Source organism: Ranitomeya imitator, chromosome 4 (genome assembly GCF_032444005.1).
Source record: "Ranitomeya imitator isolate aRanImi1 chromosome 4, aRanImi1.pri, whole genome shotgun sequence".
In the NCBI taxonomy this organism is placed as follows: domain Eukaryota; kingdom Metazoa; phylum Chordata; class Amphibia; order Anura; family Dendrobatidae; genus Ranitomeya; species Ranitomeya imitator.
This window is the reverse complement of record NC_091285.1, coordinates 667766341-667838429: the sequence shown is the minus strand read 5'-3', so window position 1 is coordinate 667838429 and position 72089 is coordinate 667766341. Positions and strand designations below refer to the sequence as shown.

At 46.4% G+C, this 72089-nt stretch overlaps 1 protein-coding gene and 1 non-coding gene across 3 annotated transcripts; both read right to left on the bottom strand.

Moving 5' to 3' along the window:
• Positions 1–13812: 13812 nt before the first annotated feature.
• Positions 13813–39531, bottom strand: ACP5 (acid phosphatase 5, tartrate resistant). Of its 2 annotated transcripts, none has more exons than XM_069767184.1 (5): positions 39491–39531; positions 32136–32415; positions 18130–18257; positions 15347–15692; positions 13813–14735 (listed from the first exon to the last, which is right to left on the bottom strand). In XM_069767184.1, the coding sequence occupies exons 2-5, from the start codon at positions 32406–32408 to the stop codon at positions 14496–14498; spliced, it is 987 nt and encodes a 328-aa protein (XP_069623285.1). In that variant the 5' UTR covers positions 32409–32415; positions 39491–39531; the 3' UTR covers positions 13813–14495. The 2 variants fall into 2 exon arrangements, with proteins under 2 accessions (XP_069623285.1, XP_069623286.1); XM_069767185.1 differs by lacking the exon at positions 39491–39531 and adding an exon at positions 39379–39404.
• A 13125-nt stretch (positions 39532–52656) lies between these two features.
• Positions 52657–52727, bottom strand: TRNAG-GCC (transfer RNA glycine (anticodon GCC)). Its single transcript has one exon. It is a non-coding gene; the product is annotated as a tRNA-Gly (tRNA).
• Positions 52728–72089: the final 19362 nt, after the last annotated feature.

The following is a 72089-nucleotide window of genomic DNA, read 5'->3' as shown; positions in this document are numbered from 1 at the left end:
CCATTCAATTTGTGCTGGCACAAGCATCTTCTCAGTCAGTGCAGAGCCAGGCAGTGCAGGCACATAGGGGTTAAGAATGCAGCCAGGGTGACATTATTTGTGGGCGGAGAGAGCACGTTCTCCTGCTCTGCTCTCCCGCCCGCCCCTCGCTGGCTGCTGAACTTATCAGGACAGGCAGATTCCGGAGGAGCTCCTTGCCGCCCTGAGTGAGTGCGATGTATCTTTGTATTCTGACAGTCTGGGTGAGCTGGGGCGGCCACAGCTGATATACTGTATATTATATACTTCAGCAGCCGCCCAGGCCCCCAGCACCTGTCCTGTATATGTATATACTGTATCTGTACAGCCTGCATGACAGTATATATAATATATATACAGGACAGGTGCTGGGGGCCTGGGCGGCTGCTGAAATATATACACTGCACATTACCATCACTCACCTGTATATATACACTGCACAGCACCACTGCCCTGTATATATACACTGCACAGCACCACTGCCCTGTATATATACACTGCACAGCACCACTACTCCTGTATATATACACTGCACAGTACCACTCCTCCTGTCCTGTATATATACACTGCACAGTACCACTCCTCCTGTATATATACACTGCACAGCACCACTCCTCCTGTATATATCCACTGCACAGTACCACTCCTCCTGCCCTGTATATATACACTGCACAGCACCACTCCTCCTGTCTTGTATATACACTGCACAGTACCACTCTTCCTGTCCTGTATATATGCACTGCACAGTACTACTCCTCCTGTCCAGGACAGGCCGGAGCGAGCCGCCCTCTCCCCCCCACGGCTAAGCGAAGGCCAGCATGACAATGGGTTGGAGAGGAGGGGATGGGGCTGAAAGGGTTAACAGTATAGGGGGCGGGGGAGATAGTTGAAGAGAGGGTTAGGGAAGTGTCAGGGGGCGGGGGCCGGTCAGTTCCCGCTCACCAGCACTGAAAGCATCCCTCCCTCCCGCCCTTTTTGGTTTGTGGTTCTGTGGGTGTAAATTACTCGCGGTGAGCGGGTGGTTTTAGTATGCACATGGTTCTTTTTGGGTCATTGCGGCCTGGGCAGTTGGGGGGAGTCCTTGGAGTTGGTGGAAATTGGTTTGGGGGGTCCATAGGTATATGGCTGCTCTGTTCTGAAGTTTATTATGTTTTGGATCTGGTGATTGGTGGTGGGGAGTTCCGGCAGGGGTGGTCGGATCTCATGTTTTTACCGCGAACAGTGAACCCTCTTGCGGGGTTTTTGGTGCTCCCGAGCCAGGCTTACAACGGCTGGGAGTAAAATATGGTTTGAGTTATGTTCGCGGTATGGTTAAAATCACCAGATTCTTTTGGGCTCCAAGGACTTCCCCTAGTTTTGAAATGTATGCTTTTACATTAATTGTTAACCGTTGTTTTTGTTTAATAAACAGGCTGCTGTGGCCTACATAATTCCAAAGAAACTCTTGTCTCTGTCTTAATTGGGAGAAGGGGTTCGGGTGGTCGCGCTGGGGGAAAAAAGGTAAGGGATTTTAAGAGTGTCAGTAGGGGGTATCTCCCTCTTTCCCAAGAAGCATCGACAATACCAGGGTCATGTATATATACACTGTAGAATTTGCAATAGCTGTCACTCATGTTAGAAGTGAAATCTGGCATTGTACTATACCTAGATTTCTCTGCTGTATCTGGGCATCATGAATCGTGGTATGTGTTAAAGGGGGGACCCACTGAGACTCTTTTGCCCAGGGCCCTCAAAAACCTGGAGCCGGCCCTGGGGGTGGGTCACCGGGCCGCGGCCAGCGCTGCAGCTGTTTAACGCTATTGACGTGCGGGCCCGCGCCCGCACGTCAGTTAACAGCCGCCAGCCAATCTGAGGCTGGCAGCTGACGTCAGTCCCAGTGTGCATGTCGCCGGCGTCTGACATCATTTTCAGTCGCCGGCGAGTGCACGCTTCAGCTGCGTGGAGAGAGCAGGAGCGCAGTTCTGTAAGCAGAACTTGTTTTTTTTTTGCAGTCCCGATCATGTGATGGTAACATTCACCGGCGAAACAATTTAACTTGTCCATCTGAGGTCTTATTCCTGCTGGGGGGGGGGGGCGCCAAACTTGGGAACAGCCCCGGGCGGCAAAAGCTCTAGCTACGCCTCTGACCAAAAGGATCTAGCCACCAAATCTCTGGTACCAAAGATTCCAGGATGCCCAACCAACACTGATCAATGAATCTCAGAGATAACTCTACTAGTCCATCTATCAGGGACAAACAGTTTCTCTGCGGGGCAACGGTCAGGTCTATCAGCCTGAAATTTTTGCAGCACCCGCCGCAAATCAGGGGAGATGGCAGACAAAATTACCCCCCTCTTTGAGAATACCCGCCGGCTCAGGAACACCCGGAGAGTCAGGCACAAAACTTCTTGACAGGGCATCAGCCTTCACATTCTTAGAGCCCGGAAGGTACGAAACCACAAAATCAAAACGGGAGAAAAATAACGACCATCGAGCCTGTCTCGGATTCAACCGTTTGGCAGACTCAAGATAAGTCAAATTCTTGTGATCTGTCAAGACCACCACGCGATGCTTGGCTCCTTCAAGCCAATGACGCCACTCCTCGAATGCCCACTTCATGGCCAACAACTCTCGATTGCCAACATCATAGTTACGCTCAGCAGGCGAAAACTTTCTAGAAAAGAAAGCACATGGCTTCATCACCGAGCCATCAGAACTTCTTTGCGACAAAACAGCCCCAGCTCCAATCTCAGAAGCATCAACCTCAACCTGAAACGGGAGCGAAACATCTGGCTGGCACAACACAGGGGCAGAAGAAAAACGACGCTTCAACTCCTGAAAAGCCTCTACAGCTGCAGAAGACCAATTGACCACATCAGCACCCTTCTTGGTCAAATCAGTCAACGGTTTAGCAACACTAGAAAAATTAGCGATGAAGCGCCGATAAAAATTAGCAAAGCCCAGGAACTTTTGCAGGTTCTTCACAGATGTCGGCTGAGTCCAATCGTAAATGGCTTGGACTTTAACAGGGTCCATCTCGATAGTAGAAGGGGAAAAAATGAACCCCAAAAATGAAACCTTCTGAACTCCAAAGAGACACTTTGACCCCTTCACAAAAAAGGAATTCGCACGAAGGACCTGGAACACCATTCTGACCTGCTTCACATAAGACTCCCAATCATCCGAAAAGACCAAAATATCATCCAAATACACAATCAGGAATTTATCCAGGTACTCTCGGAAGATGTCATGCATAAAGGACTGAAATACTGATGGAGCATTGGAAAGCCCGAATGGCATAACCAGGTACTCAAAATGGCCCTCGGGCGTATTAAATGCTGTTTTCCATTCATCGCCTTGTTTAATACGCACAAGATTATACGCCCCTCGAAGATCTATCTTGGTGAACCAACTAGCCCCTTTAATACGAGCAAACAAATCAGACAGCAACGGCGAAGGATAATGAAATTTGACTGTAATTTTATTAAGAAGGCGGTAATCAATACAAGGTCTCAAAGAACCATCCTTCTTGGCCACAAAAAAGAACCCTGCTCCTAACGGTGATGATGACGGGCGAATATGGCCTTTCTCCAAGGATTCCTTTATATAACTCCGCATAGCGGCGTGTTCTGGCACAGATAAATTGAACAATCGGCCCTTAGGAAACTTACTACCAGGAATCAAATTAATTGCACAATCGCAATCCCTATGAGGTGGTAGGGCACTGGATTTGGGCTCATCAAATACATCCCGGTAATCCGACAAAAACTCTGGAACTTCAGAAGGAGTGGAAGACGAAATAGACAAAAATGGAACATCACCATGTACCCCCTGGCAACCCCAGCTGGACACAGACATAGATTTCCAGTCCAATACTGGATTATGAACCTGTAGCCATGGCAACCCCAAAACGACCACATCATGCAGATTATGCAACACCAGAAAGCGGATGTCCTCCTGATGTGCAGGAGCCATGCACATGGTCAATTGGGTCCAGTACTGAGGCTTATTCTTGGCCAAAGGCGTAGCATCAATTCCTCTCAATGGAATAGGATACTGCAAGGGCTCCAAGAAAAAACCACAGCGCCTAGCATACTCCAAGTCCATCAAATTCAGGGCAGCGCCTGAATCCACAAAGAGCAAATCAGAGTAACGGACAAAAGAAATTTAGACTGTACCGTACCAATGGTGGCAGACCTAGCGAACCGCTTAGTGCGCTTAGGACAATCGGAGATAGCATGAGTGGAATCACCACAGTAAAAACATAGCCCATTCCGACGTCTGTGTTCTTGCCGTTCAGCTCTGGTCAAAGTCCTATCACATTGCATAGGCTCAGGCCCATGCTCAGATAGTACCGCCAAATGGTGCACAGTTTTACGCTCACGCAAGCGTCAATCGATCTGAATGGCCAAAGACATAGACTCATTCAGAACAGCAGGCATGGGAAATCCCACCATGACATCCTTAAGGGCTTCAGAGAGACCCTTTCTGAAGATTGCTGCCAGGGCACATTCATTCCACTGAGTGAGCACAGACCACTTTCTAAACTTCTGACAATATATCTCCGCTTCATCCTGACCTTGACACAGAGCCAGCAAGATTTTCTCTGCCTGATCCACTGAATTAGGTTCGTCATAAAGCAATCCAAGCGCTAGGAAAAACCCATCAACATCACGCAATGCCGGATCTCCTGGCGCAAGGGAAAATGCCCAGTCTTGAGGGTCACCACGTAACAAAGAAATAATGATCTTTACTTGTTTAACAGGGTCACCTGAGGAGCGAGGTTTCAAGGCAAGAAACAATTTACAATTATTTTTGAAATTCAAGAACTTAGATCTATCACCAAAAAACAAATCAGGAATTGGAATCCTAGGCTCTGACATCGGATTCTGAACCACAAAATCTTGAATGTTTTGTACACTTATAGTGAGATTATCCATCAAAGAGGACAGACCTTGAATGTCCATGTCTACACCTGTGTCCTGAACCACCCAGAGGTAAAGGGGAAAAGAGAGACGAAACACACTGCAAAGAAAAAAAAATGGTCTCAGAACTTCTCTTATCCCTCTATTGAGATGCATTAGTACTTTGGGCCTCCAGTACTGTTATGACCTGGTGGTCAGGACAACAATGGACCTGGTGGTTAAGAGCACACGGAATGACCTGATAGTTACTGATAATATAGGACGAGCTCTGGGACGTGGGAACTCTGCTGACCGCAATCCCTAATCCTATCAACCACACCAGAAATAGCCGTGGATTGCTCCTAACGCTCCCTATGCAACTCGGCACAGCCTAAGAAACTAGCTAGCCCTAAAGAAAGAAAAATAAAGCCTACCTTGCCTCAGAGAAATTCCCCAAAGGAAAAGGCAGCCCCCCATATATAATGACTGTGAGTAAAGATGAAAATACAAACATAGAAATGAAATAGATTAAGCAAAGTGAGGCCCGACTTACTGAACAGACTGAGGATAGGAAAGGTAGCTTTGTGGTCAGCACAAAAACCTACAAAAAGACCACGCAGAGGGCGCAAAAAGACCCTCCGCACCGACTCACGGTGCGGAGGTGCTCCCTCTGCGTCCCAGAGCTTCCAGCAAGCAAGACAACAATCAAAATAGCAAGCTGGACAGAAAAATAGCAAACCAGAGAAAAACAAGCAGTCACTTAGCTTCTGCTGGGAAGACCGGTCACAAGAACGATCCAGGAGTGAACTAGACCAATACGGGAACATTGACAGGTGGCATGGAGCAAAGATCTAAGTGGAGTTAAATAGAGCAGCAGGTAACGAATTAACCTCGTCACCTGTGGAAGGAAACTCAGAAACACCCACAGACACCAGAGAAAGTCCATGGACAGAACCAGCCGAAGTACCATTCATGACCACAGGAGGGAGCCCGACAACAGAATTCACAACACCTATCCTGGTGTGCATGTCTCCTCATCCCTATCCTGGTCTGCATGGCCTCCTCATCCCCATCCTGGTATGCATGGCTCCTCATCCCCATCCTGGTATGCATGGCTCCTCATCCCTATCCTAATGTGCATGGTTCCTCATCCCTATCCTGGTATGCATGGCTCCTCATCCCTATCCTGGTGTGCATGGCTCCTCATCCCTATCCTGGTCTGCATGACCTACTCATCCCCATCCTGGTATGCATGGTTCCTCATCCCTATCCTGGTGTGCTTGGCTCTTCATCCCTATCCTGATATGCATGCCTCCTCATCCCCATCCTGGTATGCATGGTTCCTCATCCCTATCCTGGTGTGCATGGCTCCTCATCCCTATCCTGGTATGCATGGCCTTATCCCCATCCTGGTATGCATGGCTCTTCATCCCTATCCTGGTCTGCATGGCCTCATCCCCATCCTGGTATGCATGGTTCCTCATCCCTATCCTGGTGTGCATGGCTCCTCATCCCCATCCTGGTATGTATGGCTCCTCATCCCTATCCTGGTGTGCATGACTCCTCATCCCTATCCTGCTATGCATGGCTCCTCATCCCTATCCTGGTGTGCATGGCTCCTCATCCCTATCCTGGTATGCATGGCTTCTCATCAGGGGGCCTGGTATGCATGGCTCCTCATCCCTATCCTGGTATGCATGGCTTCTCATCAGGGGGCCTGGTATGCATGGCTCATCATTCCTATCCTGGTATGCATGGGCCCCTCATCCCCAGGGCTGCCACTAGAAATTTCGGGGCCCCATACTGGCAAATTTTTCAGGGCCCCCTTGAGACTCCGCCCAGGCTCCACCCCAGCCCCACCTCCACGCTCCACCCCTCAAACTGTCCACAGTCCCACCGCTCTCTCTTGGAAAAACTCCACTTCTCACCTATCACACATTAACAGTTCCCATCACCAGATCACACATCTAGCTGGCAGCTTTTGTTTTGGCCAAAAGATTTTTTAAGCCGCCACCCTAACACGGTAGACACTTTTGGCCGGGCCCTACTCTGCTGTAACCTATTAAATATTTGTTAAAATATGCAACACAATTTAGGTATATTTTTATTTATTTTTCAATTTTTAAAATGACCAATAATATCACATACAAGGAACAAATACTGCTACACCATGTCAAGACCACATATTACCGCCACAGTGATCGAATAACATCACATACAAGGAACAAATACCACAACACCATGACCGGATACCATATTATTACCACATAGTGACCAAATAGCACATACAAGGGACAAATACCACTGCACCATGACCAGACCACATATTACCACCAGTGACCGAATAATATCACATACAAGGAACAAATACCACCGCACCATGACCAGACCACATATTGCCACCACAAATTGACCGAATACAACAGTACTGATCAGTAATAAAAAAAACACAATACCATCACCATAAGTGCCATTATACTCAGGAGATCTGTACTTAGTATGCAGTGTCTGTGTACAGGTAATACAGTGATCACTGGTGACATTATACACAGGAGCTCTGTATATAGTATATAGTGTATAGTGTCAGTGTATAGGTAACACTGACTCACCAGGGACATCTCTAGGTGAAGTCCTTCATCTTTCATCCAGCACAGACTGCCATCACTTCTTCCAGCCAGGACTTCTCTCTGCAGGAAATAACACAGTTATCTCGAGCTCCGCTTGCAGAACACATTACTTAATTTTTCCCAACTTCTACATTACACCACATGAAGAAAAAAAGGCGACATAGTGTCACTCTACACTGTAACAGGGCCGCCCCCCCCCCCATTTAAAACAGTATACTCAAAAAATAAAATAAAAAACATCACTGCAGTAATAATATCCCTTAATTAGCCCCTATGGTAATAATATCCCCCATCCTGGCCCCGTGTGTCTCATTCCTGGCTCCAGCCATATGTTCACCCATCCTGCCCTCATGATTATCCATTCTCCCCCATATGATCTCCCCATCCTGCCCCATATGATCTCCCCATCCTGCCCCATCTATCTCCATCATATCCATCCTGCCCCATGATCCTGCTTGATCTGTCTCCAATCCTGCCCCCAGTGTCTCCAATCATGCCCCCATGTCTTTCATTCTTCCCAGTGTCTCCAATCATGCCCATATCTCCGTTCTGCCCCCAGAGTCTCCAGCATTTCTGCCCCCAGTGTGTCCAGCATCTCTGCCCCCAGGGTGTCCAGCATCTCTGCCCCCAGGGTGTCCAGCATCTCTGCCCCCAGTGTCTCCAGCATCTCTGCCCCCAATGTTCAGCATCCCTGCCCCCAGTGTGTACAGCATCTCTGCCCCCAGTGTGTACAGCATCTCTGCCCCCAGGGTGTACAGCATCTCTGCCCCCAGGGTGTACAGCATCTCTGCCCCCAGCGTGTCCAGCATCTCTGCCCCAGCGTGTCCAGCATCTCTGCCCCAGCGTATACAGCATCTCTGCCCCCAGCGTGTCCAGTATCTCTGCCCCAGTGTGTCCAGCATTTCTGCCCCAGGGTGTCCAGCATTTCTGACCCAGCGTGTCCAGCATTTCTGCCCCTGCGTGTCCAGCATCTCTGCCCCCAGTCGGGCAGCAAACCACCCCCACCCCCGGGCCCTGTTTGAGTTTGGGCAAGCAAACCCCCCTCCACCCCCAGCTGACGCCGCGTGGCACGCCTCACTGTACTGTGCTCATCCGCCCCGCCACCTCCACCTGCTCGTCCGGTCTGCAGCTGCAACAGCCTGCACGTCGACCTCGGCCCGTCCTGCCAGTGTCCCCCGTCGCCGCGTCCGGTTCCTCGTCGTCGGGTGGTCCCCCGCTGCCGCCTGCCTCTTCTGTTTCGCCGTCTGCTCCTCCGCTGTCCGCAGCCATGTGGCACACCGCACGCTGCTCTGCTCTGTAATGAGGAAGTGGAGCAGGGCAGCGTGTGACATCACACGCCCATGATGCACCGGGCCGCGTGCGGCGGCTTAAAGTTACAGCACACTCATTTCCGCTGCATTACACAGTGGCAGACAGCCTGAATAAATTGTCAGGGTCCCCCCTTTTTGCTCCTCATCACTGGGCCCCATACTCCAGTAATGGCTGTAATGCCCTGATGGCGGCCCTGCTCATCCCTATCCTGGTATGCATGGCTCCTCATCCCTATCCTGGTCTGCATGGCCTCCTCATCCCTGTCCTGGTGTGCATGGCCTCCTCATCCCTATCCTGGTATGCATGGCTCCTCATCCCTTCCCTGGTATGCATGGCTCCTCATCCCTATCCTGGTATGCATTGCTCTTCATCCCTATCCTGGTGTGCCTGACTCCTCATCCCCATCCTGGTGTGCATGGCTCCTCATCCCTATGCTGGTATGCATGGCTCCTCATCCCTATTCTGGTATGCATGGCTCATCATCCCTATCCTGGTATGCATTCTCCCCTCATCCCTATCCTGGTATGCATGGCTCTTCATCCCTATCCATGTATGCATGGTTCCTCGTCCACTCACTCCTCATCCGCATGGCCTCCACTCACGTATTTTCCACCGGTTCCCTGTCTCGCCATGGTTTAAGCAGGTTTATGTGGTTTGCTTGGTAGGATTTCTTCAGCCTGGCAGGTGGACCTCGTAGTTGACGTCACCCAGCTTTTCAACCACCTCGTATTGCCCCTGCCACTTGGCCAGAAATTTACTTTCAACCGTGGCGATCAACATCAACACTCGGTCTCCAGGTCTAAACTGTCTCAGCCTTGCCGACCGATTGTAGGCCCTTGCCTGGGCCTTTTGTGCTTGAAGGAGGCTCTCCTTCACAATCAGCATCACCCTTGCTATCCTGTCCTGTATCTGGGCCACATGCTTAATGATACATCGGTGGGGTATAGCCTCTGCCTCCCAGGTCTCATTCGCAATATCTAGAATTCCCCAGGGTCTCATTCATATAACAACTCGAACGGGGAGAACCCCGAAGAGGCCTGTGGAACTTCCCTAATAGAGAACAGCGGGTACAGGAGTAGGCAATCCCAGTCTCAGCCATTCTTTTCCACAACCTTTTTAAGCATGGACTTCAAGGTCTTATTGAACCTCTCCAACCGAACGTCCTTCTGCGGATGGTACACCGACGTCCTGAGTTGTGTAATCTGTATAGCCTTACATAGTTATCTCATTACCTTGGACATGAACGGCATTCCTTGTTGAAGAATGTCGCAAAGATAAAATGATGAATCCGTGGACCATGCATCTCAGTTGACTAGTCCAAGAGGTTGTCCCCGGCAGCCTCTCAACACCTCTCTAGATTGACAAGCCCTCTGCGTGAGTGCTTTCCCAGACATGTCAGTCTAGGGGAGCGAGGTGGAAGGAAGCCGCCGGGGACAACCTCTTGGACTAGTCAGCCAAGATGGTATTCTCTGAACTATTGCAACGTTTAGGAGTAAAACATACACTGCCGCAATAAGGCGGGCTCCGGGCAGTATCAGAGTCATGCTTTGTGAGGTCCGGACAACAGGAGTCTGTTGTCAGGTCCCATTTTTCCCCAAATAAGAAAATAAAAAAAAAGTATTGACTGCAACGCGTGAATATACCGCGACTGTAGGCTGACATAAAACACAAGGCAGTCACATGGTAATAGAAGAACACATGGCAGGTCACACCGGCCTGGCGCTAGGACTGTGCTCGAATTCTCCTTTTACCGGCTTAATATGGCAGAACGTCTAGACACTATGTCATACTGTCTCAATTCCTCCACCCAGAACAAACCATAAATGCAGATGTGTCCCTCGCCACATGCAGATCGGTGGCTCTGTATCAGACATCATGTCTGCAACCTTCAGATTTTGAGATCTCACCAGGTGTATGTTCTCCACTAGTTGTGATGTCCAAGCTGCAAACTGTTCTAATGTCTCCCCCTGCTTCTTCTCCCTGTCCCCTCTCACAGAATGCATACAGTTATTACAGCTGCATCCCCCTCCTCCCCTCTATGCATCCACAACCCATTTTTTTTCTTTCTGACTGTATGGCCACCTGTTAGGTGCACAGTAGAAATTCTGCGTTTTCTCGCAGCAGTCTTTGAATCCTCATGCATTTATTTCTGCATTTTTTCTTTCACAAGATGACGATGCAGGTTACATATGGTACGTGTACATAAACCGTACTTGCTGGGTCTCCTGACCCGAGCTACCTGCCTCATGGTCATATAGAATCATAGAATGGTAGAGTTGGAAGGGTCCTCCAGGGTCGTCAAGTCCAACAGATGTCTGTCCAGCCTCTGAAGACTTCCATTGAAGGAGAACTCACCACCTCTCCTTGCAGCCTGTTCCACTCATTGAACACCCTCACTTTCACTTTTTTTCTAATATCTAATCTGTATGTTCTCCTTTTAGTTTCATTCCATTGCTTCTCGTGCTTCCATGTGCAAATGAGAATGATCATGATCCCTCTACACTGTGACAGCACTTCAGATTTCTGTAGACAGCTATTAAGTCTCCTATTAACCTTCTTTTTTACAAGCTAAACAATCCCAGATCCTTTAACCATTCCTTGTAGGACATACTTTGCAGACCGGTCACCATCCTGATAGCTCTTCTCTGAACTTGCTCCAGTTTTCAATGTCTTTTTTAAAATGTGGTGCCCAGAACTGGACACAGTATTCCAGATAAGGCCTGACCAAGGAGTAGTAGAGGGGGATAATTACTTCACATGATCCAGACTCTGTGCTTCTCTTACTACATCCTAGAACTGTTTGCCTTTTTTGCTGCTGCATCACACTGTTGACTCATATGAGGTCTGTGATCTATTAGTATATCCAAGTCTTTTTCACACGTGCTGTTGCTTAGTTCTATTCCTCCCATTCTGAAGATGTAATTTTCATTTTCTTGCCCAGATGTAGAATCCTGCATATACACACGTGGTCAAAATTGTTGGTACCCCTCGTTTAATGACAGAAAAACTCACAATGGTCACAGAAATAACTTGAATCTGACAAAGGTAATAATAATTAAAAGATCTATGAAAATGAACAAATGAAAGTCAGACATTGCTTTTCTACCATGCTTCCACAGACCTTCCACAACCTTTTGAGGCAATCACTGCAATCAAACGATTCCTGTAACTGTCAATGAGACTTCTGCTCCTCTCGACAGGTATTTTGGCCGCTCCTCAAGAGCAAACTGCTCCAGTTGTCTCGTGTTTGAAGGTTGCCTTCTCCAGACGGCATGTTTCAGCTCTTTCCAAAGATGCTCAATAGGATTTAGGTCAGGACTTACAGAAGGCCACTTCAGACTAGTCCAATGTTTTCCTCTTAGCCATTCTAAGCTGTGTGTTTTGGGTCATTATCCTGTTGCAAGACCCATGACCTGCGACTGAGACCAACCTCTGACACTGGGCAGCACATGTCTCTCTAGAATCCCTTGATAGTCTTGAGATTTCATTGTGCCCTGCACAGATTCTAGACACCCTGTGCCAGATGCAGCAAAGCAGCCCCAGAACATAACAGAGTCTCCTCCATGTTTCACAGTAGGGACAGTGTTCTTTTCTTGATATGCTTCATTTTTCCATCTGTAAACATAGAACTGATGTGCCTTGCCAAAAAGTTCCATTTTTGTCTCATCAGTCCATAGGACATTCTCCCAGAAGCTTTGTGGCTTGTCAACATGTAGTTTGGCAAATTCCAGTCTGTTTTTTTTTCAACAATGATGTCCTCCTTGGTCATTTCCCATGAAGTCCACTTTGGCTCACACAATGACGCATGGTGCGATATGACACTGATGTTCCTTGAGCTTGAAGTTCACCTTTAATCTGTTTAGAAGTTTATCTAGGCCCTTTTATTACCATTCGTATTATCCGTCTCTTTGATTTGTCATCAATTTCTCTCCTGCGGCCATGTCCAGGGAGGTCGGCTACAGTCCCATGGATCTTACATTTCTGAATAATATGTGCAACTGTAGTCACAGGAACATCAAGCTGCTTGGAGATGGTCTTATAACTTTTACCTTTAACATGTTTGTCTAGGATTTTCTTTCTAATCTCCTGTGACAACTCTTTCCTTCGCTTCCTCTGGTCTATGTTGAGTGTGATACCCACCGTGTCACCAAACAGCACAGGGAGTATCCGTAGCCCTATATACCGGCCACTCACTGATTCCAGGATTGTAGACACCTGTGATGCTAGTTAGTGGACAAACCGTGACATGTCCTTTTTGTCACATTGTTTTCAGGGGTTCCATCATTTCTGTCCAGGCCTATTTTAGGAGTTTTATTTTTTTTTAAAATTCTGTGGAAGCATGGTTGAAAAGCAATGTCTGACTTTCATTTGTTCATTTTCATAGATCTTTTATATATTATTACTGTCAGATTCAAGTTATTTTTTTGTGTGACCATTGTGGGATTTTCTGTCATTAAACGAGGGGTACCAACAATTTTGACCACGTGTGTATATGCAGGATTCTACATCTGGGCAAGAAAATGAAAATTACATCTTCAGAATGGGAGGAATAGAACTAAGCAACAGCATGTGTGAAAAAGACTTTGATATACTAATAGATCACAGACCTCACATGAGTTAACAGTGTGATGCAGCAGCAAAAAAGGCAAACAGTTCTAGGATGTAGTAAGAGAAGCACAGAGTCTGGATCATGTGAAGTAATTATCCCCCTCAGGGATAATCAGATCAGCTCAGGTCAGGAGAGCTAGCGGTCAGACATGCCAGAACCTTCAGTCTGGAGACCCTCATACACATTAGACTGTCGTCTGAGCCTTTCCGACATTGGCGGCTCTGTCCGAAGTTGGTCTAATGTTTATGGAGGCTTTCAGAGAGAAAAAGCAGCTGCATCCCTCTCCTCTCTGCCTTCTATGAACAAACTTTTGCGAGTTGCTGAGTAATAAAAAAAAAAGAGAGTAAAAATAAACGAGTCTTGTACAGAAAACATTTAATTTTTTTTTTACAATTAAAAAGACAGTAACAAAACAATATTTATAAAATCAGTAAACATAACCTCAACGATGGAAAGGACATAGAGAAAAACAAAACAAAACAGGGATTGGTGATAAAAACATTTGACTTAACCAATATAAAATCAACAAACCTCTATAGAGAATTGCTAGAGAGGCACGAGGGGCTTGTGTGCGGATCCCCCCCTCTGGACACGCATCCGTATCTATTGCCTGATAAATCGGATGTGTCCACGAGAAGTGACCCGATCAGACGGTGCCCAAATAAATAAGACTGATTTGTCCATCAAGCGCTTCTTAAAATTCAGCAGATCATGAAACGAGGGGATTTCAACAAATTTCGAGGTTTCAAGCTTACGACAGCAGCGGTCGCCTATGGACTTAGCGATGTTCCTAGCTCCAGCCCAGTGGTCTCCAACCTGGGGGGGAAATTACAATTGCCCTGACAGCACCAGGCCATCAGGAAACGCCGGGGGTCCCTATAAAGTGTCGGGGGCGACAGATTTGGAGACCTATTAAAATGATAAAACCAAAAGATAAAAGGTAAAAACAGCAGCGATTTGTTAGTTCCACAGCAGATGGTCCACGTGCCAGGACTGTGGAGCTACATTAGTAATGCCCGGTGTGGAGAGGAGACGTGGCGGAGGAGCTTAGAGGCGACGCGGGGACAGGGCGGTGCGGAACAGACTTTTGCCTCCTGACTTTATGTACGTTATGTCCATTTCTGTAGGTGTGATCTGCACGTACACGAAGCTGCCCATGGTCTCCTGCTCACCCTGGAAAAACCGCAAGTAGCCTTCGGGAACCTTTCCTTCGTGTCTGCGGGAGTTTTCCATAAAGTTTCCCGCTCCGCTCAACACGTATCCGATGCCGCTGTCATCCTGCAGGTACTGGAAGAGGAACAGAGTCATGTTGGGGGTCTGGATATAACATAGAGGTTCGCTGGCGTTACACAATAGTGTTTCTAGGTTAGGGAAGAGGTCTCGTCCGCCTGACCGCTGCAGCCAATCTCGTGACCACGGACGCTAGGGATTCGCACGCAGCCGCTGACGGAGAGGACCACCAGAGTCCCATAGCCAACCATTAAATACTGGAAGTAGGTTGTATGTAGATAGCAAATTGATTAGCACAACCCTTGTCCTGTAGGCAGGTCAGAACATCATGGCCGCCGGATGGTGACGAACTGCGCCTCTTCTGATTTGTAGAACTGGCGCAACATAATCGAGGGGATACAAAGAAGAAGAGGCGCTGAGGATGTCGGCAGGTAGAAGGAGATTTGTGGGGCTCCCAAGGACCATGGACCAGGGTCCTGCAAATTGATTTGCTCATCTCTAGTTATTCCCATCCTATCCACAACTTGCTGACCACAGGGGTCCGTCCGCAGCGGCCACACATGCACGCTTCATCCACAGTGTACGGGACTGCCATGTCCATATTTGCTACCAGGATCCCGGTGCTAACCACTGAGCCACCGTGCCGCCCATGCAGAGAAGACACCTACCTGCATATTGTGATCATGCCCACAGAGGTAAGCGGTGACGCCGTACTTCTTAAGCAGAGGCTCGAGATTGTGGACGAGACAGCTAGTCGGCCCATGCTCCGCTATCGACCACACGGGGTAATGTCCGGCCACTAGTAAGTATTCGTCCTTCGAAGCCTGCAGTTTCTCCGTCAGCCATTGTAGTTGTTTCTGTGCCAGCCTCACGTTCGTCGCTCCCAGCGGCTGCCCCCCTAGGAAGTCGTCAGAGTTCCCACACAGGACGACTGTGTCCAGCATCAGCAGTCTCACAGATACATTGGTGCTGGGGATCTTGAAGGACAAGTCGTAGTAGAGATCTGGATATTTCCTGTATGGAGGGAAGATAAAAGGCGTCATGGATGAAACAGACTCTGGGATGGCCAAAAACTGGGATGTGTCCACAATAGCACCTCGACTTGAATGAAGTGAATGGGGCTGAGCTGTAATACCTCATACATCCTGTAAACAGGTGTGGCGCCATTTCATTAAGTTTCCCTCCTTCCACCCCCACTCCTGGCCCGAGCTCGGCACCGCCACTCCTGGCTCCTGCTCGGCACCCCCACTCCTAGCCCGTGGTTGGCATTCCCACTCCTGCTCGGCACCCCCACTCCTAGCCCGTGGTTGGCATTCCCACTCCTGGCTCCTGCTCGGCTCCCCCACTCCTGGCTCCTGCTCGGCACCCCCACTCCTGACCCGTGCTCGGCACCCCCACTCCTAGCCCATGCTCGGCACCCCCACTCCTGGCCCGTGCTTGGCACCCCCACTCCTGCTCGGCACCCCCACTCCTGGCACCCCCACTCCTAGCCCGTGGTTGGCATTCCCACTCCTGGCTCCTGCTCGGCACCCCACACTCCTGGCTCCTGCTCGGCATCCCCACTCCTGGCTCCTGCTCGGCATCCCCACTCCTGGCTCCTGCTCGGCACCCCCACTCCTGACCCGTGCTCGGCACCCCCACTCCTAGCCCGTGCTCGGCACCCCCACTCCTAGCCCATGCTCGGCACCCCCACTCCTAGCCCGTGCTTGGCACCCCCACTCCTGCTCGGCACCCCCACTCCTAGCCCGTGGTTGGCATTCCCACTCCTGGCTCCTGCTCGGCACCCCCACTCCTGGCTCCTGCTCGGCATCTCCACTCCTGGCTCCTGCTCGGCATCCCCACTCCTGGCTCCTGCTCGGCACCCCCACTCCTAGCCCGTGGTTGGCATTCCCACTCCTGGCTCTTGCTCGGCACCCCCACTCCTGGCTCCTGCTCGGCATCCCCACTCCTGGCTCCTGCTCGGCATCCACACTCCTGGCTCCTGCTCGGCATCCCCACTCCTGGCTCCTGCTCGGCATCCACACTCCTGGCTCCTGCTCGGCACCCCCACTCCTAGCCCGTGGTTGGCATTCCCACTCCTGGCTCCTGCTCGGCACCCCCACTCCTGGCCCCTGCTCGGCATCTCCACTCCTGGCTCCTGCTCGGCACCCCCACTCCTGGCTCCTGCTCGGCACCCCCACTCCTGGCCCGTGCTCGGCACCCCCACTCCCGGCTCCTGCTCGGCACCCCCACTCCTGGCTCCTGCTCGGCACCCCCACTCCTAGCTCCTGCTCGGCACCCCCACTCCTGGCTCTTGCTCGGCACCCCCACTCCTGGCTTGTGCTTGGCACCCCCACTCCTGGCTTGTAATCACCATAGGAGAGCATTTCTTGTCTCAGCACGTGGAGGGGCTGGCTGACAGCACATTTTCCTATCTAAGCCAGCCCCCTTTTATCACAGTGATGTATAGGTGGAGAATGGGCTTTACTATTAGGCTACCATAACTTTTTATGCTTTTCTTTTTTTTTAAAGCTGTACAACTCCTAATACAGCGAGCTCCCTCTAGTGGTGACTGCAGGGAGCCAGAATAATATATATATATATATATATATATATATATATATATATATATATATATATACTAGATTGTGGCCCGATTCTAACGCATCGGGTATTCTAGAATATGCATGTCCCCGTAGTATATGGACAATGATGATTTCAGAATTCGCGGCAGACTGTGCACGTCGCTGATTGGTCGAGGCAACCTTTATGACATCATCGTCGCCATGGCAACCATTATGTCATCTACGTCGATACTGTGCCCGTCGCTGAATCAGAAACGTGAGATGTCTACGTCCTTTATGACATCATCGTCGCTGTGCCCGTTGCTGATTGGTCGAGGCCTGGCGGCCTCGACCAATCAGACGCGGGATTTCTACGTCCTTTATGACATCATCGTCGCTGTGCCCGTCGCTGATTGGTCGAGGCCTGGCGGCCTCGACCAATCAGAGACGCGGGATTTCTACGTCGATGCTGTGCCGGTCTCTGATTGGTCGAGGCCTGGCGGCCTCGACCAATCAGAGAGCCGGGATTTCCAGGACAGACAGACAGACAGACAGACGGAAAAACCCTTAGGCAATTATATATATAGATATACTAGATTGTGGCCCGATTCTAACGCATCGGGTATTCTAGAATATGCATGTCCACGTAGTATATGGACAATGATGATTCCAGAATTCGCGGCAGACTGTGCCCGTCGCTGATTGGTTGAGGCAACCTTTATGACATCATCGTCGCCATGGCAACCATTATGACATCATCGTCGCTGTGCCCGTTGCTGATTGGTCGAGGCCTGGCGGCCTCGACCAATCAGAGAGCTGGGATTTCCAGGACAGACAGACAGAAAAACCCTTAGACAATTATATAAATAGATATATACCCTGGGGGGGGGGGGTATAGTTATCCTTACCAGCGAGAAGACACGTTGCTGTAGGCGATCTGAGCTGTGACGTTTCCATTGTGGTCGTGATTGCCGGCGAGGATGTACCACGGGACTTCGCGCAGCGACTCCCCATTAAACACATTCTCGAATGTTGCCTGGAAGGAAATTACGCACGGGATTAGATGCATGGGTTTACAGTCACATGTAAATAATGGAAAGACCTGCAGTGTTATAATTGGGGGCTTGCTGTCAGTGAATGTCTGAGCGTTTGTTACAATGTGTCAGTGTAGGTAATGGTAACCAGTAGGGTCAGGACAGGAGAGGTCTCGGAGGCATTGCTAACATTCCGGATGCTGAGACCATTCTCCTGTAGAAGTCGCCGCTCATTATCCCTTTATTCACACAAGGAACTACGAGACCCCTGATCTCTGGATTTGAGGGGGATGGGGGGTCTCTACTGCCATATTTTATTTATCAACTATCTAGTGTTTAGGTAATAAATAGGGTTGAGCGAAACGGGTCGAACATTTTCAAAAGTCGCCGACTTTTGGCTAAGTCGGGGTTTCATAAAACCCGATCCGACCCCTGTGCGGGGTCGGCCATGCGGTACGCGACTTTCGCGCCAAAGTCGCGTTTCAATGACGCGAAAAGCGCCATTTCTCAGCCAATGAAGGTAAACGCAGAGTGTGGGCAGCGTGATGACATAGGTCCTGGTCCCCACCATCTTAGAGAAGGGCATTGCAGTGATTGGCTTGCTGTCTGCGGCGTCACAGGGGCTATAAAGAGGCGTTCCCGCCGACCGCCATCTTACTGCTGCTGATCTGAGCTTAGGGAGAGGTTGCTGCCGCTTTGTCAGAAGCAGGGATAGCGTTAGGCAGGGTCCATTAACCACAAAACCGCTTGTGCTGCAGCGATTTCCACTGCCCAACACCACCCTCGGTGTGCAGGGACAGTGGAAGTTTTTTTTTTTTTTTTTTCCCCTCAGCGCTGTAGCTCATTGGGCTGCCCTAGAAGGCTCCCTGATAGCTGCATTGCTGTGTGTACGCCGCTGTGCAAACCAACTGCTTTTTTCAAAGCACAAATCCTCTTGTTCCTTCCTTTCTGCACAGCTATCTTGTTTGTTTGTCCACACTTTTTATTTCATTTGTGCATCAGTCCACTCCTTATTGCTGCCTGCCATACCTGGCTGAGATTACTGCAGGCAGGGAGATAGTAGCTGCCTGCCATACCTGGCTGAGATTACTGCAGGCAGGGAGATAGTAATTGTAGGACATTCCCTGTTTTTTTTTTTTTTTTTTTTTTGGTGGGAGATTAAGATTGGCAATTTGGCATTTCTGCTAGAGTGCCATCCCTGTGTGTGCCATCTCTCTCACATAGTGGGCCATAGAAAGCCTTTTCATTTTTCTGTATTTTTTTTTGTGGGGTGTATAAATTCTCCCTGATAAAAATACAGTGGGAGATTAATATTGGCCTTTGGGCTTGTGTGCCAGTCCTGAGTGTGCCATCTCTCTCACAAATAGTGGGCCATAGAAAGCCTATTTTATTTTTTTTTGGGTTTTATAAATTCTCCCTGAAAAAAAGGGAGATTAATATTGGCCTCTGGGCTTCTGTGCCAGTCCTGAGCGTGCCATCTGTGCCAGTCCTGAGCGTCCCATCTCTCTCACAAATAGTGGGCCATAGAAAGCCTATTTAATTTTTTTTTTGGTTTTATAAATTTTCCCTGAAAAAAGGGAGATTAATATTGGCCTCTGGGCTTGTGTGCCAGTTGTGAGCGTGCCATCTGTGCCAGTCCTGAGCGTGCCATCTCTCTCACAAATAGTGGGCCATAGAAAGCCTATTTAAATATTTTTTTGGTTTTATAAATTCTCCCAGAAAAAAAGGGAGATTAATATTGGCCTCTGGGCTTGTGTGCCAGTTGTGAGCGTGCCATCTGTGCCAGTCCTGAGCGTGCCATCTCTCTCACAAATAGTGGGCCATAGAAAGCCTATTTAATTTTTTTTTTGGTTTTATAAATTTTCCCTGAAAAAAGGGAGATTAATATTGGCCTCTGGGCTTGTGTGCCAGTTGTGAGCGTGCCATCTGTGCCAGTCCTGAGCGTGCCATCTCTCTCACAAATAGTGGGCCATAGAAAGCCTATTTAAATATTTTTTTGGTTTTATAAATTCTCCCAGAAAAAAAGGGAGATTAATATTGGCCTCTGGGCTTCTGTGCCAGTCCTGAGCGTGCCATCTGTGCCAGTCCTGAGCGTCCCATCTCTCTCACAAATAGTGGGCCATAGAAAGCCTATTTAATTTTTTTTTTGGTTTTATAAATTTTCCCTGAAAAAAGGGAGATTAATATTGGCCTCTGGGCTTGTGTGCCAGTTGTGAGCGTGCCATCTGTGCCAGTCCTGAGCGTGCCATCTCTCTCACAAATAGTGGGCCATAGAAAGCCTATTTAATTTTTTTTTTGGTTTTATAAATTTTCCCTGAAAAAAGGGAGATTAATATTGGCCTCTGGGCTTGTGTGCCAGTTGTGAGCGTGCCATCTGTGCCAGTCCTGAGCGTGCCATCTCTCTCACAAATAGTGGGCCATAGAAAGCCTATTTAAATATTTTTTTGGTTTTATAAATTCTCCCAGAAAAAAAGGGAGATTAATATTGGCCTCTGGGCTTCTGTGCCAGTCCTGAGCGTGCCATCTGTGCCAGTCCTGAGCGTCCCATCTCTCTCACAAATAGTGGGCCATAGAAAGCCTATTTTTTTTTGGGGGGGGGGTTTTAGAAATTCTCCCTGGAAAAAAAAAGGGAGATTAATATTGCCCTTTGGGCTTGTGTGCCAGTACTAAGCGTTCCATCTCTCTCTCTCTCTCTTAGTCAGTGGGCCATAGAACGCCTATTTTTGGTTTTATTTGTTTTCTAAATTCTCCCTGAAAAAATCATTTTATTTTATTTGGTTTCTAAATTCTTCCTGATAAAATCATATTTTTTTTATTTTTTTTTTTTCTAAAGTCTCCCTGAAAAAAAAAAAAAAAAAAAAAAAACAGTGGGAGATTAATATTGGCCTTTCTGCTTGTGTGCCAGTCTTGACTCCTGGGTGTGCCATCTCTCTCTCTCTCTCTCTCTCTCTCTCTCCAATTGTGGTCCATAGAAAGCCTATATTTTTTTTCCTTGATTTGGGTTCCAAAATCTACCAGAGAAAATAACTCCATCAATCATTGGTAGAAAAATATTGGCCTCTGGGCTTGTGTGCCACTCCTGATTCCTGTGTGCGTCATCTCTCAGTCAGTGGGCCATAGAACGCCTATTTTTGGTTTTATTTGTTTTCTAAATTCTCCCTGAAAAAATCATTTTATTTTATTTGGTTTCTAAATTCTTCCTGATAAAATCATATTTTTTTTATTTTTTTTTTTTCTAAAGTCTCCCTGAAAAAAAAAAAAAAAAAAAAAAAAACAGTGGGAGATTAATATTGGCCTTTCTGCTTGTGTGCCAGTCTTGACTCCTGGGTGTGCCATCTCTCTCTCTCTCTCTCTCTCTCTCTCTCCAATTGTGGTCCATAGAAAGCCTATATTTTTTTTCCTTGATTTGGGTTCCAAAATCTACCAGAGAAAATAACTCCATCAATCATTGGTAGAAAAATATTGGCCTCTGGGCTTGTGTGCCACTCCTGATTCCTGTGTGCGTCATCTCTCACTCAGTGGCCCATAGAAAGCATATAGTTTGTTACATTTGTTTTCTAAATTCTCCCTGCAAAAATCAATTTTTTTTTTTTGGGGGGGTTTCTAAAGTGTTCCTGAAAAAAATAAAAATAAAAAACAAATAATAGTGTGACATTAATATTAACATTTGTGCTTCAGTGACAGTCCTGCGTGTGGGGCATCTCTCTAATTTGCAGCCACCAAAAAAAGAGTGTGTAACATTGTGCCTGATTTTCGCGGTGGTCTCACCAACCTGTAAAGGGGTAGCTAAATCATACTGAAGTTATAGCTCACCGTGTAAGTTGTGTGACTGCAACAAATAACGTTAGTTTGGTTACGTTTTTAAAACAATGAGGAAGTCTAGTGGAAGAGGTCGTGGCCGGGGGCGTTCATTGTCAGCTGGTAATGAGGGTAGTGGTAGTGGTGGAGCATCAGGTGGTCGTGGGGAAAAAAATATTGCACCTAAGTCTGGAGCTGTGGAGCCAGGTTCGTCGTCCGGCTACACAAGGCCTCGAACGCTCCCTTTTCTGGGATTAGGAAAACCGCTTTTAAAGCCGGAGCAGCAAGAGCAAGTTTTGGCTTATCTTGCTGACTCAGCCTCTAGCTCTTTTGCCTCCTCTCGTGAAACTGGTAAAAGTAAAAGCAGCGCGTCGTTAGTGGATGTTCACGGTCAGGGACAAGTCACTTCCTTGTCCTCTTCAGCAAAAACAACAACAGAGAAGAATGCAGCAGGCGACACAACGGGTTACTCCATGGAGCTCTTTACACATACCGTCCCTGGCTTAGAAAGTGAAGCAGTTAACAGTCCATGCCCATTACAAATTGAATCTGACATGGAGTGCACTGACGCACAGCCACAGCCAGACTACTATGCTGGTCCTTTGACTCAGACCACAACATTGCCCTCGCAGGGTGCTGATCAAGAATCAGACCCTGATGAGACTATGTTGCCCCATCACGAACGCTATACCACCGAACGACACGGTGACACAGACGAAGTTGCGCAGGAGGTACAAGAAGAGTTATTAGATGACCCAGTTCTTGACCCCGATTGGCAGCCATTGGGGGAACAGGGTGCAGGCGGCAGCAGTTCTGAAGCAGAGGAGGAGGAGGGGCCGCAGCAGGCATCAACATCGCCACAGGTTCCATCTGCCGGGCCCGTATCTTGCCCAAAACGCGTGGCAAAGCCAAAACCTGGTGGAGGACAGCGTGGCCATCCGGTTAAAGCTCAGTCTGCAATGCCTGAAAAGGTATCCGATGCTAGAAAGAGTGCAGTCTGGCATTTTTTTAAACAACATCCAATTGATCAGCGCAAAGTCATCTGTCAAAAATGTTCTACTTCCTTAAGCAGAGGTCAGAATCTGAAAAGTCTCAATACTAGTTGCATGCATAGACATTTAACCACCATGCATTTGAAAGCTTGGACTAACTACCAAACGTCCCTTAAGGTTGTTGCACCCTCGGCCAATGAAGCTAGTCATCAACGCAACATCCCTTCCGGCAGTGTAGGACCACCATTTAGCGCACCACCTGCTGTATCTGTGCAGGTATCTTTGCCAGGCCAAAGCAGTCAGGGTCAGGGAATCACCAGTTTCGTAGTAGGAAACACTGCATCTAGGGCACCGGCGGCAACAATACCATCTCCCACCGTCTCTCAGTCTGCCATGTCCACCGGCACCCCCGCTAGTTCCACGATCTCCATCTCTCCAGTCCAGCTCACCCTACATGAGACTATGGTTAGAAAAAGGAAGTACTTAGCCTCGCATCCGCGTACACAGGGTTTGAACGCCCACATAGCTAGACTAATCTCGTTAGAGATGATGCCCTACCGGTTAGTTGAAAGCGAAGCTTTCAAAGACCTGATGGACTACGCTGTACCACGCTACGAGCTACCCAGTCGACACTTTTTTTCCAGAAAAGCCATCCCAGCCCTCCACCAGCATGTTAAAGAGCGCATCGTCCATGCACTCAGGCAATCTGTGAGCACAAAGGTGCACCTGACAACAGATGCATGGACCAGTAGGCATGGCCAGGGACGTTACGTGTCCATCACGGCACACTGGGTAAATGTGGTGGATTCAGGGTCCACAGGGGACAGCAAGTTTGGGACAGTTCTGCCTAGCCCACGGTCTAGTAAACAGTTGTCTGTAGCCGTTCGCACCCCCTCCTCCTCCTCCTCCTCCTCGTCCTCCTGCAGAAGCAAGAGCTCGTCCACAGACCGCAGTCGCACAAACACTCCATCCGCACCTGCCACTGTTGCACACCAGGTCTCCCATTATGGGGCAGCTACTGGCATACGTCAGCAGGCTGTATTGGCTATGAAGTGTTTGGGCGACAATAGACACACCGCGGAAGTTCTGTCCGAGTTCTTGCAGCAAGAAACGCAGTCGTGGCTGGGCACTGTAGATCTTGAGGCAGGCAAGGTAGTGAGTGATAACGGAAGGAATTTCATGGCTGCCATCTCCCTTTCCCAACTGAAACACATTCCTTGCCTGGCTCACACCTTAAACCTGGTGGTGCAGTGCTTCCTGAAAAGTTATCCGGGGTTATCCGACCTGCTCCTCAAAGTGCGTGGACTTTGCGCACATATCCGCCGTTCGCCTGTACACTCCAGCCGTATGCAGACCTATCAGCGTTCTTTGAACCTTCCCCAGCATCGCCTAATCATAGACGTTGCAACAAGGTGGAACTCAACACTGCACATGCTTCAGAGACTGTGCGAACAGAGGCGGGCTGTTATGTTTTTGTGGGAGGATACACATACACGGGCAGGCAGTAGGATGGCAGACATGGAGTTGTCAGGTGTGCAGTGGTCGAAGATTCAAGACATGTGTCAAGTCCTTCAGTGTTTTGAGGAATGCACACGGCTGGTTAGTGCAGACAACGCCATAATAAGCATGAGCATCCCCCTAATGCGTCTGCTGATGCAAAGTTTGACGCACATAAAGGATCAGGCGTCTGCACCAGAGGAAGAGGAAAGCCTTGATGACAGTCAGCGATTGTCTGGTCAGGGCAGTGTACATGACGAGGTACCGGGCGAAGAGGAGGTGGAGGATGAGGAGGATGATGGGGATGAGTATATTTTTAATGAGGAAGCTTTCCCGGGGGCACGGGAAATTGGTGGCGTGGCAAGGCCGGGTTCTGGTTTTTTGAGGGACACAAGTGACGTAGATTTGCCTGCAACTGCCCCTCAACCAAGCACAACCGCAGATTTGACAATGGGAACTTTGGCCCACATGGCGGATTATGCCTTGCGTATCCTCAAAAGGGACACACGCATTACAAAAATGATGAACGATGACGATTACTGGTTGGCCTGCCTCCTTGATCCTCGCTATAAAGGCAAATTGCAAAATATTATGCCACATGAGAACTTGGAACTAATATTAGCAACAAAACAATCAACTCTTGTTGACCGTTTGCTTCTGGCATTCCCTGCACACAGCGCCCGTGATCGTTCTCACACGAGCTCCAGGGGCCAGCAGACCAGAGGTGTTAGAGGGGCAGAAATCAGAAGTGGCGTTGGCCAGAGGGGTTTTCTGACCAGGTTGTGGAGTGATTTTTCTATGACCGCAGACAGGACAGGTACTGCAGCATCAATTCAAAGTGACAGGAGACAACATTTGTCCAGTATGGTTACAAACTATTTTTCATCCCTTATCGACGTTCTCCCTCAACCGTCATTCCCATTTGATTACTGGGCATCCAAATTAGACACCTGGCCAGAATTGGCAGAATATGCATTGCAGGAGCTTGCTTGCCCGGCAGCTAGTGTCCTATCAGAAAGAGTATTCAGTGCTGCAGGTTCAATACTAACAGAAAAAAGGACTCGTCTGGCTACCCAAAATGTAGATGATCTAACCTTCATTAAAATGAACCACAACTGGATTTCAAAATCTTTTGCCCCACCCTGCCCGGCTGACACCTAGCTTTCCTATGAAAAGGTCTTGCCTGTGGACTATTCTGAATGACTTTTCCAATCTCGTAATTTTCTTCACCTGATTGTCCAGCATACGACATGTTTCCACCTCACGAAATGGCCAAACTCCCCACACGGGGTCGTGCTATCGCCACTTTGCGCTTGGACCCTTGAGAGTGCTGTTTGTCTGAAGAGGTGGGTGTGGCCGCTTTTGGTCGACGGCACTGCCACTGGGTCCCTCATAGTACAATAAAGTGTCTCTGGCGGTGGTGGTGCGCTCCCAACGTCAGACTCACCGTTGTAATATGAGGGGCCCTGTGCCTGTACCGCCGGCCACAAGCCAGTTCCCCCCCCCCCAGCTCAAACAGTGCTCTACCACTAGCAAAATTATCTCTCACAGCTTCACCAATGTGTAGTCTAGGCGCTGACATCCTTCAATGCCTGGCACTGACAATACCATTGTTTTGACATTTTTGTTATGTTAGGCCTTCGAAGCCTGTCTGCGGTCACTCCTTCCACTAGACTTCCACTGACCAGACCACTGCTGCCCGTGTACCCCTGGAACCAATTTAAAATTGCCTACAGCCATGTGTTAATATTTTAGGCCTTCGATGCCTGTCTGTGGTCACTCCTTCCACTAGGCCTCCACTGACCACACCACTGCTGCCCGTGTACCCCTGGAACCAATTTAAAATTGCCTACAGCCATGTGTGATTATTTTAGGCCTTCGATGCCTGTCTGCGGTCACTCCTTCCACTAGGCCTCCACTGACCACACCACTGCTGCCCGTGTAACCCTGGAACCAATTTAAAATTGCCTACAGCCAGCCCAATTTTTTTATTTTAGGCCTTCGATGCCTGTCTGCGGTCCATTCTTTCAACTACTACTACACTGACCAGGGCACTGCTGCCCAAGTACCCCTGGAACCAATTTAAAATTGCCTACAGCCATGTGTTAATATTTTAGGCCTTCGATGCCTGTCTGTGGTCACTCCTTCCACTAGGCCTCCACTGACCACACCACTGCTGCCCGTGTACCCCTGGAACCAATTTAAAATTGCCTACAGCCATGTGTGATTATTTTAGGCCTTCGATGCCTGTCTGCGGTCACTCCTTCCACTAGGCCTCCACTGACCACACCACTGCTGCCCGTGTAACCCTGGAACCAATTTAAAATTGCCTACAGCCATGTGTTATTATTTTAGGCCTTCGATGCCTGTCTGCGGTCACTCCTTCCACTAGGCCTCCACTGACCACACCACTGCTGCCCGTGTACCCCTGGAACCAATTTAAAATTGCCTACAGCCAGCCCAATTTTTTTATTTTAGGCCTTCGATGCCTGTCTGCGGTCCATTCTTTCAACTACTACTACACTGACCAGGGCACTGCTGCCCAAGTACCCCTGGAACCAATTTAAAATTGCCTACAGCCATGTGTTAATATTTTAGGCCTTCGATGCCTGTCTGTGGTCACTCCTTCCACTAGGCCTCCACTGACCACACCACTGCTGCCCGTGTACCCCTGGAACCAATTTAAAATTGCCTACAGCCATGTGTGATTATTTTAGGCCTTCGATGCCTGTCTGCGGTCACTCCTTCCACTAGGCCTCCACTGACCACACCACTGCTGCCCGTGTACCCCTGGAACCAATTTAAAATTGCCTACAGCCATGTGTGATTATTTTAGGCCTTCGATGCCTGTCTGCGGTCACTCCTTCCACTAGGCCTCCACTGACCACACCACTGCTGCCCGTGTAACCCTGGAACCAATTTAAAATTGCCTACAGCCATGTGTTATTATTTTAGGCCTTCGATGCCTGTCTGCGGTCACTCCTTCCACTAGGCCTCCACTGACCACACCACTGCTGCCCGTGTACCCCTGGAACCAATTTAAAATTGCCTACAGCCAGCCCAATTTTTTTATTTTAGGCCTTCGATGCCTGTCTGCGGTCCATTCTTTCAACTACTACTACACTGACCAGGGCACTGCTGCCCAAGTACCCCTGGAACCAATTTAAAATTGCCTACAGCCATGTGTTAATATTTTAGGCCTTCGATGCCTGTCTGTGGTCACTCCTTCCACTAGGCCTCCACTGACCACACCACTGCTGCCCGTGTACCCCTGGAACCAATTTAAAATTGCCTACAGCCATGTGTGATTATTTTAGGCCTTCGATGCCTGTCTGCGGTCACTCCTTCCACTAGGCCTCCACTGACCTGTCTACTGCGGCCCGTGTACCCCTTGAACCAACCTAATAAAATATTTAAAAAATTAATTTGATTATAAAAAATAAGATCGTGTTGAGATCTCAAATGCAGACATTTTAACAATCAAAACAAACACACAACAAATATCTGGAACTGTACTACAAAGGTCCAACAGCTACAATTTCTTTCTCCTGCAAGAAGTTAACTGAAAGTTTTTTGGAGTTGTTAACACAGATATGGCATCCACCGAGTGTTGTCCTGTCGCGTCTCCTTTAAATTATTTCCAATAAGATGTTAAACTATTAATTTAATAAAATCAATAATTAAAAAAATAATTGAGTAAGTCAAAAGCACATTGCAAATAAACATTAATTACAAATCAAGAAGCAGGGCGCGTCCGAGGGTGAGTAGATACCGAATAAGAATATAATCACCCTCGGGCGCGCAATGCTTATTTACAACAGCCTTCCTTCCTAAGAATCAGCCCTTCCGTGGTGTAGAGAGAGGTTGTTGTTACACTCCAAGGTGTTCCCCAGGTTGCCTTTCCTGAGCTTCGATCTTCCGGCTCTCGTTTAGTAGCTGTTGGAAACTACGCTGCATTAGGCCTACTAATTGTGTATGGGTGAAACAGTGGCGCATCTGCGGTCCCTCCTTCCACTAGGCCTCCACTGACCTGTCTACTGCGGCCCGTGTACCCCTTGAACCAACCTAATAAAATATTTAAAAAATTAATTTGATTATAAAAAATAAGATCGTGTTGAGATCTCAAATGCAGACATTTTAACAATCAAAACAAACACACAACAAATATCTGGAACTGTACTACAAAGGTCCAACAGCTACAATTTCTTTCTCCTGCAAGAAGTTAACTGAAAGTTTTTTGGAGTTGTTAACACAGATATGGCATCCACCGAGTGTTGTCCTGTCGCGTCTCCTTTAAATTATTTCCAATAAGATGTTAAACTATTAATTTAATAAAATCAATAATTAAAAAAATAATTGAGTAAGTCAAAAGCACATTGCAAATAAACATTAATTACAAATCAAGAAGCATGGCGCGTCTGAGGGTGAGTAGATACCGAATAAGAATATAATCACCCTCGGACGCGCAATGCTTATTTACAACAGCCTTCCTTCCTAAGAATCAGCCCTTCCGTGGTGTAGAGAGAGGTTGTGTTACACTCCAAGGTGTTCCCCAGGTTGCCTTTCCTGAGCTTCGATCTTCATGCTCTCGTTTAGTAGGTGTCGGAAAGTAGGCTGCATTAGGCCTAAAAAATGGGGAATGGGGTGGAGAGAGATGGTGTGTTACACTCCAAGGTGTTCTCCAGGTTTCCTCGCCATTGCTTCGATCTTCCGACTCTCGTTTAGTAGTTGTAGAAAACTACACTGCATTAGGCCTACAAAATGGGTATCGGGTGGAGAGAGATGGTGTGTTACACTCCAAGGTGTTCCCCAGGTTTCTTTGCCATTGCTTCGGTCTTCCGACTCTCGTTTAGTAGTTGTAGAAAAGTACACAGCATTAGGCCTACAAAATGGGTATGGGGTGGAGAGAGATGGTGTGTTACACTCCAAGGTGTTCCCCAGGTTGCCTTTCCTGAGCTTCTATCTTCAGGCTCTCATTAAATTGTGGTTAAATGGAACAACTGCATTTGGCGTACTAGTTGGTTTGGGGCCTACTATCGGTGTCTGCCACTCCTTGCTGTTCTCCTGGTTTCCTGTCCTGAAATTCCATTTTCAGCCTCTCGTTAAGTAGTTGTTAATGTTAGACTGCATTTGGCCTACTAGTTGGGTTGGGGCCTACTATCGGTGTCTGCCACTCCTTGCTGTTCTCCTCCACTGAACAAAGCTGTGCCGCCTGTTTACTACGGTTGCCAATTTTGAACTGCATTTCGACTACTTACTGATTTGGCCCTACTCTCTGTGTCAGCCTCTCATTCCAGTTGTCCTCCACTGCAATGCCCCCTGGTTATTCCTGTGTTACCAATTTTGAACTGCATTTAGCCCACTTTATTCTTTGGGCCTATATCTGTGTTTCCACTTCATCGTGCCCATTGCCCAGCCAGTGATAGATGAGTCTGCTGGTACATTGACCCATAACGCAACATTCCCCGTGCACGCTACACAACAACATTGTGACCCTGCTGAAAGTCAGGTTGCTCTTCCCGCATACCATACCACCTTACACGGGGACAAAGAGGAAGGTGCAGATGAAAGTGCAGGTTCCTTCATCAGGTGGGGGGAGGAATACTAGTTGGCGACGTCACTGGCACAGGGCCTCTCATAGTACGCAAAAGTGTTGCTGCCGGTGGGAGGCGCCCCCGCCGTGCAAACACACCGCTGTACTTTGAGGGGCCCTGTGCCAGTGCCAATGCCAACGAGTGGGCCCCCCCTGCTTGCTCAGGATCACAGCACTTGCAAAGTTGAAATACTTACCTCTCCCTGCTCCACTGCCGTGACGTGGTCCAGATTTCCTGGGCCCACTAATTACTTGAACCAGCCCTACCCCCCACAACTTTAGCCAAATGACCCCCAATTTCAAATGCCTTCCAATTATTTTAAGGTAAATTACGCTTGACAAGCTTCATTAAGAAGAATGGATGGTTTTGACATTAAAATGGGCACTCTAGGTGTTTTCCTGGCCCCCACTCACTGCCGACTATGCTGCCCCATTGACTTGCATTGGGTTTCGTGTTTCGGTCGATCCCGACTTTACGTCATAATCGGCCGATTTCACTCGACCCGACTTTGGACATAGTCGGGTTTCGCAAAACCCGGCTCGACTCTAAAAAGGTCAAGGTCGCTCAACTCTAGTAATAAATGTTCTTTATGGGACATCCACTTAAAGGGAATTTATCACCTGGTGTTTGCTATGTAATCCGAGAACACCATAATGTAGAGGCCGAGACCCTGATTCCAGCGATGTGTCACTTACTGGGCTGCTTGCTGTCATTTTGAGATAATGACAGTTTTCTCTTCTGCAGATCTAGCATTGCTCAGAATGCGGAACCCTGTGTAACCCCGCCCACACCACTGATTGGCTGATTAAGGTGTACACTGTGCAATGATAGCTGCCAATCATCTGTTAGGGGTGGGATTACACAGAGCACCTGACTATGAGGCAGGAGACACCTAGTCCTGCAGTGATAATCTCCTGCTGATAAAACACTGATTTTATTGAAACAGCAACGCGCAGCTCAGTAAGTGACACATCGCCGGAATCAGGGTCTCTGCCCCTACATCATGCCGCTCTCAGATTAAATAGCAAAAACCCGCTGAGAGATTCCCTTTAAAGCCTGGTTTTCACACATTCAATTCCTGCCAATCAGTCCGATCTTACAGACGATGCAATCGGTTGGATTTGGCCGTTTTCTTGCAGATATTCTAAGACAAAATCCATTCTCGTCTTTATTCATTCATGTTTTTGATCGGTCATCAATTTATGAGATGGCAATATCCCTTTAAGTCATAATATATTTGTAACTATATAAAAAAAAAATATTGCTGGTAATTAAAGGATCATGTAATTAGAGAAAAAAAATGACTTTTTTACAAACAGCGCCACCCCTGAGGATGGGTTGTATCCGATGTTACATCTCAGGCCCATTGATGTGAATAGAGCGGAGTTGCAATACCACACACAACCTATGATCAAGGGTGGCGCCAATCCTCAAAAAAAGCAAACATTTTTTTTTTTAATCCCAGACTAACATCCAGTGTGTGGCTAATCAATGGGACTATCCCGGGGTTTCTTCTTTACAATAAGGTACAAACTCTGTACCGATTCATTTCTTCAAATATTCACGTGAAAATATTCAGATAAAGAGCAACAAATCTCCAGCAAACATTAAGCTTAATGATTCCGCCTACCCGCTGCCACCACTAGAGGGAGCCGCCTACATTGCCGTCAATACCCCAGTATGCGGTGAGCTCCCCCTGGTGGTGGCTGCAGGCGGAATTGTATTTGTCACCAGGTTTCGCCAGGCAATGAAACGAATGGAGCACGTTGTGCCGGACTAATGACCTGGAGACAAAAAGGTGGAGATCCACTATGACAGTAAATGTTCACTGAAGTCTGGTGGGTGGTCCGGCCTATGATCCAGTGAGCCCTGCTGATTTCAGCGTAAATTGTTGTCAGAGGGGCTTTCACTTCCCTTCATCCACGTAGCAGGGAGGGAGGGGGAGCTCAGGTTTTCTGGCGAGGACATGTCACCGCCAATAGTGCATTTATTTCTTTACCTTAAATCTGATGTCTGTCACGTTTTTCACGCCGTCATAATAGAAGTTGTCGCCCACAGACAGGATGAAGTCGGCCCCCCATTTGGACACGATATGGTCAAGCTCGTCTGCAACCAGTAGTTCTTGTTTGGTGGTGTAAGGGGGAAGGGGCAGGCCGCCCCAGTCACCAATCACAGCAAAGCGAAGAGAGGGCTCGCCGTCCTGCGGGGGGCTCCACAGGGTCTTCATAGAGACACATGGCAGAAAGGCCAGGAGGACGACAAGCTTCTCCATGTTGTGTCTGTGCGGGAAACAAAAATATATGTAAAATCACAGAATGCAGAGAGGGTACCCCAAAACTCATCCATCACATGGGGGGACATAACTGCATGGGCTGTGGGATGCTGAGCAGTGTATCTAAGCCTGCCATGTGTGATACTGTCTGCTGAGAAGTGTATCTAAGCCCACCATGTGTGATACTGTCTGCTGAGCAGTGTATCTAAGCCCATTATGTGTGATACTGTCTGCTGAAGTGTATCTAAGCCCATTATGTGTGATACTGTCTGCTGAGCAGAGTAGCTAAGCCCACCATGTGTGATACTGTCTGCTGAGCAGTGTATCTAAGCCTGCCATGTGTGATACTGTCTGCTGAGCAGTGCATCTAAGCCCACCATGTGTGATACTGTCTGCTGAGTACTGTATCTAAGCCCACCATGTGTGATACTGTCTGCTGAGCCAGTGTATCTAAGCCCATTATGTGTGATACTGTCTGCTGAAGTGTATCTAAGCCCATTATGTGTGATACTGTCTGCTGAGCAGAGTAGCTAAGCCTGCCATGTGTGATACTGTCTGCTGAGTAGTGCATCTAAGCCCACCATGTGTGATACTGTCTGCTGAGTACTGTATCTAAGCCCACCATGTGTGATACTGTCTGCTGAGCCAGTGTATCTAAGCCCATTATGTGTGATACTGTCTGCTGAGCAGTGTATCTAAGCGATTATGTGTGATACTTGTAGATTGTGAGCCCTCGCTGGTGTATCTAAGCACATCATATGTGACACTGCTGAGCTGGTGTATCTAAGCACATCATACAGTGGGGCAAAAAAGTATTTAGTCAGTCAGCAATAGTGCAAGTTCCACCACTTAAAAAGATGAGAGGCGTCTGTAATTTACATCATAGGTAGACCTCAACTATGGGAGATAAACTGAGAAAAAAAAATCCAGAAAATCACATTGTCTGTTTTTTTATCATTTTATTTGCATATTATGGTGGAAAATAAGTATTTGGTCAGAAACAAACAATCAAAATTTCTGGCTCTCACAGACCTGTAACTTCTTCTTTAAGAGTCTCCTCTTTCCTCCACTCATTACCTGTAGTAATGGCACCTGTTTAAACTTGTTATCAGTATAAAAAGACACCTGTGCACACCCTCAAACAGTCTGACTCCAAACTCCACTATGGTGAAGACCTAAGAGCTGTCAAAGGACACCAGAAACAAAATTGTAGCCCTGCACCAGGCTGGGAAGACTGAATCTGCAATAGCCAACCAGCTTGGAGTGAAGAAATCAACAGTGGGAGCAATAATTAGAAAATGGAAGACATACAAGACCACTGATAATCTCCCTCGATCTGGGGCTCCACGCAAAATCCCACCCCGTGGGGTCAGAATGATCACAAGAACGGTGAGCAAAAATCCCAGAACCACGCGGGGGGACCTAGTGAATGAACTGCAGAGAGCTGGGACCAATGTAACAAGGCCTACCATAAGTAACACACTACGCCACCATGGACTCAGATCCTGCAGTGCCAGACGTGTCCCACTGCTTAAGCCAGTACATGTCCGGGCCCGTCTGAAGTTTGCTAGAGAGCATTTGGATGATCCAGAGGAGTTTTGGGAGAATGTCCTATGGTCTAATGAAACCAAACTGGAACGGTTTGGTAGAAACACAACTTGTCGTGTTTGGAGGAAAAAGAATACTGAGTTGCATCCATCAAACACCATACCTACTGTAAAGCATGGTGGTGGAAACATCATGCTTTGGGGCTGTTTCTCTGCAAAGGGGCCAGGACGACTGATCCGGGTACATGAAAGAATGAATGGGGCCATGTATCGTGAGATTTTGAGTGCAAACCTCCTTCCATCAGCAAGGGCATTGAAGATGAAACGTGGCTGGGTCTTTCAACATGACAATGATCCAAAGCACACCGCCAGGGCAACGAAGGAGTGGCTTCGTAAGAAGCATTTCAAGGTCCCGGAGAGGCCTAGCCAGTCTCCAGATCTCAACCCTATAGAAAACCTTTGGAGGGAGTTGAAAGTCCGTGTTGCCAAGCGAAAAGCCAAAAACATCACTGCTCTAGAGGAGATCTGCATGGAGGAATGGGCCAACATACCAACAACAGTGTGTGGCAACCTTGTGAAGACTTACAGAAAACGTTTGACCTCTGTCATTGCCAACAAAGGATATATTACAAAGTATTGAGATGAAATTTTGTTTCTGACCAAATACTTATTTTCCACCATAATATGCAAAAAAAATGATTAAAAAACAGACAATGTGATTTTCTGGATTTTTTTTTCTCAGTTTGTCTCCCATAGTTGAGGTCTACCTATGATATAAATTACAGACGCCTTTTTAAGTGGTGGAACTTGCACTATTGCTGACTGACTAAATACTTTTTTGCCCCACTGTATGTGATACTGTCTGCTGAGTCGGTGTATCCAAGCCCATTATGTGTAATACTGTCTGGTGAGTGGAAGTATTTAATGCCATCATTTGGGACATTGTCTATTGAGTCAGTGTATCTAAGGCTACGTTCACACTAGCGTTATGCTAGTTTGCGTCGGGCGACGCAGCGGCGACGCATGCGTCATGCGCCCCTATATTTAACATGGGGGACGCATGCGTCTTTTTTGCCGCAAGCGTCGGACCAAGAAAACGCAACAAGTTGCATTTTTCTTGCGTCCAAATTTCGGCAAAAAACAACGAATGCGTCGCAAAACGCAGCGTTTTTGCATGCGTTTTGGCGCGCGTTGTGCGTTGCGTCGCCGACGCAGCGGCGCACAACGCTAATGTGAACGTAACCTAAGCTTGTCATGTGCGATAATATGTGCTGAGCACATGTATCCAAGCCCATCAATGATGGATGGTACTGTCTGCTGAGCTGATGTAGCTAAGCTTATGTGTGATCCTGTCTGCTGACCTAATGTATATAAGCCCATTATGTGCGATGCTGATCTGATGTATATAAGCTCATGAGTTAGTGACAAAATATATATACTGAGTGGAGAGAGGTTGAACTTGATGGACCTAGGCCTTTTTTCAACCTATGTAATTATATGTGTGATACTGTCTGCTGAGCTAATGTATCTAATCCCATCCCATGTGATACTGTCTGCTGAGCTGCTGTATGACTTTGTCACTTATTTGCACATATGAAACCCATGCAATTAATATTTATCATATATATGCTATGTATTTCTCAATAAAACTTTTTTTTGTATCCTCTGACTCTATGTCCTCCTTATCATGTGTATGTGTGATACTGTCTGCTGCTGAGCTGATATATCTCATCCCATCATGTGTGACACTGTCTGATATACTGTATCCAAGCCCATCATGTGGAATACTAAATGCAGGACTGATGTATCTAAGCCCATCATGTGGAATACTAAATGCAGGACTGATGTATCTAAGCCCATCATGTGGAATACTAAATGCAGGACTGATGTATCTAAGCCCATCATGTGGAATACTAAATGCAGGACTGATGTATCTAAGCCCATCATATGGGATACTGTCTGCTGATCTCAGGTATCTAAGCCCATCATATTGGATATGGTCTGCTGAACTAAGCCTATCATGTGATTTTGTCTACTGGGCCGATGTATCTAAGCCTTTTATGCCTGCAGCTCTTGCAGGTGGTGGTGTCTCCTGAGCTGGTGCATCCAAGCTGACAATGTGTGGATCAGTATAGAAGCGCGCGTCGCCGCTCCGTACATCCTCATCTTCCTCCATTGTGTTTTTCTTATGGTGAGGACCATTTAGAGGAGCCAATAACTGGGGAACGATGGATCGTAGAAGCGCTCGTTTCCTGACTATTGGGTCGTCTGAACCGGCTGACAATCAATAAAATCAAAACAAGCCCAGATCAGAAGGTCTACAAGGGCCATCATCAGGGACAGATCACCATCCCCAGGTCCAATCCCTGATCATCAGGAGCAGTTTGCGGCCATGCTGTGAGCACTGAGGACGGCACCTACATATCGCTGGAGTATTTCCCATATATAATGCTATCTTCTTATTAGTGGGATTTCCTTTGAGGTTTTTTGGGTAAGGGAGCTGAGGACAGTGCTATTTGGTGCACTCAGCCCCCCTGCTTGTCCTCACCTCCGCCTAGTCACATGTCTATGGGGGAGGATTGCTTTACAAATAATGCTGACTATGGGTTTGCCTGCTTTTTAACAAATCCTTCTCAAATACCCATTTAGGAGTTTTTGTAACTAATGGAGGAGGGGAAACTGCCAAACACTTTTGAAGGGGAATTATCTCCCCAGATAATAAAAGGATGGGGCATGCTGAAATTCATTATGCCCCATCCATCTTTCTCCCAACATCTGTTGCTGGGGTAGGTCAGGACACCACCATACGCATTATGGTTGAACTGTCCTGATGAAATTGGCGGGTTTCTCTGACGTCTATCTAATGCTTATGGGGGCTTTAAGGGTAGGACCAAATAGAGCAACAGCAAAATAAAAGGCATCTTTGTAATTGCTTGTTAAACCATCAATCGATTGATTTCGCTAGAGGAAATAATAATAATAATAATAATAATAATAATAATCTCTTTATTCATTTCCTCCAAACCATATAGTTTGACCATATAGTTTTTCAGGGGAAGCTACAAAATCAAGAGATTGTTTTACTGGCAACATGGCTGCTCCATTTGGCCTTACCCTTAGATCTGGAAGGCTGGTGCTGAGGACAGTCACCTCCAGAATCTCATCAGGAGGGTTCACAGACAAAAAAACCAGCTCATCAGAGAGGAATCCTGCATAAGACAGGGCCCTACCAAATACCTGCAAAACCAGGCCCAAAACACAATGGGGTAGAGGGGGAGGGACGTGCACATTTTTGCATTTCTTTTCTTTGCATTCCACAAGCACCAGAAACAAAAGATGCAAGAAACAAATCAACAAATGCGCATTATTCCCCCACCCCGACCACAAATACACAGGACGGCATGTATCCCTGTGAAAGGTAGTGGTCCATTCATTATTGCATTTGAGCCTTTTAAAATTATTTTTTGTCCGTCTATAGTTTTGTTGTTTTCTATTTGCCATTGTCGGCAGGGTTTAGGGTTTCTAGACGTTTTCGACTGATTCATCAATTGCAACTTTTGAAAAAGTTGTGCTTCTTTTTTTTTCCTTTATCAAATGTACCTGTGATTCTAAGTATGGCATTTTTTTTTTTTGCACAAATTTTGTAACTCTTTGAGCAAAAAAAGTCATAAAATATTTCAAGAGAATTTTTATTTTTGCACAATATTCATGAATCATGTGTGCCAGCAATGAATAGCGCAAGACAAAAAAAAAAAAGAAGAAAAGTGAGTTTAAAAGAAAAAAGAAAATGGAAATAATAAATCGAGCCCATCATTTTTTCTAGGATTATCTAGAATATCATGCCGCAGTCAGGCTGGGGCAAAACGGCAACTTGGCCACAACGCACGTCGTGGGATCGAAGGTCGATCAGTGCTGCTGCTACATCGCAGCATAATGCAGGTGAATGGGGTCACAGTGCGAAACGTAAGGCTATGTGCCCACGTTGCGGATTTTTCCGCACCGTTTTTGAGAAATCCGCAGGTATAACTCACTGCGTTTTACCTGCGGATTTCACCTGCAGTTTTACACCTGCGGATTCCTATTAAGGATCAGGTGTAAAATGCTGCGGAATCCGCACAAAGAATTGACATGCTGCAGAAAATACAATGCAGCGTTTCCGCGCGGTATTTTCCGCAGCATGGGCACCGCGGATTTGGTTTTCCATAGGTTTACATGGTACTGTACAACGCATGGAAAACTGCTACGAATCCGAAGCGTCTAATCCGCACCGTGTGCACATAGCCTAAGGAACCACAACAAAAAATGTGACCCACATTCACCTGCATTATGTAGCGATGTACTCCTGCATTTTACATTATTGGTTTTATAAATATTTTTCATGTTTCCCACATCTTCCCAATTGCAAAGTTTAGCAGAATACGCAACTGTTATGTAAAGGATGGTTATTAGTAAAGGGGAAGAGATGTGTGCGGGGGAGGGGGATGTGGTGCTGTACACTTATCGTCATGTGAGGAACCAAAAGATAAACATGAGATGACCTGTATACCGCACACACCGAAAACAGGCATTGTGTGTGTGTATATATAGATATAGATATATATATATATATACACATACATATATATATATACACATATACACATACACACACACACACACACACACCATGAAGTATATGTGAGTCACATGCAGAGTGGATATCATTAGTCACGATTAAATTAATCATTAACGTCAAATTCACAGGGCCAAACTGCACGTAAACACAAGGCCCGAACTATAAAAACCGGTAGTTACCCATAGCAACCAATCAGGTTTCAGCTTTCTTTCTCCAGAGGGCTTCTAAATGGTGAGAGCTGTAACCTGATTGGTCAGTAAGAACAAGCGCTACATTAGCTTTCCCACATCTCCTTGATGTGCAGATGATCCCTATAATTATACATTTACCCACAGAGATCCCCTTTATAGCTGTGGTTGTCATAAAAGATGTTTAAGAAGTACAGTACGGGCTGTATATACTCGTAGTAGGAAGTGCTTTAGTAAACAAGCTGCGCATACAATGACTACAAGTGCCAGGAAAACATAAGGCGGGTGGCTAGCACTTGTAGTCCCATAATAATTCATATCCCAGCCTAATATCTATATCTATCTAGCTATGTATATATACATATATATATCCCCATCAGTAACTAAGGACGACATTATCCCGTAGAATGTAAGTCCGCAAGGACGGGGTCCTCTCCCCTCTGCACCAGTCTGTCATTGTAAATTCCTTTACTGTAAACGATATCTATAACTCTGTACGTAACCCCTTTTCTCACGTACAGCACCATGGAATTAATGGTGCTATATAAATAATTAATAATAATAATAATAATAATAATAATATACTAAGTGCACAGTGTAATGGCTGCAGTGCTCCTTACCTTGCTCCTCTCTCCTCTGCTGTGTCCTCACAAGGGAGCCCTTTGCCCTGTTTAAAAACTTCACACAATACCTTTACCCCACACCCCTTCTGTCTCAAATTACTCAGCTTACCAGGAGGAGGACACCACAGCTTCCTCCAGCTTCTCACACAAGTACACAAGCTTCTTAAATTCCTCAACAAAAGCAAAAAAAAAAAAAAAACCCAAAATTTGCTGATTACAATGATTACAAAAAGTTCATAGTTTTTTTTTTTACCGGCGTCAGCACTGGGCGGCGCGGAGTTCATGGCTGTTCACTTAGTGGCGAGGCTTGGGGCTCAGCCTGACCACAATGAAGGAAATAGCTTGTTACTAACGAGCTGTGATGAGCACATTATACACATGAAATGGCAGGAACCTAGATAGGGAGTCCAAGTAAACCAGCGCCGGTGATGGCACCCAGATGACGTGATGGCATCAGGGCCTGCATATATTAATGGCATCTGATAATCATGGTGTAGCTTCATGAATGAAGATCTGTGAAGGTCAGGGGGTGTCGACCTCAATTACGTGCTCGTTGGTGGCTGATTATTATTATTATAGCGCCATTTATTCCATGATGAGGCTGATGAGGCCATTGTGGGATAAGCAGTTGACTACAGGGAAAGAACTGATTTCGGCATGAGGCTGCAGTAATTCCCTGGTTCTTGCACTGTTTTCTTGGCTAATCCCGCATGCCCTCTTAAAGGAGGAGACCTCTTTGTGGACAGTATGGCTCCAGCGTCCACGGTTAGCAGCTAGGGCAGGCGACTAACTAAGGTCAACATGGAAGACATGAAGGGATTTCTTCATGATGTTTTTATATCAAGTTCACTATAAAAATGCTATTTTGGGTAGACGATCTTCCACCCTGGAGACGTGTCCTACCCGGTATAACTTCTTCTTAAGCAGCATGGCCTCGATTCTTGTAACTGCAGCCTGTTGAAATGCGATATTGGTGAAGAAATCCTTCCCGCTGATTTGCAGGATTGTACGGAGGCAGCGATGATGGAAGCACTCGAGTAGGATATGGTGGTGGTAGAGAACCCACGTCTCGGACCCATACAAGCAAATTAATGATGGCTTTGTGCACGCCGACCTTAGATCTTTTCTTCAGATACTTGTTGTTCCAGACTCTTAAGGTACCGTCACACTCAGCAACTTTGCAAAGAGAACAACAACAATCCGTGACATTGCAGCGTCCTGGATAAAGATCTCGTTGTGTTTGACACGCAGCAGCGATCTGGATCCCGCTGTGCCATCGCTGGTCGGAGCTAGAACTTTATTTCGTCGCCAGGTCTGCGTGTAACGTCATGCTTGACATCAAAAGCAACGACGCCAGCAACGAGCATAGGGCCCTTAGATGTGTGTCGGATCGGTACACTCTGGCTGTTTGACATGGAGCTAACAACCAGCGAGAACGAGAAGTGAGTCGCCGTTAGGTCACTGGATCGCTCCTGCATCGTTCTGGAGTTGATGTGTTTGACGTCTCTACAGTGACCTAAACAGCGAAGCTCCAGCGATCGGCTCGTTGTCTATATCGCTGCAGCGTCGCTGAGTGTGACGGTACTTTTATACTGTCTACCAAATGCTCTGCATGCTTTTTTCTAATATACTATTGCCATCAGTTAAGAAAACCCCCACAAAGTGGATGCAGATGAATGGGGTCAATGTGACTTGAAGGGTACCTCCACAAACAAGTCACAGAAAGTTGGACTAGTTGTATTTGCGATTTGTTTGTCTCAATAAGTGGTAATGTGACCCCATTCACCTGCATTAAGCTGCGATTTAGCAGCGACATAGAGTGGTCTTTGGCTGTTTGACCTGTGTTGTGGCCAAAGTGGTCCTGTGGTCTCATCTTTAATGTGTATTTCAACACCTGATCCTATTGTTCTCTCAGGAGATAAGCGATGGCCCATGGTGTCTGGTGGCAGCTTAACTCCACTACAATTGAAAATTCCAGTGCCCAAATTAGCACTCAGCTGACAGATATTTAGGACTGCCTTCAGATCGCTGTGTCTATATGAGGCTCAATGTCCTCAACCTCATTGCGGATGAGTGAAGGAGCTTCTTCTGCCATTAAAACAGTCACTGACTTGCCTATAAAACACACTAGACCAGGGCATGTGTAGACTATCGTCATGTAGACAAACATTGGTCAGTAAGCGATCCGTGGAGGCACCCTGCTCCATACTGTCGTCTGAATGTAGCCTATGATGTGTGGGCACCATTGCACAGGCTTAAAGGGGTTCTCCACTTTTTTTTTAATTTTCACAAGGGGCAATTCATCCTGGAAGGAGAAAAAAGAAGACACTCTTGTCTCCAGAATTCACTCCATTTTCTAGTGCTGGTTTGGAAATTATCATCACACCATGACTATCAGTGACCTGACCTTTGGCTGCCGGGTCAAGTGGTCGGAATTTTTTTTTTTTACATGTCAAGTTATTTTATTACTAACAACCCATAATAGGGCTGACAAAAAGGGGAGAAAACTCTACAATCCAAAAATGAAGAGCCCCAAAGGGGCAATTAAACCAAGATTACAGGATAAAGGCTCATACTCACCTGCGAAAAACTCGAATGAGTCTCGCATGTTAATACCCAGGACTGCACCCGGCACTCAGGAGCGGAGCGTGAGGCTGCATGTATTCCTGTGCGGTCACACACTCAGATCTGAGTGCCGGCAGCAGCGCCGGGTATTAACATGCGAGACTCATCCGAGTTTCTCGCAGGTGAGTATGAGCCCTTAAAGAGGAAAACTGAAGTGAGCAGGTAAAAAGGGCAGATGAAAAACCATCAAAAGGAAATACGAAGAGGTTTAATGATTACTGCCCGTATACACTCTCATCACTGTATGCAATGTACAGGAAGCAATGCAAAAATACCCAGACTCATATTGTTCAGTATGCCAAGCAATTAATGCCTAGCTACTTACATACCACTCCATGATAATTATATTCAAAAAGGAGAAACATTGGAGTTTTGGTATAATTTCTATAACAATCTTTATTGAAACAGGCCATCAAACATATATAAACAAACAAGATTTAAAAGATGTGATTAAAAAGGACACCAACACTGGCCACACTCAGTACTAAATGTAATACTAAAGGGTTTCAATCAACATGATATTTTAAGGACCCCATCACCTACAATGTCCATCCACCTGCTCCCAAAGGTTAATGGAGGGAGGACATTAATCAATATAGCCCAGTGGCTGTTGTAGAATCTTCTCTGGGGATTCCTCTCCCATACTGCCACCTTAGTACATATGGTCACAAAAATCAACCTATGTTAAGTTGAATAAAAGGGTCATCTTACCCAGACTGAGGCACACCGCTGGACACACCCCGACGCATGTTTCGGCACTCTATAGCCTTCCTTTCTCAAGGGGAGGTGTGTTAATGGTCTCCTACAGGACCTTTTAATATCCATGGTAACCGGTCATGTGTGTATCACATGACCGGCCACTGCTGTGCTGTGTATATGGATCGCCCCCGTTAGGGCAGTGGGGTTCTCACTACCGGGCCCTTCGGTTCTCAAGGGGAATGTCACGGTGGCTCCGTTAATAAAAGGAGAAAGGTCTTTAAAGAGGAAATGTTCGTGACGCCACCTGTGGTATTCGGTCAGGGTGACCGACGCTGCTGGGCTGTGTATACACGGCGCATGTGCCCGAGGCCGACCGCACCATACCCACGTGACCCAAACCCCCAGTCAGATGGACGACAGAACGCCAGATGACGCGAGGCAGCAACGGACAACAAGCCAGCGCATGCGCACCACAACCGCAGCGGTCAGATAGAAAAAACACATATTTTTTCATGCTTTTAAGATCATAACAACAATAGATGATAATACAAGAAATTGAATTTTTTTTCATATCTTTGTGGTCCCATTCCGCAAAAGAATGATTTCTTCATAGGGCATTCCAGGGAAATAACGAGGTCAGCGATATGACAATCAGGTAAAGCCGGGGTGTCAAACTGCATTCCTCGAGGGCTGCAAACAGGTCATGTTTTCAGGATTTCCTTGTACTGCACAGGTGATAATTTAATCACCAACTCATTATTTGTGTAGGTGATTAAATTATCACCTGTGCAGTACAAGGAAATCCTGAAAACATGACCTGTTTGCAGCCCTCGAGGAATGCAGTTTGACACCCCTGAGGTAAAGTCCATTATACCACAGAAGAGAGACTAAAATGTAAAACTATACAAGAAAAAACAATAATTAAAATCAAAATCAAAACACACAATATCCAGTTAAAACATACAGCCAGAAGGGATTGGATGCAGGAGAAATATGAATTATATATAAATCCTTTTACAATTTGTAAAAACGGCGCGAAGTTCATAGAGTCGTTTAGCCCAAATGGTTTCATGGTCCCCAATGTAATGATCCACTTCAGTTCTCATTGTGCCAACAATTTTTTAACATTGCCTCCCCTTATGCCTGTGTGGACAACCTCAATCCCCCTTATCATAAGTCCTCTAGGCAGGGTCACAATTGTGAGCCGACCTAAAGCGCCGCGGGATTGTTTTTAATTCCGAAGGGTCCCCCACCGACTGTGCTGCGCCAATGTTCCGCACGTGCTCCCTCACTCTTATCCTTAGTTCTCTCAACGTCAACCCTATATAAACCAATGAGCATCTACATGTGGCATAATATATCACATTAACACTACCACAGCTGATATATTCTTTAATTTTGAATTGCTTTTTACCATCTACCGAACAGAACAAGGGGCTGCGGAGGACATTGGCGCAAGCCACACAATGACCACAAGTGTAGCAACCTTTAATTGGTTTAGTTGCTCCAAATAGGCTTTTACTCGGCGCTACACAATGACTTCTGATTAGGAGATCCTTCAAATTTTTTGCCTTAAGGGAGGTCATAAGGGGACGGCCACTAAGATATGGTCCCAGGGAGGGTTCTGTGCTCAAAATCGGCCAATGTTTGGTCAAGATGGCCCTCATGTTATCCCACTCATGATTAAACACCGAAATAAATCGGTTGCTTTCGTCTCCCTTCTTCTTCCTTTTATTCTGATATAACAGCGTGTTACGAGGGGTAGACTTGGCTCTATTATAGCCCAATTTCAAGCTCCTTTAACTATAACCCCACTGGTCAAACCGTGTTCTCAAATCTGCAGCTTGCATTTCAAATTTTTCCTCCGTCAAGCAGATCCGCCTCATCCTCAAGAACTGTCCGACTGGGACTGCCCTAACGGTGGCTTGGCTGTGTGCAGTAGTGGCGTGAATTAAAGCATTCACTGCCGTCGTGTTACAAAAGGAATGGGACCACAAAGATATGGAAAAAATCCCATTTCTTGTATTATAATCTATTGTTGTTATGATCTTAAAAGAATGTAAAAAAATATATATATATTTGTAAAAAATGTTTTGTAATATTTATTTGATGCAAGCTCATTACAATATCTTTATCGGGTTATGTGTTTTTTCTATCTGACCGCTGCGGTTGTGGTGCACATGCGCTGGCTTGCCATCCGTTGCTGCCCCGTGTCATCTGGCGTTCTGTTGTCGCGTCTGACTGGGGGTTTGGCCTCCACTCGGATGTTGGACGGCGATGTGCTGGGTCGCGTGGGTATGGTGCGGCCGGCCGCGGGTGCATGCGCTGTGTATACACAGCACAGCAGTGGCCGGTCATGTGATCCACACATGACCGGTTACCCTGAATATAAAAGGTCCTGTAGGAGACCATTAACACACCTCCCCTTGAGAAAGGAAGGCTATAGAGTGGTGAAACGTGCGTCGGGGTATGTCCAGCGGTGTGCCTCAGTCTGGGTAAAATGACCCTTTCATTCAACTTAACATAAGTTGATTTTTGTGACCATATGTTTTAAGGGGGCAGTATGGGAGAGGAATCCCCAGAGAAGATTCTACAACAGCCACTGGGCTATATTGATTAATATCCTCCCTCAATTAACCTTTGGGAGCAGGTGGATGGACATTGTAGGTGATGGGGTCCTTAAAATATCATGTTGATTGAAGCCCTTTAGTATTACATTGAGTGCGGCCAGTGTTGGTGTCCTTTTTAATCACATCTTTTAAATCTTGTTGTTTGTTAATATATGTTTGATGGTCTGTTTCAATAAAGGTTGCTATAGAAATTTTACCAAAACTCCAATGTTTCTCCTTTTTGAATGTACAGGAAGCAGTCCTCTTCATGGTGTTCCTGACAGAGTTGTCCAATGGTGGCGGTTGTTTGTGTTCGGAATTTTAACGCTTCCAGCCAAGCAGCAGATTCCAGTGGTAAAAACAGTTCATTTTCTTTTTTCTTTCCCTAGGCTGGCCTGGATGTTTCGGCCCTTCTTTTGCACATGATTTCAAAACATTTGACCCAAGAAAAGTTTGCAGTTGTTCAATGGAGCTTCCCTTCCCCCCCACGACATATGTGACCAGGAAGAGCTCCAAATAACAGGACTTCCCTGTGGGGTTGCAGTTGCTCTATGTTTACGGTTTTGCCACTTGGATATATTTAGGATCTGTAATGTGGTTTGTAGGGTAGAAATGCACCTAACGGTCACGGTCACAGTACCACCACAGAGTTCTCCATTATGATATGACATGCCCACATTTTTTAATCAATGAGGGTTTGACCTTGACCATCCAGTACAGCACGTCTCCAAATTAGTAACATAGTAACATAGTAACATAGTGAGTAAGGCCGAAAAAAGACATTTGTCCATCCAGTTCAGCCTATATTCCATCATAATAAATCCCCAGATCTACGTCCTTCTACAGAACCTAATAATTGTATGATACAATATTGTTCTGCTCCAGGAAGACATCCAGGCCTCTCTTGAACCCCTCGACTGAGTTCGCCATCACCACCTCCTCAGGCAAGCAATTCCAGATTCTCACTGCCCTAACAGTAAAGAATCCTCTTCTATGTTGGAGGAAAAACCTTCTCTCCTCCAGACGCAAAGAATGCCCCCTTGTGCCCGTCACCTTCCTTGGTATAAACAGATCCTGAGCGAGATATTTGTATTGTCCCCTTATATACTTATACATGGTTATTAGATCGCCCCTCAGTCGTCTTTTTTCTAGACTAAATAATCCTAATTTCGCAAATCTATCTGGATATTGTAGTTCTCCCATCCCCTTTATTAATTTTGTTGCCCTCCTTTGTACTCTCTCTAGTTCCATTATATCCTTCATGAGCACCGGTGCCCAAAACTGGACACAGTACTCCATGTGCGGTCTAACTAGGGATTTGTACAGAGGCAGTATAATGCTCTCATCATGTGTATCCAGACCTCTTTTAATGCACCCCATGATCCTGTTTGCCTTGGCAGCTGCTGCCTGGCACTGGCTGCTCCAGGTGAGTTTATCATTAACTAGGATCCCCAAGTCCTTCTCCCTGTCAGATTTACCCAGTGGTTTCCCATTCAGTGTGTAATGGTGATATTGATTCCTTCTTCCCATGTGTATAACCTTACATTTATCATTGTTAAACCTCATCTGCCACCTTTCAGCCCAAGTTTCCAACTTATCCAGATCCATCTGTAGCAGAATACTATCTTCTCTTGTATTAACTGCTTTACATAGTTTTGTATCATCTGCAAATATCGATATTTTACTGTTTAAACCTTCTACCAGATCATTAATGAATATGTTGAAGAGAACAGGTCCCAATACTGACCCCTGCGGTACCCCACTGGTCACAGCGACCCAGTTAGAGACTATACCATTTATAACCACCCTCTGCTATCTATCACTAAGCCAGTTACTAACCCATTTACACACAATTTCCCCCAGACCAAGCATTCTCATTTTGTGTACCAACCTCTTGTGCGGCACGGTATCAAACGCTTTGGAAAAATCGAGATATACCACGTCCAATGACTCACCGTGGTCCAGCCTATAGCTTACCTCTTCATAAAAACTGATTAGATTGGTTTGACAGGAGCGATTTCTCATAAACCCATGCTGATATGGAGTTAAACAGTTATTCTCATTGAGATAATCCAGAATAACATCCCTCAGAAACCTTTCAAATATTTTACCAACAATAGAGGTTAGACTTACTGGCCTATAATTTCCAGGTTCACTTTTAGAGCCCTTTTTGAATATTGGCACCACATTTGCTATGCGCCAGTCCTGCGGAACAGATCCTGTCGCTATAGAGTCCCTAAAAATAAGAAATAATGGTTTATCTATTACATTACTTAGTTCCCTTAGTACTCGTGGGTGTATGCCATCCGGACCCGGAGATTTATCTATTTTAATCTTATTTAGCCGATTTCGCACCTCTTCTTGGGTTAGATTGGTGACCCTTAATATAGGGTTTTCATTGTTTCTTGGGATTTCACCTAGCATTTCATTTTCCACCGTGAATACCGTGGAGAAGAAGGTGTTTAATATGTTAGCTTTTTCCTCGTCATCTACAACCATTCTTTCCTCACTATTTTTTAAGGGGCCTACATTTTCAGTTTTTATTCTTTTACTATTGATATAGTTGAAGAACAGTTTGGGATTAGTTTTACTCTCCTTAGCAATGTGCTTCTCTGTTTCCTTTTTGGCAGCTTTAATTAGTTTTTTAGATAAAGTATTTTTCTCCCTATAGTTTTTTAAAGCTTCAATGGTGCCATCCTGCTTTAGTAGTGCAAATGCTTTCTTTTTACTGTTAATTGCCTGTCTTACTTCTTTGTTTAGCCACATTGGGTTTTTCCTATTTCTAGTCCTTTTATTCCCACAAGGTATAAACCGCTTACACTGCCTATTTAGGATGTTCTTAAACATTTCCCATTTATTATCTGTATTCTTATTTCTGAGGATATTGTCCCAGTCTACCAGATTAAGGGCATCTCTAAGCTGGTCAAACTTTGCCTTCCTAAAGTTCAGTGTTTTTGTGACTCCCTGACAAGTCCCCCTAGTGAAAGACAGGTGAAACTGTACAATATTGTGGTCGCTATTTCCTAGATGCCCAACCACCTGCAGATTTGTTATTCTGTCAGGTCTATTAGATAGTATTAGGTCTAAAAGTGCTGCTCCTCTGGTTGGATTCTGCACCAATTGTGAAAGATAATTTTTCTTGGTTATTAGCAGAAACCTGTTGCCTTTATGGGTTTCACAGGTTTCACTTTCCCAGTTAATAATATCCGGGTAGTTAAAGTCCCCCATAACCAGGACCTCATTATGGGTTGCAGCTTCATCTATCTGCTTTAGAAGTAGACTTTCCATGGTTTCTGTTATATTTGGGGGTTTGTAACAGACCCCAATGAGAATTTTGTTACCATTTTTCCCTCCATGAATTTCGACCCATATGGACTTGACATCCTCATTTCCTTCGCTAATATCCTCCCTTAAAGTGGACTTTAGACAAGACTTTACATAGAGACAAACCCCTCCTCCTCTCCGATTTTTACGATCCTTTCTAAACAGACTGTAACCCTGTAAGTTAACTGCCCAGTCATAGCTTTCATCTAACCATGTCTCGGTTATTCCCACTATGTCAAAGTTACCTGTAGATATTTCTGCTTCTAGTTCTTCCATCTTGTTTGTCAGGCTTCTGGCGTTTGCGAGCATGCAGTTTAGAGGATTTTGTTTTGTTCCAATCTCCTCGCTGTGGATTGCTTTAGAAATGTTCTTACCTCCCATCTGAGTATGTTTTCCTGGGTCTTCTTTGTTCAAGTCTAATGTTTTTCTTCCCGTCCCCTCTTCTTCTAGTTTAACGCCCTCCTGATGAGTGTAGCGAGTCTTCTGGCAAATGTGTGTTTCCCAGGTTTGTTGAGGTGTAGTCCATCTCTGGCGAGGAGTCCATCGTACCAGTAATTCACACCGTGGTCCAGGAATCCGAATCCTTGTTGTCTGCACCATCGTCTTAGCCAGTTGTTTGCATCAAGGATCCTGTTCCATCTCCTGGTGCCATGCCCGTCTACTGGAAGGATAGAAGAAAAAACTACCTGTGCATCCAGTTCCTTTACTTTCTTCCCCAACTCTTCAAAGTCTTTGCAGATTGTCGGTAGGTCTTTCCTTGCCGTGTCATTGGTGCCAACATGTATCAGAAGAAATGGGTGGACGTCCTTGGAGCTGAAGAGCTTTGGTATCCTATCGGTCACATCCTTGATCATCGCACCTGGAAGGCAGCATACTTCTCTTGCAGTTATGTCCGGTCTGCAGATGGCTGCTTCTGTGCCTCTCAGTAGTGAGTCTCCCACCACCACCACTCTTCGTTGCTTCTTGGCTGTACTTTTTGCTGTCACTTGTTGCTGTGTGCCCTTTTCTTTTTTGCTTGCTGGTATTGCTTCATCCTTAGGTGTGCCATCTTCATCCTCTACAAAGATTTGATATCGGTTCTTCAGTTGTGTGGTTGGTGATTTCTCCATGGTCTTCTTGCTTCTTTTGGTCACATGCTTCCACTCATCTGCTTTTGGAGGTTCTCTGACACTTTTTTCACCTTCTGTGACCAGTAGAGATGCTTCTGTTCTGTCTAGAAAGTCTTCATTCTCTTTGATGAGTTTCAAAGTTGCTATTCTTTCTTCCAGACCCCGCACCTTTTCTTCTAAAAGGGCCACTAGTCTACACTTCTGACAGGTGAAATTTGATTCTTCTTCTGGTCGGTCTGTGAACATGTAGCACATGCTGCAGCTCACCATGTAGGTTGTCACATCTGCCATGTTGCTCCTAGATCCTGCTGACTTGCTGTGTGTTTTCCTTCTTGTGTAATCTACTCAGCCAAGCTCTCTTGCAATAATATCCTACAGGCAAAAATTTCCAAGCAGCTGGTCCCGGCTGTACCCAACGATCTTCTAGCTTAGGGAGACTTCGCTTTTCCCAGAAGGCACCTGGAATATGCAAATTAGCCTCCTCAAGCTTGAATCCCTGGTTTGGCGATGCTTTCCAAGCAGCTGGTCCCGGGTGTACCCAACGATCTTCTAGCTTAGGGAGAATTCGCTTTTCTCAGAAGGCACCTGGAATATGCAAATTAGCCCCCTCAAGCTTGAATCCCTGGTTTGGCGATGCTTTCCAAGCAGCTGGTCCCGGCTGTACCCAACGATCTTCTAGCTTAGGGAGACTTCGCTTTTCCCAGAAGGCACCTGGAATATGCAAATTAGCCCCCTCAAGCTTGAATCCCTGGTTTGGCGATGCTTTCCAAGCAGCTGGTCCCGGCTGTACCCAACGATCTTCTAGCTTAGGGAGACTTCGCTTTTCCCAGAAGGCACCTGGAATATGCAAATTAGCCTCCTCAAGCTTGAATCCCTGGTTTGGCGATGCTTTCCAAGCAGCTGGTCCCGACTGTACCCAACGATCTTCTAGCTTAGGGAGACTTCGCTTTTCCCAGAAGGCACCTGGAATATGCAAATTAGCCCCCTCAAGCTTGAATCCCTGGTTTGGCGATGCTTTCCAAGCAGCTGGTCCCGGCTGTACCCAACGATCTTCTAGCTTAGGGAGACTTCGCTTTTCCCAGAAGGCACCTGGAATATGCAAATTAGCCTCCTCAAGCTTGAATCCCTGGTTTGGCGATGCTTTCCAAGCAGCTGGTCCCGGCTGTACCCAACGATCTTCTAGCTTAGGGAGACTTCGCTTTTCCCAGAAGGCACCTGGAATATGCAAATTAGCCTCCTCAAGCTTGAATCCCTGGTTTGGCGATGCTTTCCAAGCAGCTGGTCCCGGCTGTACCCAACGATCTTCTAGCTTAGGGAGACTTCGCTTTTCTCAAAAGGCACCTGGAATATGCAAATTAGCCCCCTCAAGCTTGAATCCCTGGTTTGGCGATGCTTTCCAAGCAGCTGGTCCCGGCTGTACCCAACGATCTTCTAGCTTAGGGAGACTTCGCTTTTCCCAGAAGGCACCTGGAATATGCAAATTAGCCCCCTCAAGCTTGAATCCCTGGTTTGGCGATGCTTTCCAAGCAGCTGGTCCCGGCTGTACCCAACGATCTTCTAGCTTAGGGAGACTTCGCTTTTCCCAGAAGGCACCTGGAATATGCAAATTAGCCTCCTCAAGCTTGAATCCCTGGTTTGGCGATGCTTTCCAAGCAGCTGGTCCCGACTGTACCCAACGATCTTCTAGCTTAGGGAGACTTCGCTTTTCCCAGAAGGCACCTGGAATATGCAAATTAGCCTCCTCAAGCTTGAATCCCTGGTTTGGCGATGCTTTCCAAGCAGCTGGTCCCGGCTGTACCCAACGATCTTCTAGCTTAGGGAGACTTCGCTTTTCCCAGAAGGCACCTGGAATATGCAAATTAGCCTCCTCAAGCTTGAATCCCTGGTTTGGCGATGCTTTCCAAGCAGCTGGTCCCGGCTGTACCCAACGATCTTCTAGCTTAGGGAGACTTCGCTTTTCCCAGAAGGCACCTGGAATATGCAAATTAGCCTCCTCAAGCTTGAATCCCTGGTTTGGCGATGCTTTCCAAGCAGCTGGTCCCGGCTGTACCCAACGATCTTCTAGCTTAGGGAGACTTCGCTTTTCCCAGAAGGCACCTGGAATATGCAAATTAGCCCCCTCAAGCTTGAATCCCTGGTTTGGCGATGCTTTCCAAGCAGCTGGTCCCGGCTGTACCCAACGATCTTCTAGCTTAGGGAGACTTCGCTTTTCCCAGAAGGCACCTGGAATATGCAAATTAGCCTCCTCAAGCTTGAATCCCTGGTTTGGCGATGCTTTCCAAGCAGCTGGTCCCGGCTGTACCCAACGATCTTCTAGCTTAGGGAGACTTCGCTTTTCCCAGAAGGCACCTGGAATATGCAAATTAGCCTCCTCAAGCTTGAATCCCTGGTTTGGCGATGCTTTCCAAGCAGCTGGTCCCGGCTGTACCCAACGATCTTCTAGCTTAGGGAGACTTCGCTTTTCCCAGAAGGCACCTGGAATATGCAAATTAGCCCCCTCAAGCTTGAATCCCTGGTTTGGCGATGCTTTCCAAGCAGCTGGTCCCGGCTGTACCCAACGATCTTCTAGCTTAGGGAGACTTCGCTTTTCCCAGAAGGCACCTGGAATATGCAAATTAGCCTCCTCAAGCTTGAATCCCTGGTTTGGCGATGCTTTCCAAGCAGCTGGTCCCGGCTGTACCCAACGATCTTCTAGCTTAGGGAGACTTCGCTTTTCCCAGAAGGCACCTGGAATATGCAAATTAGCCTCCTCAAGCTTGAATCCCTGGTTTGGCGATGCTTTCCAAGCAGCTGGTCCCGGCTGTACCCAACGATCTTCTAGCTTAGGGAGACTTCGCTTTTCCCAGAAGGCACCTGGAATATGCAAATTAGCCTCCTCAAGCTTGAATCCCTGGTTTTCAGAACTAGCTTGCATTGGCCGGGAATCGAACCCGGGCCTCCCGCGTGGCAGGCGAGAATTCTACCACTGAACCACCAATGCTTGATTAATAGGGCCATCTGTTTATAAATGGTTAAAGGGCAACTCCAAACAGAGAGAGAACCTTTTTTTTGTAGCTCTTCTCCAAAACATGGGGCCAACCTATATGTTTTGAAGTGTCCTACTTGACAATGGGATTCCTAAATTAAAAAAACAAACATTTTTTTAAAATAAGTTTTTGCTAAATGATATAGCCACAACTCGAAACTTCTGGACCTCAATGAAAAATATTGTACTGTAACTGGGCCTGATCTGCCATGTGCCATTTATAATAACGGGGTCTTGATTAGGATCTTTGGGCCCATTCAGGCATGAAGTAAAGGTCCCATTAGGTGAACTGACTGGCGGCACAATACGATACGACCCCTGATTGGTAAACCTTTACTATTCGGTGGTTGCTCGGCCTGTTTACACAGGCAGACTGCGGGAGATGATGTGCATCTCTAGTAGATCGCTCAGTGCACATTGACCTTGTTTACACAGGACTATGTGCTGCCGAGAACAATGATATTTTGCACAGTACAAAAGATCATTTCACCCGATTAACCAGTTTGTGAATGCTAATCCGTCTGAGAACTAGACCTGTATAAAATGCTTTTGTTTCTGAAAATGACCCATTCTCCTTTACCTTGGAGGAGTGTGTTATTGAGTTCGATGGGCCCTCTGCTGAGTAATACACATTGTATTGTGGTCAAAAGGAAGAAATAGAAATATCCTAAAGGGTTTTTCTAGTATTACAAAAACATGGCTGCCTTCTTTCAGAAACAGCGTCTCCACTGACCATGCGTGGTGTCTGATATTGGAACTCGGGCCCATTGAAGTAAATGCAGGTGAACTGCAAAATCGAGCAAATTCCATGTGGAACGCCCGCCAGGGCCGTGGGGTACTTGGCACCGGGTTCGGTACTTAAAGGGGACATGTCACTGTGGCGGCAACCCAGTCCGTGGCCCTGGGCGCCCAAGTAGCCCAAGGTATGGTCTCTAAAGGGGGTTGAATAAAGTTTTTAAAATAGAAAATGTTCGTGACGCCACCTGTGGTACTCGGCCAGGGGTGACCGACGCCACCCAAAGGGGTCCTCTGGGGGTGGTAGCACTGCAGCAAAGATGGCATTGCCTCCCACAGGTGAAGCTGGGTCCCCAGGGCTCCCGATGCTCTTGGCATGGACGGTGTGGCGCCAAAAACAAACAGAGGACACAGGGCCGCAGTGTCCCCACCTGGTTCACTGATGGTGGAGAGCCCCAGCCCAGGGTACCAGCAACAGGTGTCGACGGAGTCCAGGCAGCCTGAAAATGGGTGGGATTCCCCTTGCCAGGTCAGATTGGGAGCCTTCCACTATGCGCTGAATAATAGGCCCCTGCTGCCTGGGGCTTCCCGACAAGGTCCTCTCTTACTCTCTGTCCCGGGACAGTTCCCGCAAGGTAGGCAATGTGAGCTGTTTCACTGGGGTCTCTATCCACGGTGACTCTGGGCTCTGGATGTTGCTGTACCTCAGGGTGTAATGTGGGCAAGTCACTTTCAGTATCCTGCCCTCCGTTTCTGCCATGGGACACGCAGTTCCACACAGTCGCAGGCTCCCGGCACCCGGTTTCCTGCGCTTCAGCCCAGAAGGAGCCCAGCCATGGCTCGCCTCCAGCTCCCCAGTTCCCCTGCGCTCCTTCACTGTTCCTCGTCTGCTCCAGACTAACTCCTCCTCCAGACGAGAATGTATATCATCTAGGGAATCTCCCCTTAAACCGGGTTCAGAGCTCCCCCTTCTGGCCTGGAGTCAGAACGTGTTGCATGTATAGCTTACCTGTCAAGGGATCCTCCTTGTTTTCAGGCATGGCATCACCCTCTCCGAGAGGAAGGCAATAACACTGTGGTACCTGAACTCCTGGGGTGCCACATTCCCCCCTGTTAAATCCAGTACTCCTGGACTGGTCAAAGAAAACATAAAAATACAGGTTAGGAAATGTGCAAAGGTTTTTGAAACATTTCAACAGGTTTAAACAGGTGCAAACTTTTTATTCCCTTACTGGAGGCACTTTTCTTTAACGTTACATAACATTATTTTACAAGAAGTGCAAACAAGTGAAAAATGCAAACATTTTTAATATAGGGTGTCTTTGTGCACCAATAACAGCAATGATGGGGGGGACCCATCATAAACCCCCAACGTAGGTTTTGGGTGGGCTACAAGGCGTATCATCCAGACCTGGTCTTCGGCCATGCCAGACGGTTTTTCTTTGGTGTTAGGACAACAGGGTTTCACTCACGCTGCCGGGGCGTGGTAAAACCATTGGATGCACCTTAGGAGGTGCCAACTATTTACAAGAAAAGTTTTTGGGCTAGTCACCGTCCATTACCCTATTGTCCATTTAAACCTTCAATAAGCATAAGCAAATATTTTTGAACAGGTAACCACAATTATTGGCATCTTTACATTTTTAGTCCCTGTAACGGGCTGGGATCTGACCTCTGGTACTACGGGTAGATCTACGCAGTACAGGGATTGATAGTGACTTGACAGGATTCACTAGGCTCGCTATCACTGGTGTAGTGCACTCTCTTATGGCTGCACTTCTAGTTATTCTACGTAGCACAGGTATACTTGATCTGCTGGGACTACTTCGACTCACTGTGGGCAAGACAGATTCACCGATAGCAGGGGGTGGATTCTCTTGCTCCACTGCTGGTGTGACATCTGCTGCTTGAGCCCATTGGTGTAGAGTCTCCTCTGGCTCAAAATGATTTTCAGTCACATCTTTCTCTGGTATTTCCAACTGGGGAAAAGTCAAAACAGGTACCACTATAACTTGATTTACTTGAGTTCATGACTGGGGAAAGTCTCCAAGAATGGTATGGAATTTCTTTTCCTTTTCCTCCATGGGTTGAGAAGTACCTGGGTCCTTCTCTCTGCCTTTCAGTTGGTCAGGGCATATGTTAAGATGATCTCTTGATACCGCAGTCGAGGTTTCTCCTCCATCTTTGGTTATGAGACACACTTTAGTATTATCGAATTTTGACTGTAAGATAATGTATGGTTCCGCTCCCCACTGGTCATCAAGTTTGTGCATTCTTCTTTTCCACTTTAGAACTTGTTCACCTGGTGACAAGGGAATTGCAGGGGCGTGCTGGTTATAATTTCTTTCTTGTCTCTGTCTTGCCTGGGACAAGCTTCTTTCTACACACTATTGTACTTGGAGGTACTTCTGTTGTCGCTCAGTATCCCAATCTGCATCTGGTGAGGTTGTTTATGGTGTTAGGACTAATCTATCAAGGTCAACAGGTAATTTGCTAGGTCTTCCTCTCATTAGGTAGGCTGGAGTGCAGTTGGTGGAATTCACCAGAATATAATTGTACAGATCTACCAAGTCTGGCAACTTTTCTTGCCATAAGTTTCTCTCTTCCAAAGGCAAGGTTTTCAGCAGGTCAATTACCATTTGGTTCATCTTTTCACACATACCATTTGTCTGTGGGTGGTACGGCATTGTTCTGATTTTCTTGCATCTGTATAGGTTGCAGAACTCTTGGAACACTTCCGCCTCAAAGGCTGGGACTTGGTCGATGAGTACCTTTTCAGGGTAACCATGTGGACTACAAAAGTGTTGTTGGAATGCCTTGGCTGCCATCTTCACTGTCTGGTCCTTAACAGGCACAACTACCAGGAATCTGGAGTAATGGTCCACTATGGTCAAAGCATAAACATAGCCTGACCGGCTTGGGGTTAGCTTCACGTGGTCTAAGGCTACCAGTTCAAGTGGCTGTTTGGTGACTATGGGCTGTTGGGGTGCCCTCTGGCTGTCACGGTCCTTTCTGCGTAGGTTGCATGGGCCACACTCTCGGCACCATTTTTTCAATGGCTCTTCTCATGCCAATCCAGTAGAACCTCCCACGAAATAGGACCTCTTGGTGCATCTTGTCTCAGGACTACCACCTACCAGACCAGATTGTGAGTGCGTGGGTTGATATTCCTCCGACACAATTAGCATTGTAGATAAACAATTTGCCCTTCTCCTTCCACAACTGCTGAGTCTCTTGTGGACCATCTGGACCCGGGTGTGAATCAGCTTGTGTTAGCAGCTCTTTTACCAGATGGACTGCTTGGTCGCTATCCTGCATTTCTGCCCATCCATGGTGGGGCAATGGGTTCAACGTGGCTTCTCTCCTGTCATTGCGCTTGTTCTTCACATGATGGGAGTACTGAGTCGCCTCGGGGTGACGGAAAGCTCGTCACTCAATCTCTTCGAGTGCTTCCGGATCTTCTCCCACCTCTGGTGAAAGGGGCATCCTGGACAGCGCATCAGCATTTGCATTCTTGTGTCCGGTACTTAATGGTGAACTTGTAGTTGGACAACCGGGTCATCCATCGCTGGTCCAATGCACCTAGTTTTGCCTTTTCTAGGTGGGTCAGCGGATTGTTATCCGTGAAAATGGTGAACTTTGTTGAAGCCAGGTAGTGCTTCAACCGCTCTGTTACTGCCCAGACTATGGCGAGGAACTCCAGATTAAAGGAACTGTCGTTTTCAGGGTTCCTTTCAGTGGAACGAAGCTTCTTGCTGGCGTAGGCAATCACTCTTTCTTTGCCTTTGTGCACCTGGGACAGCACTGCTCCCAATCCCACGTTGCTGGCGTCTGTGTAGAGTATAAATGGTTGGTAACATAGTAACATAGTTAGTAAGGCCGAAAAAAGACATTTGTCCATCCAGTTCAGCCTATATTCCATCATAATAAATCCCCAGATCTACGTCCTTCTACAGAACCTAATAATTGTATGATACAATATTGTTCTGCTCCAGGAAGACATCCAGGCCTCTCTTGAACCCCTCGACTGAGTTCGCTATCACCACCTCCTCAGGCAAGCAATTCCAGATTCTCACTGCCCTAACAGTAAAGAATCCTCTTCTATGTTGGTGGAAAAACCTTCTCTCGTCCAGACGCAAAGAATGCCCCCTTGTGCCCGTCACCTTCCTTGGTATAAACAGATCCTCAGCGAAATATTTGTATTGTCCCCTTATATACTTATACATGGTTATTAGATCGCCCCTCAGTCGTCTTTTTTCTAGACTAAATAATCCTAATTTTGCTAATCTATCTGGGTATTGTAGTTCTCCCATCCCCTTTATTAATTTTGTTGCCCTCCTTTGTACCCTCTCTAGTTCCATTATATCCTTCCTGAGCATCGGTGCCCAAAACTGGACACAGTACTCCATGTGCGGTCTAACTAGGGATTTGTACAGAGGCAGTATAATGCTCTCATCATGTGTATCCAGACCTCTTTTAATGCACCCCATGATCCTGTTTGCCTTGGCAGCTGCTGCCTGGCACCGGCTGCTCCAGGTAAGTTTATCATTAACTAGGATCCCCAAGTCCTTCTCCCTGTCAGATTTACCCAGTGGTTTCCCGTTCAGTGTGTAATGGTGATATTGATTCCCTCTTCCCATGTGTATAACCTTACATTTATCATTGTTAAACCTCATCTGCCACCTTTCAGCCCAAGTTTCCAACTTATCCAGATCCATCTGTAGCAGAATACTATCTTCTCTTGTATTAACTGCTTTACATAGTTTTGTATCATCTGCAAATATCGATATTTTACTGTGTAAACCTTCTACCAGATCATTAATGAATATGTTGAAGAGAACAGGTCCCAATACTGACCCCTGCGGTACCCCACTGGTCACAGCGACCCAGTTAGAGACTATACCATTTATAACCACCCTCTGCTTTCTATCACTAAGCCAGTTACTAACCCATTTACACACAATTTCCCCCAGACCAAGCATTCTCATTTTGTGTACCAACCTCTTGTGCGGCACGGTATCAAACGCTTTGGAAAAATCGAGATATACCACGTCCAATGACTCACCGTGGTCCAGTCTATAGCTTACCTCTTCATAAAAACTGATTAGATTGGTTTGACAGGAGCGATTTCTCATAAACCCATGCTGATATGGAGTTAAACAGTTATTCTCATTGAGATAATCCAGAATAACATCCCTCAGAAACCCTTCAAATATTTTACCAACAATAGAGGTTAGACTTACTGGCCTATAATTTCCAGGTTCACTTTTAGAGCCCTTTTTGAATATTGGCACCACATTTACTATGCGCCAGTTCTGCGGAACAGACCCCGTCGCTATAGAGTCCCTAAAAATAAGAAATAATGGTTTATCTATTACATTACTTAGTTCTCTTAGTACTCGTGGGTGTATGCCATCCGGACCCGGAGATTTATCTATTTTAATCTTATTTAGCCGGTTTCGCACCTCTTCTTGGGTTAGATTGGTGACCCTTAATATAGGGTTTTCATTGTTTCTTGGGATTTCACCTAGCATTTCATTTTCCACCGTGAATACCGTGGAGAAGAAGGTGTTTAATATGTTAGCTTTTTCCTCGTCATCTACAACCATTCTTTCCTCACTATTTTTTAAGGGGCCTACATTTTCAGTTTTTATTCTTTTACTATTGATATAGTTGAAGAACAGTTTGGGATTAGTTTTACTCTCCTTAGCAATGTGCTTCTCTGTTTCCTTTTTGGCAGCTTTAATTAGTTTTTTAGATAAAGTATTTTTCTCCCTATAGTTTTTTAGAGCTTCAATGGTGCCATCCTGCTTTAGGAGTGCAAATGCTTTCTCTTTACTGTTAATTGTCTGTCTTACTTCTTTGTTTAGCCACATTGGGTTTTTCCTATTTCTAGTCCTTTTATTCCCACAAGGTATAAACCGCTTACAGTGCCTATTTAGGATGTTCTTAAACATTTCCCATTTATTATCTGTATTCTTATTTCTGAGGATATTGTCCCAGTCTACCAGATTAAGGGCATCTCTAAGCTGGTCAAACTTTGCCTTCCTAAAGTTCAGTGTTTTTGTGACTCCCTGACAAGTCCCCCTAGTGAAAGACAGGTGAAACTGTACAATATTGTGGTCGCTATTTCCTAGATGCCCGACCACGTGCAGATTTGTTATTCTGTCAGGTCTATTAGATAGTATTAGGTCTAAAAGTGCTGCTCCTCTGGTTGGATTCTGCACCAATTGTGAAAGATAATTTTTCTTGGTTATCAGCAGAAACCTGTTGCCTTTATGGGTTTCACAGGTTTCTGTTTCCCAGTTAATATCCGGGTAGTTAAAGTCCCCCATAACCAGGACCTCATTATGGGTTGCAGCTTCATCTATCTGCTTTAGAAGTAGACTTTCCATGGTTTCTGTTATATTTGGGGGTTTGTAACAGACCCCAATGAGAATTTTGTTACCATTTTTCCCTCTATGAATTTCGACCCATATGGACTCGACATCCTCATTCCCTTCGCTAATATCCTCCCTTAAAGTGGACTTTAGACAAGACTTTACATAGAGACAAACCCCTCCTCCTCTCCGATTTTTACGATCCTTTCTAAACAGACTGTAACCCTGTAAGTTAACTGCCCAGTCATAGCTTTCATCTAACCATGTCTCGGTTATTCCCACTATGTCAAAGTTACCTGTAGATATTTCTGCTTCTAGTTCTTCCATCTTGTTTGTCAGGCTTCTGGCATTTGCGAGCATGCAGTTTAGAGGTCATAGTCAGGGTAGGCCAGTACCTCATCTCCCGTGAGAGCCAATTTCAACAGAGTGAAGGATCCTTCCAGCTTGTCGTTCCACTCAAATGGAGAACCCTTGTTAAAGGTCTTCTTGAATTGGGCCACTAACAGGTCTTGCAGAGGTGCTGCTATCTTAGTGAAGTCGTTAATAAACCTTTGGTAGTAGCCTACCAACCCAAGGAACTGCTGTACTTCCTGGATGTTGCTAGGTTTTGGCCAGTCCCTGATCATGGTGACCTTGTCAGGGTCTGATGCCACTCCTTCAGCACTTACCACATGGCCCAGGTACTGCACTTTGGGCTTTAACAGGTGGCACTTAGATGGCTTTACCTTCAGGCCAAAGTTAGACAGAGCTTCAAACACCTCGGCCAGGTGCTTCAGGTGGTCTTCATAAGTCTTGGAGAAAACAAGGTACAACAACAGGCGCTCGTAGTGCCTTCCTAGAGCCTAGAGTGCTCTGCACTACGAGCGCATAGGATCCAACGCCGTTACTCCCTTCAGGCTCTGTGCCTTCCTGTGGCGCTTCTTCTCTCCATTGTGATCCTCCAGCATATTGCAGCTCTTGTATTTCCTGTTCTAGCTGACGCTCATCCAGGCTCCCTAGCTTCCTCATCCAGTCAATGTCAAAGAAACGCTCTGACGAAGGTCCGGTGTGGACCGAAAACGTTTAGCAGTTTTGTTTGTCTGGATGCATCAATAAACTAAGAAGCTTTTCTTCTCACATTGAGTGCCAAGTTTTATTCATCTTCATACTCATGAACCACCCGGTAAGCCCCTTGTTTTTGGTGTGAAGGGGTAGAGTCAGTGCCCACGTGTAACTTCTGGCACCAATCCTCCAACTGTCCTGCAGAGCCATTGCCTCCGCCTGGTCGGACGAGACCTAGGATTCTGTTGCTTTTATTGTATTATCATTAACAGTGAACAGTTTTGCAAGGGTGGCATATCTGGGTAAGTGGAACTCTTTCCCTCCACAGTTAAGGACACGTACTGGTACCCTCCCTTTGCGGACATCAACCACCCCTCTGGCTGTCAGGATTGAGGGCCTACTATGTGAATACACAGGTTTTACCAGGGCCTGGTAGTCTTTACCTCTGAAGACTATTGCTGCCTGACACAAGATTTACATTTCACTCCTGAGGGGCATTGCAATTGGAATCGGATCACTCACTGTGACACCCGCAACTTCTCCATCAGACAATTCTACCTGTTGTCTCTGCATCAGGGCTCTGATTTCTTTTTGCAGAACGCGCTGCTCACTGGAACCAGCAGTTTTGGCCACCTGTTGTAACAAGACAATAACCTTAGGAAGACCGTTTTCTATGACATTAGCACCTAAGGTGAGCATGGGATTACATTCTCACCGGTCAATATCTACAATCACCAGTCCTTGGGCTTTCATTTCTACCCGCCCCACCTTAATGGTCCCCTCCTTATACCTCACTTGTGGCAAAGGCTGACCATTACTGGCTACTATTGTCAAATCACTATCTGGGCCACGGATAATATCAGAGTCAGCCCAATATCGTTTGTAGAGAATGTAAGGCATAGTCTTCACCTGAGAACCAGTGTCCAGTAAAGCGTTCATCGGGGTGCCGACGATCACAATGGGGAGGACCGGTCGTCGTCCGACGTACTTGGCTTGCCAGTTTTGTGGGCCTCCTGATTGTCTTACTCCTGGGGGTTGGCCCTCTGCCCCAGGGGTCGCTTGTTTAAATTGCAGAACCTTATGATGTGTTCCGCCTGGTTACAGAGGCGACAGATGGGTTGTCCGTCCTGATGATAGTGGTCGTTGTCTCTTTCTCTGATCGGTGGAATCCTCTTCTGTCGTCGCCAGGGAATGTCATCTGGACTGGAAGCCAGCTGTATCTTTCCTTTCAGGGACTCTTGCAGGGACTGTACGGTTTTGGCTAGTGCAGCTACGCTTTTAGTCAGTTCCTGGACCTGGAGGCGCAGTTCTGTTGAGGGATCATCGTCCAGGGTGTGCGCATCGACGGGGGCCTGATGAGAGGATGTCACCTCCTGGTGGTACGTAATTGCTGGACGCCTAGGGGGCGCTGTGCGGCTGGGAAGTGGTTCATGTAGCACCCAGATGGCCCTGTTTTGAAGTGTGCAAAGTCCAGGTCAGGGTTTTGCAAGGCCAGGTTGCGCAGCTGTGTCCTGTGGCTGCTGGACAGGAGTACCTCAAGAAACTGCTTTTTTAATAATTTGTCCCCATCCTAAACGCTGTTAGGGTCAACCTGTTTAATAGCCCGTAGTGCCTCTTGGAGATTAAGGGCATAGTCCCGTATGCTATCCTGCGCCCGTTGTTTGCACCCAAAAAACGTCATTTTGATTTCTGCAGAAGTGCGGGTGTCAAAAGTATTTTTATGTCTATTTTTTATCTATCTGCTTAACAGTTCCTTTTTCAATATCCGGCCAGGACTTTACTTCTCTTTGTGCTGCGCCAATTAGTTGGCCAGTTAGGATGCTGACCTTTTGATGTTCCGTCAGGGAATATACTTCAAATAGAAGAGCCTTTCTTTAACCCCTTAAGCCACGAGGGTGGTTTGCATGTTAATGACCAGGCCAAGTTTTACAATTCTGACCACTGTCCCTTTATGAGGTTATAACTCTGGAACGCTTCAACGGATCCCAGTGATTCTGACATTGTTTTCTCAAGACATATTGTACTTCATGATAGTGGTATCATTTATTTATTTATTTATTACCTGCGTTTATTTATGAAAAAAATGGAAATTTGGTGAAAATTTTGAAAATTTTGCAATTTTTCAACTTTGAATTTTTATGCAGTTAAATCACAGAGATAAGTCACACAAAATACTTAATAAGTAAAATTTCCCACTTGTCTACTTTACATCAGCACAATTATGGAATCAAAATTTTTTTTTGTTAGGGAGTTATAAGGGTTAAAAGTTGACCAGCAATTTCTCATTTTTACAACACCATTTTTTTTTAGGGACCACATCTCATTTGAAGTCATTTTGAGGGGTCTATATGATAGAAAATAACCAAGTGTGACACCATTCTAAAAACTGCACTCCGCAAGGTGCTCAAAACCACATTCAAGAAGTTTATTAACCCTTCAGGTGTTTTACAGGAATTTTTGGAATGTTTAAATAAAAATGAACATTTAACTTTTTTTCACAAAAAATTTACTTCAGCTCCAATTTGTTTCATTTAACCAAGGGCAACAGGAGAAATTTGACCTCAAAAGTTGTTGTCCAATTTGTCCTGAGTACGCTGATACCCCATATGTGGGGGTAAACCACTGTTTGGGCGGATGGGAGACCTCGGAAGGGAAGGAGCGCTGTTTGACTTTTCAATGCAAAATTGACAGGAATTGAGATGGGACTCCATGTTGCGTTTGGAGAGCCACTGATGTGCCTAAACATTGAAACCCCCCACAAGTGACACCATTTTGGAAAGTAGACCCCCTAAGGAACTTATCTAGATGTGTGATGAGCACTTTGACCCACCAATGGCTTCACAGAAGTTTATAATGCAGAGCCGTAAAAATAAAACAAAAATTTTTTCCCCCAAAAATAATTTTTAGCCCCCAGTTTTGTATTTTCCCGAGGGTAACAGGAGAAATTGGACCTGAAAAGTTGTTGTCCAATTTGTCCTGAGTACGCTGATACCCCATATGTGGGGGGACCACCGTTTGGGCGCATGGGAGGGCTCGGAAGGGAAAGAGCGCCATTTGGAATGCAGACTTAGGTGGAATGGTCTGCAGGCGTCACATTGCGTTTGCAGAGCCCCTAATGTACCTAAACAGTAGAAACCCCCCACAAGAACTTTGAACCCCCAAGTGTTTCACTACAGTTTATAACGCAGAGCCGTGAAAATAAAAAAATCCTTTTTTTTCCCACAAAATTTATTTTTTAGCCCCCAGTTTTGTATTTTCCCAATGGTAACATGAGAAATTGGACCCCAAAAGTTGTTGTCCAATTTGTCCTGAGTACACGGATACCCCATATGTTGGGATAAACCCCTGTTTGGGCACACGGGAGAGCTCGGAAGGGAAGGAGCACTGTTTTACTTTTTCAACGCAGAATTGGCTGGAATTGAGATCGGACGCCATGTCGCGTTTGGAGAGCCCCTGATGTGCCTAAACAGTGGAAACCCCCCAATTATAACTGAAACCCTATCTCAAACACACCCCTAACCCTAATCCCAACGGTAACCCTAACCACACCTCTAACCCAGACACACCCCTAACCCTAATCCCAACCCTATTCCCAACCGTAAATGTAATCCAAACCCTAACCGTAACTTTAGCCCCAACCCTAACTGTAGCCTTAACCCTAGCCCTAACCCTAACCCTAACCCTAGCCCTAACCCTAACTTTAGCCCTAACCCTAACGCTAGCCATAACCCTAATGGGAAAATGGAAATAAATACATTTTTATTTTTTAATTTTTCCCTAACTAAGGGGTGATGAAGGGGGGTTTGATTTACTTTTATAGCGAGTTATTTAGCGGATTTTTATGACTGGCAGCCGTCACACACTGAAAGACGCTTTTTATTGCAAAAAATATTTTTTGCGTTACCACATTTTGAGAGCTATAATTTTTCCATATTTGAGTCCACAGAGTCATGTGAGGTCTTGTTTTTTGCGGGACGAGTTGATGTTTTTATTGGTAACATTTTCGGGCACGTGACATTTTTTGATCGCTTTTTATTCCGATTTTTGTGAGGCAGAATGATCAAAAACCAGCTATTCATGAATTTCTTTTGGGGGAGGCGTTTATACCGTTCCGCGTTTGGTAAAATTGATAAAGCCATTTTATTCTTCGGGTCAGTACGATTACAGCGATATCTCATTTATATTTTTTTTATGTTTTGGCGCTTTTATACGATAAAAACTATTTTATAGAAAAAATAATTATTTTGGCATCGCTTTATTCTCAGGACTATAACTTTTTATTTTTTTGCTGATGATGCTGTATGGCATCTCGTTTTTTGCGGGACAAGATGACGTTTTCAGCGGTACCATGGTTATTTATATCTGTCTTTTTGATCGCGTGTTATTCCACTTTTTGTTCGGCGGTATTGTAATAAAGCGTTGTTTTTTGCCTCGTTTTTTTTTTTTTCTTACGGTGTTTACTGAAGGGGTTAACTAGTGGGGCAGTTTTATAGGTTGGGTTGTTACGGACACGGCGATGCTAAATATGTGTACTTTTATTGTTTTTTTTTTAAATTTAGATAAAGAAATATATTTATGGGAATAATATATATCTTTTTTTCTTTATTTAGGAATTATTATTTATTTTTATTTTTTTACACATGTGGAATTTTTTTTTTAAACTTTTTTACTTTGTCCCGGGGGGGGACATCACAGATCGCTGATCTGACAGTTTTCACAGCACTCTGTCAGATCAGCGATCTGACATGCAGCACTGCAGGCTTACCAAGCGCCTGCTCTGAGTCCCTGCAGGACCCGGATGCCGCGGCCATTTTGGATCCGGGCCTTGCTGCAGGGAGGAAGGTAAGAGACCCTTGCAGCAACGCGATCACATCGCGTTGCTGCGGGGGTCTCAGGGAAGCTCGCAGGGAGCCCCCTCCCTGCGCGATGCTTCCCTATACCGCCGGCACACCGCGATCATATTTGATCGCGGTGTGCCAGGGGTTAATGTGCCGGGGGCGGTCCGTGACCGCTCCTGGCACATAGTGCCGGATGTCAGCTGCAATAGGCAGCTGACACCCGGCCGCGATCGCGTATGACGTACTATCCCGTCACTGGGAATTAAGTCCCAGGTCACCTTGACGGGATAGTATGTCATATGTGATTAAGGCATTAAAGTCACTCAGCGTGTATGACTCCCCTGAATATTGTGTCAGCCAGGCCGCTCCCGGTATAAACGGCATGGATAGCGGCATTATAGGAGCTGTTGCTGCGGCGGGGTCCAGCCGGTTCATAGGGGCTATGGCCACCGCGGGGTCATGGTGGCATCATGGGGCCTGCGGCTGCGTCCACCGCAGGGCTTGGTGGGGGCTGCGGCTGCGACCGCCGCTACGACTCCTCCTGGGTCGGACATATCCCTTCCCCCGTGCTAACCTCAATCAGGTCTGACGTCTCACCACCGGATTCTGCAGTGGTTCTTCCTGCGCTCGGTACGGTGCTCCTCCCGGTTCTCCTTCCATGGCTTCTGGCTTCCTCACTTGCGGATCTCTCTGTACTCCACCCGCTTCCTCTTCACGCTCTTTTTCAGGCTCCACCCACAAAGGCCCGCCTCCTTCTCCTCGCGCTCCACACGGCGTGGCAATGGCGGCTTACAAACAAATTCAAAGCAGTCTATGGCACACAGTACCCGGCGATGCCAGGGCATATATCCTGTTCATAACGCCAAGTTGGAACGCCCGCCAGGGCCGTGGGGTACTCGGCACGAGTCTGATACTTAAAGGGGACATGTCACGGCGGCAACCCGGTTCGTGGCCCTGGGCGCCCAAATAAAAGGGACTGTCTCTAAAGGGGTTTGAATAAAGTTTGTAAAATAGGAAATGTTCGTGATGCCACCTGTGGTACTTGGCCAGGGGCTACCGACGCCACCCAAAGGGGTTCTCTGGGGGTGATAGCACTGCAGCAAAAATGGCCTCGCCTCCCACAGGTGAAGCTGGGTCCCCAGGGCTCCCGTTGTGCTTGGCAGGGACGGTGTGGCACCGAAAACAAACAGAGGACACAGAGCCGCAGTCTCCGCCCATGGGTCACTGATGGTAGACAGCCCCAGCCCAGGGTAATAGCAGCAGGTGTTGACCTTGCCAGGTCAGATTGGGAGCCTTCCACTATGCGCTGAATATAATAGGCCCCTGCTGCCTGAGGCTTCCCGATAAGGTCGTCTCTTACTCTCCATCCCGAGACAATTTCCTCATGGTAGGCAACGCAAGATGTTTCACTGAGGTCTCTATCCACGGTGACTCCGGGCTCTGGATGTTGCTGTACCTCAGGGTGTAATGTGGGCAAGTCACTTTCAGTTTCCTGCCCTTCGTTTCTGCCGTGGGACATGAAGTTCCACACAGCCTCGGGCTCCCAGCGCCCGGTTTCCCACCCTTCAGCCCGGAAGGAGCCCAGCCACGGCTTTCCTCCAGCTCCCCAGTTCCCCTGTGCTCCTTCACTGTTCCTCGTCTGCTCCAGACTAACTAACTCCTCCTCCAGACCAGAATGTATATCATCTAGGGAAGCTCCCCTTAAACCAGGTTCAGAGCTCCCCCTTCTGGCCTGGAGTCAGAACGTGTTGTATGTACAGTTTACTTGTCAAAGGGATCCTCCTCGTTTCCAGGCATGACATCACCCTCCCCGAGAGGAAGGCAATACCACTGTGGTACCTGAACTCCTGCGGTGCCACACATGCATTGGCAGGGAGCAGGCTTGGCACTATATCTGAAAGAAAGCAGTCATGTTTTATGATCCTGTGTAGTGCTATAGCTGGCACCCCCGCATAGTGTCTCCTTCTCCCTCCATGCAGGAAAGCCGGCTTACTCATTGCCTTGAGCCCGCGGCGTGGTACCTCGGCGTGCACTTGCCTCCTCCTTGTGTGCATGCTGCACCTCCTTGAGGTGCACGTGCGCTCGCCTGCTCTTCAGGGGGCAGCACACATATAGTAAATGCCCTTAACTTGTTGCTGAGAGGCATTTACTATAAATAGTACACCTGCAAGATGGCTCTCATTCAATTGCTGGGAGTCATTCTGTATAAAAGACTACCTCTTACTTAGGGAGTTGCCAAGTAACAAGTTAAGTCATTAGGTAGTTGTTTTTCTACCAGCGCAGTTGTGAGGTCCCCATGTCCCAGTATAGCCAGCGTCCTGAACCCGAATCCCTGGTCCCGCTGTGGCCAGTGTCCTGAACCCGAATCCCTGGTCCCGCTGCGGCCAGGGTCCTGAACCCAAATCCCTGGTCCCGGTGTGGCCAGTGTCCTGAACTTGAATTCCTGATTTCCCTGGAGCCAGTGTCCTGAATCCGAAACCCTTGTCCTGGTGTGGCCAGTGCCTGAATATTGTCCCCATGTCCCTGTGTGGCCAGTCCTGTTCCCGAACTCCCCTTTTCCAGGTGCGGCCAGTTCCTAAACATTGCTCCACAGTCCGTTTGCGGCCAGTCTTTTATCCAGTATCCTACACCGGTATGTCTGATCACAGTTCTAGTCCGTGTCAGCAAACCTGACCCCTGGGGTCAGCAGTTGCAGTACTGGAATCTACCTAGGAGTGGTACAAAGCAGCTATCTGCAGCCCAGTCTGTCTCCTCCATCAGGAGCTCCAGATAGTTGCTTAGCTATGCCCCTTCCTAGACAAGCTCGCTTCTGTGGTACAGTGGGTCTACAAATCCACTTGCACCACCTTTGGGCATAACATCTTGAACAACCACTCTTTGGCTAGGTACACACTGTAGACCTATCTGGCAGTATTCATCTGGAAGTTTTCCAAGATGTGTACAGTAATGTCGCCATAGACAATCATTCCCCCTCTTTCAGCCTTCATCTAGCCATTATGTGCCTGCATACCCATTGTTAAAAGTGTTGTCCAGCCTTAGGGTATAAGTCTGCAGTCACTATGTGACTGCAGACTTGTGAATCCTCAGAACATTGCACACTGTGAAGATTGTCTGCTACCGGGAGCAGTGGGCACTTTACTGCAAGTTTGAAATTTGCTTATATGTGGTCAAGTGCCAACTAAACATGTGTGGCTCACTCAATGCAAGTGAACTGAGCGAGGCCTGACACGTTTAGTCGGACTCTGACCAGAAGTTTGCAAAGCACATAGTTGTGATATGACCACTCACAGGGAGCGCCGGCATTGGGGAATCCAATATGTGCACTGTGAGGATTCACAGCTGTGCAGTCACAAAGAATGACTGCAGACTTGTACTCTAAGGCCAGACAACCCCTTTAAACTGTATAAGAAAGAGCAGTATCATGTGGTGTACATGTCATCACAGTTAGTCTGTATGGTGGATGGATGCCTCGGAATCCAACGTGACTGTGGACACTATCAGACATATACCTCCTGGGCGTATGAATGTGACAGTGTCCACAGGCACAGTGTGAACTTAGCCCAAGGTGTTGTCTAGTTATTTTTTTTTTTTTTTAAAGGGTTAGCATGACAAAAAGCAAAATAAATGATATTGCTAGGCTTACCTGGTGAGATGGATTCACCAAGCTACGGTACAGGGTAGACACACTGACCTAGGTCAGCTAGAGGGCAATTTAGTCTGGACTCCTCTTCAACTTACTATGTCCCTCAACATCATGATGACATGGCGCAACACATATCATGGTGTCATGTGAAGCCCAGTAAGAGGTGCTCAGGATGCACGGCCAAAAAGAAATGAAGACTACCCTGGTCCTGCCGTCATAGAGGACTAGATGCAGGGCTAGGGCAGCAATCTACTTGCTCAACTCTAATATTTAGGCCATGATGGGTAGTGAAGACCCGTAACTGGTGGCGGCAGTGGCACCAAAACAATTGCTACAATGCAGCGCTGAGGAACCGACGAGGAACCTACCCAAGTAAATATAAGTATAAATCAGAGACTGGTTCTGTTACTGCAGACACAAGACTAATTAACACTGGTCGATAATCGGGAAGGAGCGTTCCCCAATTACCGGCTTGTCTAAACAGGCTGCAAATCACCTAATGAACGAGCAGAAAGCTTGCTTTTGAGGTGAAATGATTTTTAAGCTTGCTTAACCTCTTCAATTCCAAGCCTGTTTTGACTTTCATGACTAGGCCAAATTTTGAAATTCTGACCAGTGTCATTTTATGTCTTAATAACTCTGGAATGCTTCAATAAATCCCACTGATTCTGAGAATATTTGTTTCATGACATATTGTACTTCATGAAAATGGTAAAATTTCTTCAATATGACTTGCGTTTTTTGTGAAAATATCTGAAAAATGTTGAAAATGTCACAATTTTTAAACTTCTAATTCTTAATGCTCTTAAACCAGAGTTATGTCACACAAAATAGTTAATAAATAACATTTACCACATGTCGACTTTACATATGTATCACCTTTTAAACATGTTTTTTTTTTGTTTGGAAGTTAGAAGGGTTAAAAGTCGATAAGCAATTTCTAATTTTTTTCCACCAAAACTTGCAAAATAATTTTTTTAAGTGACCACATCACATTTGAAGTGACTTTGAGGGGCCTATATGACAGAAAATACCCAAAAGTGACACAATTCTAAAAAAGACACCCATCAAAGTCCTCAAAATTACATTCAAAACGTTTATTAATCCTTCAAGTGCTTCACAGGAATTAAAGAAATGTGAAAGGAAAAGATTAATATTTTACTTTTTTTCACAAAAATATTAACTTAGCCCCAATTTTTTTTGGCCCAAAAAATGTATTGTGGAATTTCTACTAAGTATGTCGATACCCAATTTATGGGGGAAAACTACTGTTTGGGTGCATGGCAGGGCTCGAAAGTAAAGGAGTACCGTTTGATTTTTTTTAAGCCTAAAAATGTCTGGAATTGAAACTTGATGCCATGTCGCATTTGGAGAGCCACTGATATGCCTAAACAGTGGAAATCCCACACAAGTAACCCAATTTTGGAAACTAGAACCCTCAAGGAATTTTGTCTAGGTATGTGGTGAGCACCTTGAACCCACAGCTGCTTCACAGAATTTTACAATGTTGAACTGTGAAAATGGTAAAAAATATTTTTCACAAGAATGGCAGGAGAAAATTGATCCCAAAATTTGTTGTGCAATTTCTCCTGAGTACACCGATACTCCATATGTGGTCAAAAACTACTTTTGAGGCACAGTGCAAAGCTCAGAAGAGAAGAAGCGTAATATTGGAGTTCAGATTTTGCTGGAATGGTTTGAGTGTGCCATCTCACATTGGCAGAGCCCATGAGGTACCAGAACAGCAGAAACCCCCCATAAGTGACCTCATTTTACAATCTACACTCCCCAATGAATTCCTGATCTAGGGGTACAGTGAGCATGTTGACACCACATGTGCCTCACAGAATTTTATGCCATTGGTGATGAAAGAATAATTACGCTTTTACCACTAAAATGTTGTTTTAGTTCCAAGTTTTTAATTTTTCTAAGGACAATAGGAAAAAATTGACCTCTCAGTTTGTTGTGCAATTTCTCCTGAGTGCGCCTATACCCTACATGTAATCCCAAACTACTTTTCAAGCACAGTGCAATGCTCAGAAGGGAAGAAGCTCCATAGTGTGGTACAGATTTTACTGTTATGGTTTGTGGAAGCCATGACCCACTGGGAGAGCCCCTGAGGTGCTGGAAGAGCAGAACCCCCGCCATAAGTGACGCCATTTTACAAACTATACCTCTCAATTAAGCTAGGAGTGCAGTGATAATAGAATTTTATCTGATTGTGCAATGAAGAAAAAAAATACATTTTACCACAAATATTTTGTTTTAACCCTAGATTTTACATTTTTATATGGGGTAATGGGTAAAAATGGCACTTAACCCCTTAACCCCCAAGGGTGGTTTGCACGTTAATGACCGGGCCAATTTTTACAATTCTGACCACTGTCCCTTTATGAGGTTATAACTCTGGAACGCTTCAATGGATCCTGATGATTCTGACAAAGTTTTCTTGTGACATATTGTACTTCATGATAGTGGTAAAATTTATTTGATATTACCTGTATTTATTTGTGAAAAAAACTTTGAATTTTTATGCCCTTAAATCACAGAGATATGTCACACTAAATACTTAATAAGTAACATTTCCCACATGTCTACTTTACAACAGCACAATTTTGGAACCAACATTTTTTTGTTAGAGAGTTATAAGGGTGAAAAGTTGACCAGCAATTTCTCATTT

Bases quoted from the DNA above. Each gene is read 5' to 3' on its own strand.
- ACP5 (XM_069767184.1), bottom strand. From the start codon at position 32,408: ATGGAGAAGCTTGTCGTCCTCCTGGCCTTTCTGCCATGTGTCTCTATG. The intron at 18,258-32,135 runs GTAAAGAAATAA...ATTTCCTTCCAG, and splicing joins TGACAGACATCAGATTTAAG to GCAACATTCGAGAATGTGTT. The intron at 15,693-18,129 runs GTAAGGATAACT...CCCTCCATACAG, and splicing joins AGCAACGTGTCTTCTCGCTG to GAAATATCCAGATCTCTACT.